The 72,089-nt window shown below is 45.7% G+C and overlaps 2 non-coding genes across 2 annotated transcripts; one reads left to right on the top strand and one right to left on the bottom strand.

The window, feature by feature from the left end:
• The first annotated feature begins 21,157 nt into the window (after nt 1–21,157).
• trnae-uuc (transfer RNA glutamic acid (anticodon UUC)) lies at nt 21,158–21,229 on the top strand. The gene has a single exon. It is a non-coding gene; the product is annotated as a tRNA-Glu (tRNA).
• Nucleotides 21,230–42,979: 21,750 nt separating this feature from the next.
• trnap-ugg (transfer RNA proline (anticodon UGG)) lies at nt 42,980–43,069 on the bottom strand. The gene is given in 2 exon segments: nt 42,980–43,015; nt 43,034–43,069. It is a non-coding gene; the product is annotated as a tRNA-Pro (tRNA).
• Between the last annotated feature and the right edge of the window lie 29,020 nt (nt 43,070–72,089).

Here is a 72,089-nt window from a genome sequence, read left to right on the forward strand (position 1 = left end):
AAATGTTACAATGGGTAAGAGGTTTTGGCAAAATATTGTCAGTTAGCAGGTGGAATAATTTTCAGGAAGTAAAACAGAAATCCCAGTCTCCAGCTTTGTGAATCTTTAGAAACTCTTTGGGAAGTGGAATTAGAGGAGAACTGTCCGACTGAGCAGAGACAGTCCAGACACCGTCCCCTTGTTTAAGAGGCCGGGAGATTGACTCTGATATTCTCGGGACATGAACTGACCCGAGACATTGAAAGAATTCTCTGCACATCAGGAATTCAAACCCCTTCTCGGGTTGGGGCCAATGAGAAAATTCGGGAAGAGGCAAAGCACTGAAAGGCTCGATGGCCCCAGTGTAGAAGAGCTAGTTCCTCGTGACATGGATGTGCCTGCAGATGGTGGAATCAGACTGTCCCCATGTCTCCACATTGAATGTCCAAGGCTTTATTATGGAAAGGTAAAACTGATAGAAGACAATGGTAATTCTGGGCGGGGCAGGTTGAATTATGAATTGAATAGTAGCGCCCTCAAAGAGGCTGTGTGAGCGACCCTCGGGCCTGTCTCTGTGTCGCAATTGGTCAGCGCGTTCGGCTGTTAATCAAAAGGTTGGTGGTTCAAAACCACCCAAGGCCGGTGCGTTTCTTTGTTCTCGCTTCTACCGCTTTCTTGGCTGCGAAGATGTGCGTTTTTAATGGTGTCAGGAAAATGTTTCCCAAATGGAAATCTTCTCCACTGAGGAAGCACAAAGGGGTTTCTGAATTGATTGAATTTCTAACGTAAAGGACTGCGGATGCTGAGAGTCCGAGACAGAAAGCGAAACTGCTGGAGAAACTCAGTAGGTTTGGCTGTACCTGGATGAGGCAAAAAAAGAGTTCTGAAATGTCGTCTCTGATTCTCTTTCCAGAGATGCTGCCTGACCTGCTGAGTTGCTCCTGCAATTTCTGTTTTTGTTTCTAACTGAACGTCCATTTCAACTTTCGGGATGAAACAGCCAGATTCGCCATTTGCAGATATTTAATCCTTTCGAAACCTGTCAAGTGATTGGATTCAAACAAACTGTGCGATGAATTACTCTTTCTCAGCTCCACAGGCAGAGAGACCTGGGAAATGAAGCTGTCAGTGTGGTTATATATTGGTGGGCCGAGTGGTGAATGCGATGGACATGAAATCCATTGCGGTTTCCCCACGCAGGTGTGAACCCTGCCGACTACAGTTGAGAACTGTCGTCAGAAAGAAAGGGAGATTGCTCCAACGGTTTTTTAAAGATGCAAATCAGTGGAGGGGTTGAAATATTTCAATCACATTGGGACTGGTCGGGAATCTGCAACCCACTGCCTGTCAGGGTGAACAAGCACATACACACAGAGCTGCTTTTGAGGCTATGAGCCAGGAGTTTGGAAATGAGACTAGAACAGTGAGGGGCGTGAAGTCGTGATCGAAATGAAGCAGGCACCTGAGGATTAATGTGTTTTTTTGCCAGTGAAAGATACTGCTTCACAAAGTTGGTACTATGGAAGGAAAGCAATGACAGTGATTATCTCTGACTGTTCCTCTTGTGAATGTTCCCATTGCTGCGCACGTCCGTGTTAACGTCAGAACTCTGCGCATGGCGGCATCAGGTGCGCACATTGCCAGGGGCGCAATGGATGACGCATCTGACTCCACCGACCATTTTGAAATGCAGCTCACAGCTTCTTCACACACCCCAATTAATCTTTCTCATTGTCCTGAAGCCGGCATAAGGTTTGAATTCCTGATCTGCAGGAACGAGACTCTTTTCACTGTCTCGCTTCAGTAAGTGTCCCTGAGAACATCAGAGTCAAGTCACAGCACTGTCGGAGGAGGGGAAGCTGAAATAGCCCCACACGCTGCTCATGCGCACATTTCACTTTCCCCAACTCACCGCCCCAACCACTGCGGCTCCTGGGAGTGGAAGGGAAACAAACACTAAAACCCAGTCCAAGCTTTGTAAATCTTCAGGAAATAAGAAAACTGTTCATCCCTTCGGGTCTTCCATCATGGCCTGACAGCGTTGATTTTAAATGGCTGTCCAGTCAGTGCCGATTCGTTTTGGCTGAAAAAATCTTCCTTATCTCATCCCAGCATTTCTTGCCACAGAGAACTGTGCGGCAGAGTTCATGTATATATTTCCGTGTAAGGTATTTTGTAAATAACATTCGTTTGCTGGTTGTTTGTATCGGTTATTTCAGGTTCATTAGCCGCTGTTTAAGTGTGTTGGTCGGTTTGTGGGTTACCATGATGCTGAGAGGGTTGAGTTGTCTGGACATCATTTCACAGATGTCTTTTATGTAAAGTAATGTGGCTAGAGTTTCTGCAGACGTTGTGTCTGCTAGTGTCAGTTTGTTGATGTGAAATCGGCACACTGGGTTTATTGGGTAGGCAAAAGTGAGGACTGCAGATGCTAGAAACCAGAGTTTAGATCAGAGTGGTGCTGGAAAAGCACAGCAGGTCAGACAGCTTGCGAGGAGCTGGAAAATGGACGTTTCGGGCCAAAGCCCTTCATCAGGAATAGAGGCAGGACGCTTCCAGGGGTGGCGAGATAAATTGTGGAGTGCTGGGCCGAATGTGGCAAAGAGTACAATAGGTGAATGGGAGTGGGGACGGAGGTGACAGGTCAGAGAGGAGGGTGGAGCGGATAGGTGGGAAGGGAGATTGGCAGGTAGGACAGGTCATGAGGACAGCGCTGAGCTGGAAGGTTGGAATCGAGGAAAGGTGGGGGGAGGGGAAATGAGGAAACTGGTGAAGTCCACATTGATGTCCTGGGGTTGAAAGTATCCGAAACGGAAGTTGGGGCGTTCTACCTCCAGGCATCGGGTGGGGAGGGAGCGTCGATGGAGGAGGCCCAGGACCTGCATGTCCCCGGCAGACTGGGAGGGGGGGTTGAAATGTTGGGCCATAGGGCGATGGTGTTGATTGGTGCTGGTGTCCTGGAGATGTTCCCCCAAGCGCTGTGACTTGATTCTGGGAGGAGTCTCCAGTCTCCCCAATGTAGAGGAGACCGCATCGGAAGAAATGGATACAAAGAAATGATATTGGTGGGAGACTTCTAACTACCGCGGCCCAGTTTCGATTTCCGGGCAGTGAAGCAATTTTCAGTTGAGCTGTCAAAATGCCTCAACGTCTCCCTGGTGGTCTCGTGGTTTGGATTCGGCGCCTTTACTGCTGCGGCCCGAGTTCGATTCCCGGTCAAAGAAGCAACTTTCCGTGCGTATTTTGGCTACCCATTCTCCTCAAATGCGCTGTACAGTTAATTATTGGTCTTCGTAGTCACTGGGTGCTGCAGTGCATAGTGGCTCGTTGAAATAGTGTCCTCATTCAGATTTGTTTGCATATGGAGGGATGATTGCTTCTGTAGTTAAGTTCTTGGTTCGTTTGTGTTGTTTTCCTGCAGACGCTGTTTTGAATTTACCATTCATTGTTCGCTCTACTGTGACATCTGGAAATGGCACTTTGGTGTTGTTCTCCTCTTTTGTGAATTTTATGCCAGTAAGGATTTTGTTGATGGTGTTGTATGTTTCCTCTAATTTGTTTCATTTTTTGATGACAGAAGTGTTTCATGGGTGTTTCGTTGATTTGTTTGTAGGGCTTGTTACTGAATATGAAGTGGGTGGTAAAGCACAGTTCCACGAGATGGACAGTGCTATCTTTGCTGATGAAGTCGGTGCTGTCTTTGTGTCTTTGGTTCTTCGAGTAGTGTCTTCAGTTTTCTTTGGCCACGTTGATGTTAATGGATGTGAGCGGGGCTGTTATGTCAAAGGACATCATTATTCCATCCTCTTCTATCTTAGTGTCTTTGGTGTTCAGGAACTCTTGGATGGAGTAAATGGAGTGGAGTGAATCTTCGACTTGGTGTTTTAGTCTTCAGTAGAGGCCTTTGAGTAGTCTGTATATTGGTGTTCCAAGTAGTGAGACTATGGCCTGAGGGGGGCTCCTGGTTTGAAAACGAGGAGAACAACAACAAAGTGCCATTTTTAGATGTCACAGTAGAGCGAACAGTCAATGGGGAACTTCCAACTAGCATCTACAGAAAAACAACACACACAAACCAAATACGTAACCACAGAAGCAATCATCCCAACACCTACAAACGAAGCTGCATCGGGACATTATTTCAACGAGCCACTACACACTGCAGCACACAGAAATTACGACGAGCACAAGAGAAATACGGAAATAGTGTATTTAAGGAGAACGGGTACCCAATAAACCCAGTCCACCGATTTCTTAGTGATGCTTCCAAGCTGACTCTCAAAAATTCGGGTTGTCCCTCCATTCTTTCCTGGTTGGTTTTTGTGGGTTTTAAAAGCTTTCACAATCCTCTGACTGAGTATTGGAGTTGGGAAGTTATGTTGTGGCTGGAGAGGACATTGGTTAGACGACTTTTGGAATATTGTGTGCAATTCTGGTCTCCCTCCTATCAGAAGGATATTGTGAAATTTGAAAGCGTTCTGAAGCACCTGTGGGTCCTCAAAGGGGAAGAGGCCCTTCTGCTGCCCTGAATGTGGGAAGGCCTTCAGTGATTCCTCCGGGGAAGGCTGTTCTCCGGCCCCAAGTGCGAGATGGCCTTCAGCAGTTCTTCCCACCTGCTGAGACACCGGTGGGTCCACACTGAGAAGAGGCCATTCTTCTGCCCCGAGTGCAGGAAGGGCTTTGCTCTTTTCTCCGACCTACTGGCCCATTGGTCAGATGTCGTTCAGTTGCCCTATGTGCAGGAAGGCCTTCAGCAATTCTTCAGCCCTGCTGAGGCACCAGTCCATCCACACTGGGGAGAAGCCGTTCTCCTGCCCCGAATGTGGGAAGGTCTTTACCCGCTCCTCCACACTACTGAAGCACCAGCTCGTCCACACGGGGGAGTGGGGTTTGGGGAGGCCATTCTGCTGCCCTAAGTGCGGGAAGGCATTCAGCAATTCCTCCTCCCTGCTGAAGCACCAATGTTCCCACACCGGGGAGATGCCCTTCAGTTTGCCCGAGCGTGGGAAGAGGTTCATGTTTTCCTACAACTTGCGGAAGCACCAGCGGGGGCACCAGCGCTCCCAGCAATCAGATCCGACCAGTGACGCTGCCTTCGGTCACCCCCCCCAGGACTGAACCTCCTGCCAGTTCTGACACTGGGTGCAATGGGAGAGTAGGTGGGCTGTTTTGTTTTCTGCTAGACTGCAATAGCATCGCCCACACCCCATAACTACAACTCAGGGTTAGCTCAGGGTTAGCACTGTTGCCTGATGGCACTAGGAACCCAGGAATAATTCCACCCTTCGGGGCCTGTGTGCAATTTATGGAGGGTAGGAAAGTGGATCTGAGTAGGTTACTCTTCGGAGATCAGTGCAGATGTGTTGGGCTGAAGGACCTGTTTCCACATTGTAGGAGTTCTACGATACTATGAGCTTTGCTTTCAATGGACACTGCTGCTCATTGAGCCTGGGACTGCACATTGCCAATGAAATGATCCAGAGAAACCTAAGACCGCACAGGTTAGTTCATTCAGCCCGTCGAGTCTACTCTGCCATTTGTTAGTGACAAAAGTAGGGCAGATGAGATTAGCTACAGTGTGGAAACAGGCCATTTGTCCCAACAGGTCCACACCGACCGTCCGAAGAGTAACCCATCCAGACCCATTTCCCTCTGACTAATGTACCTAACTCTATGGTGAATTAAGCATGGCCAATCCACATAACCTGCACATCTTGGTTTTATGGAAGGAAACAGGCCCACCCAGAGAAAACCCACGCAGACACTGGGAGAATGTGCAAACTCCTCACAGACAGTTACCCAAGGCTGGAATCAAAACTGGGTCCCTCGCCACTGTGAGGCTGCAGTGGTAACAACTGACCATCTAACTTTTGCAACCCGTAGTAGGCAAGCAGGAGGCTGGGAGAATACAGCAAGCCAGGCAGCACCAGAATGTGGAGTCGTCAGCGTTTTGGGTATTAACCCGTCTTCAGGACTGACACGTTGACTTCTCCATGAGAAACGATTTACTGGAATGTTACTGGAGGTTGGAGGATTTGAGCTCCAGGGAGAGGCTGAATAGGCTGGGGATGTTTGCACTGGAGCATCGGAGGCAGAGGAGTGACCCAGTAGAGATTATACAATCATAAGGGGCATGGACAGTATAATAGACAAGGTCTTTTCCCTGGGGTGGGGGAGTCCAGAACTAGAGGGCATAGGAGTAGGGTAAGAGGCGAAATATATTAAAGGGACAACTTCTTCATGCAGAGGGTGATGTATATATGAAATGAACTGCCAGAGTATATGGGCCAGGTGCTGTCAAATGGGAGTAGATTAATTTAGGATATCAGGTCAGCATGGACACGTTGGACCGAAGGGTTTGTTTCCATGCTGTACGTGTCTCTGACTATTGGTCCTGATGTAAGTTTAAAATAGAGTCCAAATAACTTTGAATAGTTCAATCTTGTTGAGCTCACCTCCTGAAAAGTTTCAAATGAATCCCTCTGAGCGATACTGTTTAAACATGCTGAGTTGCACAAAGTATCCCATCAAGTTCAACACAAACCCAGAGTTGAAGAAGTCAGAAGTCAGAACACCAAGGGGACCAAAACTCATCACAATATTCCAGGTGCAGCCTCATCAACGTCCTGTTTGACTACAACATAATTTGCCAACATCTATACTCAATTCCCTCATTGATGAAGGACAGTGTGCTGAAACATTTCTTCACTGCCTTGTAATCAGAGATATAGGACCTACTTTAAACCCTGCACAATCCAGCTACTGGGTGCCCAGAAGCAGAGTAGTGCTGCGTGAGTGTGCTGGGCACGTAACCCAGAGGTCGATGGGTCAAACTCGTGTGATGCTATTGCTCAATGTCTCTGTAAGGTGCTTTCACTTGCAAAGATGCTCTGTTCTGTATCCTGCCTTTGCATCTGCTTCCCAAAGCTTCTTCAATGGGGCAGTGGTAGTGGCATCAATCGCCGGGAGCTGGAGGAAGGAGGGTAAGGCTGGAGACTGGATTTGCAGCATCTGTGGAGAGAAAACAGTTAATGTTTTGAAATCAGAAAAGTTTTGAAAGACCACTGGACTCAAAGCAGCAACACTGTTGTCTCTGCATAGATGCTACCAGAACTGTTGGTTTCTCCTGAAACTGTCCTTTTTAGGGCAGGAAATCTACCATTCATGAACCCTGCATGCATTTATGCACGTGTGCACACACACACACACACACACACACACACACACACACACACACACACACACACACACACACACACACACACACACACACACACACACACACACACACACACACACACACACACACACACACACCTTGTGACTCCAGACATACTTTCATGTGGTTGACTCTCAACTGCCTTCTTGCATGGAGTCACAATTACTCTGTCCAAGGGCCATGAGGGACAATGAGCAAATGTTGGATGTGCTCGCAATCATCACATCCCACAAAATATTTTCTCATAACTGAAATATTAACCATAGATTAATGAAGGACAGCCAAAAAACGTGCTATGGGAAAGTCATGCCCAACTAACCTGATTTGCTTATAGTTATATATATTTTTTTTAAATCCTCTTCAGAGAGGACATTGATTACACCACTGTTGGAATACAGCATGCAATTCTGGGCTCTCTGCTACAGGAATGAGGTTACAAAACTTGAAAAGGTTCAGAAAACATTTACAAGGATGCTGCCAGGGTTGGAGGGTTTGAGCTAGAGGAAGAGGCTGAATCAACTGGGTTCATTTTCCCGGAAGTTTTGAAGGGTGACGGGTAGTTTTACAGATGTTTATAAATTCATGAGGGCATGGAGAGGGTAAATAGGAAAGGTCTTTCACCTGGGGTGGGAGAGTCCAAAACTAGATTGTATAAGTTTTAAGTTATTGGCAAATGGAGTTTAATATAGCTAAGTATGAGGTCTTACATTTTGTATCGTCAAATCAACGTAGGATTTACATGTGAATGGTAGGACCCTGAGTGTAGTTGAACAGAGGGATTTTGACGTTCAGGTTTTGGCACACAGGACTTCATCAGTGATGGCATTCAGTTTAAGAAACCAAATTAAAGGAGAGATATGCACCAAATATTAACGACTACCAACAAGCACCAAATCTGTTACATATGCAGTATTTTGAACCAGGAGATCTCGGGTTGCGGGTTATTAGCTCCTAGAAAATGGAGTCGTGGGTAGACAGGGTGGTGAAGAAGGCTTTTGGCATGCTTGCTTTCATTGGTCAGAGCATTGAGCACAGGTATTGGGGCGTCTTGTTGCAGCTGTCACACATGCCACACAACAACGATAGACGTGGCGCTGCCCCCCTCTGACTGGCTGTCCCTTTGAATATCTGGGAGAAGATTAGACCCACCTGCCTGTGTTTGGCTCATATGTACTTATCCTAATAATTTTAAACATTGTAACATTACCTGCATCACCACTTCCTCTGACAGTTCATTCCACAGATGAACCACCTTCAATGTAAAAAATCATTGCCCCCACCCGCACCCCGTCCTTTTTAAATCTTCTCCCTCTCATCTTAAAAATATACTCCCAAATTTAGAACTCCCCTACCCTTCGGGAAAAGACACCGGTTATTCACCTTATCCTTGTCCCTCATGACTTCATAAACCTCCATAACCTCCACCCTCAAGCTTCTACACTCCAGTGAAAAAAGGTCCCAGCCTATGCCCTCTATAAATCATTCTGGCAACATCATAGTTAAAAAAGGCGAGCTTTAAGAATTGACTGAAAGGGCAGTGAAGATTCAACCAGCTGACAGTGGATCTGAAATCACGTGTAGATCAGACCAGGTTCGGACAGCAGGTAACCAGAAACGTTTTTACAACAAACCACAACGGTTTCATCATAAGACTCTTAATTCCAGATTTATATTGAATTCAGATTCCACCATCTGCCGTGGCAGGTTTTGAACTCAGGCCCCAGAACATTACCTGGGTGAATAGTCTGGTGACAATAAAGTCGGCCATCACCTCCCCAGAACACATTAGCATATTGTGTTTAGAGGTAACTGAGGAGCAAGAGATTTCAGTAGCTGCTAAGTTGTTGATGTGACACAAGGGAACATCAGCACTCTCAGTAATGGCACATACTGAAGCCAGGACCCTGTTTCAGAGGTAAGGGCTCGGGAACCATAAGAAACAGGGATTGGAAAATGCCATACAACCCCTTAAGCCTGCTTCTCTATTCAATAGGATTGTGGCTGATCTGACATTCCCCACATGCACTTTCCTGCCCTTATCCTGTAACTGTTCATCCCCCGACTGATCACGAATCTACCGATCCTAGTTTTAAATGTGACATGAAGGCTGTCAACAGAGTTACTTGGATGGGGGAAAGTGTGGGGTGGGGGTCTCAGGTCGAACTTGGGGACTGAAACAATGACTTCACACTTCACGATATTTAACTAAGGGAATGTTTATAGTTGATAGTTAAAATTTCCTGAAGAAGGGCTTATGCCGGAAACGTCGGTTCTCCTGCTCCTTGGAAGCTGCCTGACCTGCTGCGCTTTTCCAGCAACATATTTTCAGCTCTGATCTCCAGCATCTGCAGTCCTCACCTTTTCCTAGAGATTCCCATGAAGTCTCACAGAGTGACACAGATGTACAACACGGAAACAGACTCTTCGGTCCAACTCGACCATGCAGCCCAGATATCCTAACCTAATCTAGTCCCATTTGCCAGCACTTGGCCCAAATCCCCATAAAATCTTCCTATTCGTATACACATCCAGATGCATTTTAAATGTTGTAATTATGCAGCCTCCATCACTTACACCAGCAGCTCATGTCGTACATGCATCACCCACTGCGTGAAAAGTTTGCCCCGTAAGTTCCTTCTATATCTTTCCCCTCCTCTCCCTAAAACTATGCCCTCTAGTTCTGGGCTCCCCCATCCCAGGGAAAAGAACTTGTCTATTTGCTTTCTCCATATACCTCATGATTTTATAAACCTGTATAAGGTCACTCCTTGGACTCCGATGCGCCAGAGAAAACAGTCTATTCAGCCTCGCCCCATAGCTCAACCCTCCAACCCTGGCAACATCCTTGTAAATCTTTTCTGCACATTTTCTAGTTTCGCAACATCTTTCCGATAGGAAGCAGACCAAAATTACATGCAATATTCAGAACGTGGCCTGACCAATGTTCTGTACAGTGGCAACATGAGCTCCCAACATCTATCCTCAATGCTCTGAACAACAAAGGAAAGCATACCAAACGCCTTCTTTACTATCCAATCTGCCTGCGTCTCTACATTTAAGGAACTATCAACCTGAACTCCAAGGTCTCTTTGCTCAGCAACACTTCCAATGAACTTACCATTAAGTGTAAAAGTCCTGCTCTGATTTGTTTTTCCAAAATGCAGCACCTCATATTTATCTACATTAACCTCCATCTGCCACTTCTCAGCCCATTGGCCCATCTGATCAAGGTCCCGTTGTAATCTGAGGTAACCTTCTTTGCTGTCCACTACACCTCCAATTTTGGTGTCATCTACAAACGTACTAACTATACCTCCTCAGTTTACATACAGATCATTTATATAAATGACAAAAGGTAGCGGACCCGGCAATGATCCTTGTGATACACCATTGGTCACAGGCCTTCAGTCTGAAAAGCAACCCTCCATCACCACCCTCTGTCTTCTTTCTTCTAGCCAGTTCTGCATCCAAATGGCGAGTTATCCCTGCATGCCATGAGATTAAACCTTGCTCACTAGTCTCCCAAGAGGAACATTGATGAACGCCTTCCTGAAGTCCATATAGATCAAGTCCATCGCTCTGCCCTCATCAATCCACTTTGTACTTCTTCAAAAACTCAATCAAATTCGTGAGACATGATTTCCCAAGCATAAAGCCATGCTGACTATCCCTAATCTATTCTTGCCTTTCCAAATACATGTAAATCCTATCTCTCAGGATTCTCTCCAAAACCTTGCCCATTACGGATGTCAGGCTCACCGGTCTATAGTTCTCTGGCTTTTCCTTACCACCTTTCTTAAATAGTGGCACAACGTTAGCCACCCTCTAGCTCCGGCATCTCACCTATGACTATTGATTATAGAAATATCTCAGTGAAAGGCCCAGCAATCACTTGCCCAGTTTCCCACAGAGTTCTAGGGTACTCCTGATCAGGTCCTTGGGATTTATCCACTTTTATGCATTTCAAGATATCCAGCAATTTCTCATCTGTAATATGGGCATTTTTTCAACATGCCACCATCTACTTTCTCACATTCTATATCTTCCATGCCCTTCTGCACAGTAAACACTGATGCACAATTTCCGTTCAGTATCTCAGCTCCCCCGCCCCCACCACTCCCCATCTCCTGCAGCTCCACACAAAGGCCGCCTTGCTGATCTTTGACGGGCCCTATTCTCTTTCTTGTTATCCTATTGACCTTAATGTATTTATAAAAACCCTTTGGGTTATCCTTAACTCTATTTGCCAAAGCTATCTTATGTCCCCTTTTTGCCCGCATGATTTCCCTCTTAAGTATGCTCGTACTGCCTTTATACTCTAAGGATTCACTCGATCTCTCTGTCGATACCTGACATACGCATCCTTCTTTATCTTAACCAAAATCTCAGTTTCTCTAGTCATCCAGCATTCCCTACACCTACCAGCCTTTCCTTTCAGCCTAACTGGAATATATGTGTCTGGACTCTTGTTATCTCATATTTGAAGGCTTCCCATTTTCAAGCAGTCCTTTAACCTGCGAACATTTGCCTCCAATCAGCTTTTGAAAGATCTTGCCTAATATCTGAGTCTTCCTCAATTTTAGAACTTCAACTTTTTGATCTGACCTATTATTTTCAATCACTATTCTAATAGAATTATGGTTGCTGGCCCTTAGGTTTTGCACCCTCGCCAGTATGTACATCCACATTGTGAATTAGAAAATTTCCTTGTACACAATTAACAAATTCCTCTATTTGGCGGATAAGTAAATGGGCAGGAGTACACCTTGGGTCCACTCTTCCTTCATTTCCATCAACCCTAAACCCATTCCCACCCCAATAGTCCAACGGCACGTTCGCCTGCAACTGCCGAATGTGTGACACCAGCCCATTTAGCTGCTCCCTCCTCACTATCCAAGGGCCCAAACTTACCTTCCAGGAGAAGCGGCACTTTACCTTCACTTCCCACAACCCAGTCTACTGCATTTGCTGCTCACAATGTGGTCTTATCTACAATGGGGAAAACGAAGCGTAAACTGGGTGACTGCTGCACAGAACATCTACGTTCTGCCCGCAAAAAAGATCCTGAGCTTCCAGTTGCCTGCCAATTCCACACCCCGCCCTGTTCCCTGGCCAACATCTCTCTCTCAGGTTTACTGTCGTGTTCCAGCGAAGCTCAGCACCAGCAGAACGAAGAGCACCGAATATTACACTTGGGGACCATACATCCCTCCGGTCCCAATTTCGAATTCAATGATTCTAGAGCCTGAAATCCATAGTATCCTCGTCCCTTCCACACACACCAAGCCTTGATATCACATAGTCTCTCATTACACACTACCTATTCTGAGCCACGAACATTCTCCATTCACCCTCCCACGCAGATCGTTATCAATTCCCTTTCCTATCCAACAGTTCTTCACTCGCTTTGGGGTCTGTCCTGATCTATCATTTACTGCACCCGCCTTACTCCCACAATATCTCCTAGATATAAACCAACGTTTTCCCAATCACCATCAGTTCTATAGAAGGGTCACCGGCAACTACTGTGTTTTTTGTTTCTGATACAGCGTCCGCAGTTCTTTCAGCTTTTTATTGAGATAGAATTGGAAATTGTTTCGAGAGAAAGAAGGAGAGGGGGGAGAGACAGAGCAGACATGAACTGTTGATCTCCGTTATTACTCACAACGCAAAATCATTGTAGTGCGATCACTTCCCTTAAGCATGAACAGAGGTCACCTGCCATGCGTGAGCTTGTGGCGCAACGGTGGCGCGTCTGACTCCAAATCAGAAAGTTGAATATTCAAATCCCATTAAGCTCGCTAAAATCAACTTCTTACATTTCAAATCAAGAAAGGAGTCGGTTCTCTCCGTTTCTGTGTTGAGCCAAGTCTTCTTTCTGGAAACTTTCAATCACACGTGAAGTTTTGCTGTCAATTTGATTTGTGAACACTGTGTCAGGGGGGTGCTGTGCCCATTGTCTGGGTAAATGCTCAGCTCCCCCAGTTCATCACGGGATTTAGACACAGCCCCCTCCCGCTGGGCAGCCGCTTCGTTCAGTTGGTGACAGCGCGGTGTGAATAACGTCATACTGATATTTTTACAACATAATCTAGAGACTCCCAGCTTTATGTTTTAATCTATCAGGAGAGTGAATGCGAGTTCAGATAGAAATGTTTCCCACCAACAGCATATCCTTTCCTCTCACTGGACACAGTTAAAATTATCTTTATTCAACAGAAGGAGCGGAAACTACAGTCTGGCATCCTCTCTCCACATTCACGTTCAGCCTGAATTTTATAAACGGTGTCAGTAAAATCCAATGGCGGACACTGATTTGGTTCAGTCGATTTTTTTGCCAAGAGTAATTCACCGAGAGGATGCTGCTGTGTAAAACAGCGTGGGGAATTACTGCAGGGCCTCCTGCGCATGGGACACACCGCAACTGATGTGTTTCACCTTCACCAGTTTATTCCTATCTCGGAGAAGAGAGGTTTGATGATTCGGATCATAGCAGCCAGACAGAGGACAGGAGAAGAGCACTCAGACCTTCACAAGCTTGTCACCACAGCTGGATCATCGTGGCCCATGTATCAGTATGGGATAGTAATCTGCATCTCCTGACTGGAAGCACAGCAAATTGGAGTGCTGGTGGGACTATCACACAGGAGAAAACGGCTTCGACCTATCAACTGGAGGTCCCAATGCGCAACTCCGCTCACCTCAACTGAATAACTGTAAACAAATTACTCAGTGATTCAAAGGAATACTCAGTTTTGAATCTGCATTGTGTCATGGACCTTCGAGAATGATGTCAAAACACCTTCATTGCTGTGATGGAGTATCATGTTGGGCAGAATATATCCGTTGTCAAATTTCCAACGTTCTGTTGGTCCAACTCCGATTTCACTCAGAATCACGAAATGTGTGACAGCGCAGATTGAGGCTACGCAGCCCACCTTAGCTCTGCTGGTTCAACACAAAATGCAAATAAGTGTGTCATTCTGTCGCCTTCTCCCTGTAAATCTGCACATTGTTACATTGAACATGCCCACCAAATTCCCTTTTGTGTCCATTGAATCTGCCTCTTTGTCACTGTCAGACAATGACTTACTGACCCCACTCCCTGTGCGAAAACGGTCTTCCTAATGTCACTTTTACTTATTTTCCTGATGACTTTAAATCACTGCCAAATCGTTCTCTCTCCTTTCAGGCCTGGGAGCATTTTCACTGCATTATTTCCTCTGTTTAAAACCCTCATGACGTGGAAAACTTCAATCAGGCCAGCTTTCAGCCCTCTGTTCACCAAAGACAACTGCCCCAACTTTCCAATCTACCTTCATGACTGACATTCCTCATACACGGTACATTCACTTCAACCTTTTCAGCGCTGTCTGCAATCACTTTACTTCCCCCTTTCTTGAAGTCCCACACTCAGAATTGAGTGTAATACAGGTGGAGGATTCATTCAGACTCGGATTGCGCGGGCGAAAAATCTGCAATACTTGTTTTCACTTTGAGCAAGTGTTTCCCTTCGCCGTGTTCTCTGCACTGATACATCTGTCCCATTCCTAATTCAGGCAGTCCGATCTGATTTAACGAAGCAGCTTTTTGAGAAAACTGACCCGGCATTTTTGCTCAGGTTAATTTAAGAAATGAGAGTTCGCCTGGGATTGGAACCCGGCATCTCCCACACGTCTGTATAAGCTAGAAAACCCAAAAGTAGCATCATACCCCGAGGCCAACGAGCCAAAAACCACGAGCACGCCCAGCTCCTGAAGCACCTGGGAGTTGCTCAGTACAAAATACATTGAACATTGCTCCCAGAATTACAAGCAGCAAAGAGTTTCAAGAACATCTGCCTCTCATTCTGTCTCCCTGCTCCCAGCACGCTGCTGTTTGTCTCGTCCCCAGGAACCGGGCTCTCTTCACTGGTGGGTAATTGAACCATTTCGTTTCTACTTACAAGCTGTGCTGGTGGAAGGCAGAGTCCATTCGCTCTTCTGCTCTCTCTCTCTCACTATTACGTGAGGCAGGAGAAGTCAGTTACAGAAATGCGTAGGAAATGGGAAACTTTGAACTTGTTCGAAAGAACCTGTTAACGGAGAGATAGAAAGATGCTGTGCTGCCGGGACAGAGAGAAATGGACACCGAGACTCTTCCCTCAGGTAAATTGATATGAGTGCATTTTTGTGCAGCCTGCTTGGTGTTCAGAATTTGCTCAGAATTTCACAGCATCCTGCAGAAAGTCTTTTCTTACACGGGCGTTGATTTCTTTACTGCAGGAATCGACCAAACCAGCAAATCATGTGTTACAACTTCACAGGTTCATCACCATCTGAAAGAAGAGGTTGAACACTTGAGATCAGAACACACCGACAGACAACTGGACCAGACAACTCAGAGCTCCACAAGGGTGCCAGTGCAACTGTATAAATTTGACTTGTGTATCGATGTGACATATTTAACTCAGATACCCGAAGTTTTGGGAAGCAGATGACAAGGCAAGGAAAAGAACAGAGCGCCGTTATACGGGAAAGCTGTTATAGACGACATTGAGTGAATAGGAAAAAATGGTTTCGTTTCTGGGTTATGATCCCAACATGCACCCGCTGTGCCATTCTCCTGCATTGCACGGCAGCTTTTCCAGAGAAGTATTCAGCTTTTCATCTGGCGTGTGACTTGCATGTTGGAGAATGACGTCAAAAGATATTCACTGCGGTACTGTCATGTGCTGTTGTGCAGACATGTCGCCGATGTGTAAATATAAACTCAGAGAGTAATGTACATTAGAGACTCTGAGCGAGCTGAACTTGCTCAGTGTGAAATACATTCCACATTGCTCCAAGAATTGCAGCAGCAGAGTTTCCAGAATATCTGCTTGTCATTCTGTCCCCGGGGCGCTGATGTTTGTCTCATCCCCAGGAACTGGACTCTCTCCACTGGCGGATAATTAAACCAATTTGTTCACACTTGCAAGCTGTTCTGGGGCCGGGGGGTGGGGGAGGAAAGAGTCCATTCGCTCTTCTGCTCTCTCTCTCAATCCCTTGGGGTGGGAGGTATCAGTTACACTAATGCGTGGTAAATGAGCAACTTTGATTGTGAACTTTCTCCAAAGGTCTGTTATCGGAGAGATAGAAAGATGCTGTGCTGGAGGATCAGAGAGAAATGGACACCAAAGACTCTTCCCTCAGGTAAATTCATATGAATACATTGTTGTGCAGCCTGCTTGGTGTTCAGAATTCCTCACACGCAGCAATCTTACAGAAATCTATTGCAAAGTGGGCATCGCATTATTTGCGGCGACCGCGCAGCAGTTAACATCTGAGCCCCAAGTGTCCCAGATGAAGAGAATCCGAGTGAAACCTTCACTCACTGAGAGTCATCCCCACGGCCCTGAGCTGCGAGATTGCAAGCAGTCAACCACGGAAGGGACGGTTAAAAATGAACTTTATTGCTCCCTCAGTCTGTCTGTCCCAGAGACAGGCAGTGGGGCGGCATAAATGCATAGCATCATTCTCCTGCCGACAGAGGCGGTTCAGCCCATCGAGTTACGGCGACTGTCTGTCACTAGTCTCTCTCTCTCTCTGAGGTGACTCACAATCGGTGATATCTGTCCTAATAGTAGGGGACTATGTCTGAGTGGTGATACGGTTTCTGACATGCTGATCGTCTTGTCATTCACGTCCGACCCGGTGTGGCGAATTACTGCAGGGAATGGACGAAACCGCAAGGCATATGTTTCAACTTTATCAGCTCACTGGCATCTCGGAGAAGTGGTTTTGCGAATCAGTTCATAGGAAACCGACGAAGAACTGGAGAAGACTACTCAGGCCTCCAAAAAGCATGTCACTTGAACCGTGTGAGGTTCGCAAGTGCATCGTATGCTACGGGGCATTCAGACACTCAGGAGGTAGGTGCAAAGGCAAGATACAGAACAGAGCACAGCACCATAACAAAAGGAAGCTGCTCAAGGAGACATCGAGCAACAGCAAGGGATGGTTTCGATCCATTTACCTCTGCGTTATGGGCCCAGCACACTCCCGTTTTCCACAGGTCCCTTCAGCCTTTCGTCTGGCACGCGGCAGGCACGTTCGAGCCTGATGTCAAAGATCTCCACTGCTGTCGTGTTATCTGCTGGTGCGCAGACGTATGGAGGCTGTGTAAATATAAACTTTTTTCTCACTTCCCACATTCTGTTGGTCGAACTGTGATTTCATTCTGAATCACAGCATGTGTCACAGAGCAGACGGACGCCATGCGGCCCACCTTCGCTCTGCTGGTTCGACACAGGAAGTCAGCGTCTGTCTCTGTTCGTATCATTCGCTTGCCTTCTCCGTGTATTTCTGCATATAGTTGCTTTAAACATGACCACCAAATTCCCTAATGCGTCTTTTGAATCTGCCTCTTTGTCAATGTCAGGGGATTTGCTGACCCGAATCACACCCTTCCTAATGTCACTTTTAGTTCTTTTCCTCATGACTTTAAAACTCTGCCGAATCATTGCCGATCCTTTCAGGCGTGGGAGCATTTTAACTGCATTACTTTCTCTGTCTGGACCCTGCATGACTTGGAAAGCTTCAATCAGGCCAGATTTCAAACTCTTGTTCTCCGAGGAGAGCTGTCCAGATTTTCCAAACTACTCTCATCGCTGACATTCCTTAAACACGGCACCACTGACGTCAACGCAATATTCCATCATTTCACTTCCTTGCTTTCTGCTCAATTTGTACTCCAAGCAGTCCAACCTAATTTAGCAAAGGTGCCTTTAGAGAAAATTAACCGGGCACTCTTGCACAAACCAGGAAACGCGGGCTCGTCCGAGATTTGAATCCTGAATCTCTCACAAGCCTGCGCAGTCGAAGAACCAAAGCAAGAATCAGACCTAGAGACCAACGAGCAACACAGACAGCGCGCAAGCACCCCCGCTCTATCTCTTCAACCAGCTGAGTCTTGCTCAGTGTGAAATACATTTGACATTGCTCTGAGAATTGCAAGCGGCAAAGAGTTTCCAGAACAGCTGCTTCTCATTCTGTCTCCCTGCTGCTGTTTGTCCCGGGCCCTCTCTACTGGCAGAAAGTTAAACCATTTTGTTTCTAAACTTTTCTGTAACACCCGAGTGGCCAGTGACAAGCATTGCCCTCCTCAACACAGGATACAGAGAACAACAGAAGACCACTCAGACCTCCACAAGGGTGTCATCACAACTGTGCACATTGGGCCAGTATATCAATGTGAAATATTTATGTCGAAGTTTTTTGAGAAAGAAATGAGAAGGTGAGGTGCAGAACAGTGCGCAGATATACGGGAAAGCTGCTAAAGAGGACATTGACTGTATTGGAGAGATGGTTTCCCTTCTGGGTGATGCTCCCATCACGCACCCGCAGACATATCGGCGTCGTGCAAGTGTGAACTTTGTCTAAATTCCCACATTCTGTTTTTTCGAACTGTGATTTCGCTCAAAAGCACAAAATTTCAACACTCGCAATGTTCAAACTTTAACAAAGTACTCATAGATATGTTTAGCGAACACCTGGAAGAACTTACCTGGGGAATTTCGGTTTGAGGGCTCTTGAACTTTAAATGGAAGGACGGGAAATTTGCCTCGAGGCTGCGGAATGTGGAGATGTGTTCTCCATGTTAACTGATAGTGGTTCGCCATCCCAGTGCTTCCAGATGCAGGGCTGCCCTGACCCACCGGGAGGTTTCTTTGATAAACTGTCCCGGGGGCTTTCAGCCGTGCCGTGACGTCATAGAGCGGGCCCCCAGTGATGGCCTGCAGCTGCTGTGACGCAATAATGATGCTGGCCCCGGAACATGAATACAAATTAGTTCATGAGTCACGTGGTACTGAATCATTCTTTGGAATGTTCTTTCAACTTCACGAATTAATATATGACAGGAGGTAAATGGGCAGGGTTACACCTCGGGTCCACTCTTCCTTCATTCGCAACACCCCACACCCACCTCTCATTGCCCCAAGGCACTTTACCCTGCAACCGCCGAATGTGTAACACCTGCCTATTTACTTGCTCCCTCCTGAATATCCAAGGGCTCGAACATACCTTCCAGGTGAAGCAGCACTTTACCTGCACATTTGCCACAATCGAGTCTCCTACATTCGTTGCTCACAGTGTGGTTTCCCCAACGTAGCATGAAGCATAAACTGGGTGACTGCTTCGCAGAACATCTCGGTTCTGCACGCAACAAAAGGCTTCTGGTTGCCTGTCACTTTAACACGCCACCCTGTTCCCTGGTCAACTTCTCTGTCTCAGGTATGCAGCAGTGTTCCAGTAAAGCTCAGCTCCTGATGGAAGACCAACCCCTCATTTTCCACGTGGAGATCCTATAGCCCTCCAGTCTTCAACATCGAGATCAATATTGTTTGACCCGAACTCCACCATGACCTTGACCCCTACCACATCCACACGAGGCCTTGTTATCACATCGTGTGCTGTTACACACGACTTATTGTTAGCCAGGAATAGTCTCCATTAACAGTTAGTCACCCTCCGACACAGATCGTTGTTCACTCCTTTGTCCCTCCAATGTTCTCCTTCTGAACTGGTGGCAAAGAGAGCAATGTGGACTGGTATCCCTGAGCCAGCTGTTTGTCACATCTCCAGGAGCAGGTTTCTCTCCACTGGTGGATAATTAAACCATTTTGTTGTTGCGCTGACGTGAGGAGATTGTGTAAATATAAACTTTTCTAAATTCCCACCTTCCGTTGGTCGAACTGCGAGTTCACTCTAAATCACAACACGTGTCACAGCGCATTTGGAGGCCCACCTCAGCTCTGCTGGTTCTGCACAGCAAGTAAATGAGAGTCTTTTTTTGTATCATTCCCTTGCCTTCTCCCTGTAAATCTCCACATTGTTACATTGAACATGACCACCGAATTCCCTTTTGTGTTCGTGAATCTGCCTCTTTGTCATGGTCAGACAGGGATTTACGGATCCGAACCACTCCCTGTGAGAAAATGTTCTTCCTAATGTCACTTTTACTTTTTTTCCAAATGGTTTGAAATCTCTGCCGAAATGTTTGGGAAATTGAAAGGATTCTCATTCCTGCACACGAGGCTGAATTGATTTAATTTCTAACGTGGGCTACCATGCTGGTGAGAGGGTTGAGTTGTCTGGACATCATTTAACAGATGTATTTAATGTAAGGTAATGTAGCTTGGGTTTCTGCACACGTTGTTTCAGCTTGTGTCAATTTGTTGATGAGAAATCGGCAGACTGGGTTTATTGGGTCAGCAAAAGTGAGGACTGGAGATGCTGGAAGCCAGAGTTTCGATCACAATGGAGCTGGAAAAACACAGCAGGATAGACAGCAGGAAAATCGACGTTTCGGGCAAAAGCCCTTCATCGGGAATAGAGGCAGGACGCCACCAGGGTGGAGAGATAAATTGGAGGTGGGGGTTGTGCTGGGGCGAAGGTAGCAAAGAGTAAAATAGATGAGTGGTGGTGGGGATGGAGGTGACAGGTCAGAGAGGAGGGTTTAGCGGATAGGTGGGAAGGGAGATTGGCAGGTTGGACAGTTCATGAGGTCAGAGCTGAGCTGGAAGGTTGGAACTGAGGTAAGGTGGGGGGAGGGGAAATGAGGAAACTGGTGAAGTCCACATTGATGCCCTGGGGTTGAAGTGCTCCGAGGCGGAAGATGAGGCGTTCTTCCTCCAGGCGTCGGGTCGGGAGGGAGCGGCGGTGAAAGGAGGCCCAGGACCTGCATGTCCTCGGCAGAGTGGGAGGGGGGTTGAAATGTTGAACCACGGGGCTTTGGGGTTGATTGGTGCGGGTTTCCCGGAGGTGTGACTTGACCCTCCAGTCTCCCCAATGTTGGAGAGATCGCATCGGGAGCAATGGATACAAAAAATTACATTGGTGGATGAACATGTGGAAGACTTCTTACCACCACGGCACGTGTTCGATTCCCGGGCAGCGAAGCAATTTTCATTAGAGCATACGAAGGTACATCCGTGTCTCCCTGGTGTTCTAGTGGTTAGGATTCGGCGCTTTCACCGCTGTGGCCCGGGTTCGATTCCCGGCCAGGGAAGCCATTTTCAGCGCGACTATTGGTTAGCCATTCTGCCTACATGCGCTGTGCAGTTATTTATTGATCTTCATAGTTCCTGGGTGCTGCAGTGTGTCGTGGCTCGTAGGAATTGTGTCCTGATTCAGATTTGTTTGTATGTGTAGGGGTGATTGCTTTTGTTGTTAAGTTCTTGGTTCGCGTGCGTTGTTTTCCTGTAGAGGCTGTTTTGAATTTACCATTGACTGTTCGCTCTTCTGTGACATCGAGAAATGGCACTTTGTTGTTGTTCTCCTCTTTTGTGAATTTTTTGCCAATAAGGATATTGTTGATGGTGTTGTCGGTTTCCTCTAATTTGTTTCATTTTGTGCTGACAAAAGTGTCATCACTGTGGCGGACCCAAAGTTTGGGTTGGATCATTGGAAGGGCTGTTTGTTCGAGTCTCTGCATTATTGCTTCTGCGAGGAATCCTGATACTGGTGGTTTCATGGATGTTCCGTTGATCTGTTTGTTAGTCTTGTTACTGAATATGAAGTGGGTGGTAAGGCACAGCTCCGCACCTCCAGTGTTATCTTTGCTGATGAAGTTGGTGCTGTTTGGTGTTTGTGTCTTTGGTTCTTCTAGTAGTGTCTTCAGTTTTCTTTGGCGACGTTGATGTTAATGGATGTGAACAGGGCTGTTATGTCAAAGGACAGCATCATTCCATCCTCTTCTACCTTGGTGTCTTTGGTGTTCAAGAATTCTTGGATGTAGTAACTGGACTGGCGTGAATCTTCGACTTGGTGTTTTAGTCTTCTGTGGAGGCCTTTGACTAGTCTGCATATTGGTGTTCCAAGTAGTGAGACTATGACCTGAGGGGGTCTCCTGGTTTGAAGAGGAGGAGAACAGCAACAAAGTGCCATTCCTAGATGTCACACAATGGGGAACTTCAAACTAGCGTCTACAGAAAAACAACACACACAAACCAAGTACTTAACCGCAGAAGCAATCATCCCAACACCCACAAACGAAGCTGCATCAGGACATCATTTCAACGAGCCACTACACACTGCAGCACAGAGAAACTACGAAGAGCACAAGAGAAATACGTATATAATGTATTTAAGGAGAACGGGTCCCCAATAAACCCAGTCCGCCGATTTCTCATTGATGCTTCCAAGCTGACTCTCAAAAATTCGGTTTGTCCTTCCGTTCTTTCCTATGTTATTTTGTGGGTTTTGAAAACTTTGCCAATCCACTGACTGAGTTTTGGAATTGGGAAGTTATGTTGTGGCTGTACAGGACATTGGAATATTGTGGAATACTTTTGGAATTTTGTGTGCAATTCTGGTCTCCCTCCTACCAGAAGGATATTGTGAAATTTGAAAGATTTCTGAAGCACCAATGGGTCCACAGAGGGTAGCGGCCCTTCTGCTGCCCTGTGTGTGGGAAGGCCTTTAGTGATTCCTCTGCCCTGCTGACGGACCAGTTGGTCCATGCCAGGGACGGCTGTTCTCCTGCCCTGAGTGCGAGATGCCTTTCAGCATTTCTTCCCAACTGCTGAGACACCAGTGGGTCCACACCGAGGAGAGGCCGTTCTTCTGTCCCGAGTGCAGGAAGGGATTTGCTCTTTGCTTTGACCTGCTGGCCCACTGGTGGGTCCACATGGGCGAGAGGTCGTTCAGTTGCCCTAAGTGCAGGAAGGCCTTCAGGAATTCCTCAGCCCTGCTGTTCCACCAATCCGTCCACACCGGGGAGAAACCATTTTCCTGCCCGAGTGCGGGAAAGGCTTTATCTGCTCCTCCACTCTGCTGAAGCACCAGTGTGTCCACAGAGGGGAGAGGCCCTTCAGCGGGCACGAGTGTGGGAATTGGTTCATGTTTTCCTGCAACTTGCGGAAACACCAGCGGGAGCACTAACGCTCCCAGCATCAGATCCCACCGGTGTTCTGTCTTGAGTCACCCAATGGACTGAACCTCATGCCAATTCTGACAGTGGGTGCAGTGGGAGAGTAGGTGAGCTGTTTTTGTTTTCTGCTGGACTGCAATTACCTCCCCCCGCCCCAACAACCACAACCTCACGGTGGCTCAGGGCGTCACGGAGACTCAGTGCTTAGCACTGTTGCCTCATGGCACCAGGAACCCAGGATCAATTCCTTGGGGGTCTGTGTGCAATTTGTGGAGGCGAGGAAAATTGATCTAACTGGGTTACTCTTCGGAGGCTCAGTGCAGATGTGTTGGGCTGAAGGACATGATTCCACACTGTAGGAGTCCTACGATCCTATGAACTTTGCTTTCAGTGGACACTGCTGCTCATTGGGCCCGGGACTGCACATTGGCAATGAAATTATCCAGAGAAACATAAGGCCGCAAGGTATTGGAGCAGAAGTTAGGCCATTCGGCCCATCGAGTCCACTCTGCCATTCGTTAGAGTCAAAAAAATGGCAGATGCGATTAGCTTCAGTGTGGAAACAGGTCATTTGTCCCAACAAGTCCACACCGACCCTCCGAAGACCCATTTCCCTCTGACTAATGTATCTAACTCTATGGGCAATTAAGCATGGCCAATCCACATGACCTGCACATCTTTGGTTTATGTAAGAAAACAGGATCACCCAGAGAAAACCCATGCAGACACTGGGAGAATATGCAAACTCCTCACAGACAGCCACCTGAGGAGTGGTCGGCGTTTTGGGTATTAACCCTTCTTCAGGACTGAAACGTTCACTTCTCTATTTGAAACGATTTACAGAATGTTGCTGGGGTTTGGAGGGTTTGAGCTACAGGGAGATACTGAATAGGCTGGGGCTGTTTTCACTGGAGCATCGGAGGCAGAGGAGTGACCTAATAGAGGTTACAAATTCATGAGAGGCATGGACAGGGTAATAGAGAAGGTGTTTTCCCTGGGATGGGGCCGTCCAGAACTGGAGGGCATAGGTTTAGGGTGAGAGGCGAAATATATTAAAGGGACAACTTCCTCATGCAGAGAGTGGTACATATATGAAATGAACTGCCACAGGATATCGGTCAGGTGCTGTCAAATGGGACGAGATTAATTTAGGATTTCAGGTCAGCATGGACAAGTTGGACCGAAGGGTCTGTTTACATGCTGTATGTGTCTCTGACTATTATTCCGGATGGAAGTTTAAAATAGAGTCCAAGTAACTTTGAATAGTTCAATCTTGTTATGCTCACCACCTCCAATGTTTTAAATGAATCCCTCTGAGCGATACTGTTTAAACATGCTGAGTTGGACAAAATATCCTATCAAGTTCAACACAAACCCACAGTTGATGAAGTCAGATGTCACACGATACCAGAGTAGTGCTGCGTGAGTGTGTTGGTCGATGGATCAAAACCATGTGATGCTATTGCTCAATGTCTCCATAAGCTGCTTTCCTTGGCAAAGGTGCTCTGTTCTGTATCTTGCCTTTGCATCTGCTTCCCAAAGCTTCTTCAGTGGAGGAGTGGTCGTGGCAGCTGGAGCCCAGGAACTCAACAACCCACTGGAGCTGGAGGAAGTCCGAGCTCAAAGAAGCTGGAGGCTGAATTTGCTCAAGGCTTGTATCTATTAACTTATTTAAATGGTATCTACTGTATGGGGTATGGTTTACGTTAAAACCGGAGGATCATGTCAGAGTGTTTGTTTATATTGAGCAGTTGTAGTTGGTAAAATACATTCCCTGGAGGAGCACCTTCTATGTTGCTGCATTTCTTGCCTTCTACCCTTCCCCCATTTGTTATCTCCCATCCTGATTTTACTCTATTTTTTTTGGTCGAATTTAATTTCATATTAATCAGACTTGGTATTCACTGTATGCTAGTAATTTGTTTGTTCGAATATTGTAAGTCAAAATTAATGGTGTAATTTCATTTCTGATGTCAGAATTTGACATTGAATGTGCAGGTGTGAATACCAGTAAGTTGTGAAAATGACTCAATAACTTGTGATTTTATAGCAAAAAGAGCAGTTCACCGCAATCAATGGGATTATCTCATTTGAAGGTGATGAGTTGAGCCTGACCAACAAACCGTTTCATGCAGTCACCCAATTTAATTAAAGTTTTCTTTAACTTAATTGAAGATAATAACTCTGGCATGCTAAAATTTTTACAATTTGTTTATAAGACTTATTTATATGTCCATTGCTCTGCCACATTGGGGAGACTGGATGCAAACTTGCAGAACATTTCAGGGAGCAGCTCTCGGACTCCAAAACTAAACGACCCCACCGCCCTGTGGCTGAATACTTGAACTCCCCCTCCCAATCCGTCAAGGGCTTGCAAGTCCTGGGCCGCATCCCCCTCCAAGATCTAGCTACCTGACGCTTGTAAGAAGAACACTTCATCTTCCGCCTTGGGACTCACCAACTACATGGGATCAATGTTGATTTCATCAGCTTCCATATTTCCCCTCACCCTCACTCCCACTCCACGCGCCTTGTCCCAGATTCAAACCTTCCAACTTGGCATTGGCCTCTTGATCTGTCCTACCTTTTTATCTTGCTTCCCACCTATTCGCTCCACCCTCCTGTCTTACCTCTCACGATCTCTCCCCACCTCCATCGACCTATTTCATTCACAGCTACCTCCCCTCCATCCCCATCCCCTTCCCAATTATCTCTCAGACCCTTTGGACCAACCTTCATTCCTGATGAAGAACTGATGCTCTAAACCAAGACTGTGGTGAAGGAACATCCTTAACAAGAAAGAGCTCCCAATTCAGATGTATTCCTCGTTTGTTTCCCCGTTCTTCTAGAAATAAGAAATGTCCTTTTCTTCCACTGGAAAGTGGTCGTACACTTTGCGGTGTCTGAAGTGTTATACCACTCCACTTCTTTGCCCACCTTTTAAGAATCCTTTCAACCTGATTTTCGGATAATGGTGGCGGTGACCAAAAGCAATCATTTCACTCCTCTTCAATGCCCCATTTCTCCTCCTATGAACCACTTTGACATGTTGTCTGAGTGTGCTTGGTTTTCAAAATGTAATTTGGCCATTGAAGTAAACAGGGTTAATCTTGATCGATCGCTAGCTTTGTTTGCACTAACTGTAATTATCCACCAATTTGCTGTTTTCCACCAAAGCTGGAAACAATGATCTGTATTTATGTTGCACTCAGGTGTGAAAAATCATCCCAAGAATTGCAATGTTATTATCGTTGACTGAAGCTATAACAGGAGGCATTGTGTGGCAGTTTGAGACTAAAAACGTGGCTGGAAAGAATGTAGATTGATGAGGAAAGTCAAAAAGCAGAATTTCTGGCCACAATCTATCAGTCTAGCTTGATTAAGTGGTGGCTCTTCAAAAGCACCTTCCAACCACCACCTCAACCACCAAGAGCAGGTAAGTGTGAATACAGCATTCCAACTGTGAAATATATCGCATTGCTTCTTTGTTATTTATCAAAATCCTGGAATTCGCTCCTGAACATTAGTGCAGACCAAATCATAATTGTGAAGCAATTTAAGAGGCAGTTCAGCACCACTTTTTCAAGGACAGTTTGGGAAGGGTTGTTGGCAAAGCCAATGATATTCACATCTCATGAAATAATAAGCAAAGAGGCATGGACAGAGGATTGGCTGACCAATGATACAATTAGGATAAGGGGCATGTTCAGGATAGCAAATTGTAACTAGTAGACTGCCACAGGGGCCACAATATTTTTACAAAATGCATATGAAGTCCTTGGATAAGTAAAGTGAATGCACTATTGCCAAGATTGCAGAAAAGATGGTTGATGGGGCGGCAGGTGGTGAGAATGACATGAAATATCTGCAGAGGGATATAGACAGATCAAGCAAATGAGCAAACCCTTGGCAGATGGAATAGAATGTGGGGAAATGAGGTTGTGCACTTTGGCAGGAGGAAAAGCGTTGAATGTTAAATGGAGAAAGCTGTTGAATAGAGGGATTTGGAAGCCCATTTCCATGCATCTCTTCAGCCAAGTTCAGTGAATAATAGGGAAGGCAAATGGGAAGTTGGCCTTTAAATAGATGATAAACGTAGGGAGGTTATAGTGAACCTATGTCAGGCACGAGTCAAGCCACAACTGAGCACTGGGAGGGTCATTTACCAGAGGAAAGATATACTGGCTTTGGAGGCAGTTCAGAGAAAGTTGACCAGGATGAAAAGAATATCACATGAAGAGAGGTGAATAGGTTGGGCCTGTACTTATTCGAAGTTAGAAGATTTAGAGGTAACCTTATTTTCACATAAAAGATTCTGAGGATACTTGACGGGGTTGATGTGGAGAAGGGAATAACCTGCAAATGAGGGATTGCATGTTGACGACAGATAGGAATTGTTACTGAGGGCAGTAAATCTGTGGAACATGTTACTACAGAGTGTTGTTGAGCTTCGGTCATTAAGTACATTCAAGGCTGTCAGATTTTTGTTTAAACCAGTGAGGGAATTGAGGATTATGGGGAAATGGCAGGGAAGTGGAGTTGATGCTTACCAGAGCAAACGTGATGTGAATAAATGGCAGAATTGATTCAATGGGCTGAATTGAATAGTAAGTAATAAAGGGGGAAAGGATACAACTAGCAACTACAGGTCAGTCAGTATTTGAAAATTAGAGATTGTACGGAGTTGGTGACATTTTGGCATTGTTACTGGATTTAACATCTGGAGTTTCAAATTGATGCTGCTTTGTCCCCGATGCACTTTGAAATCAATTAACATATCTGGAATATAAAGCTTATCGCTGCTTTGTTGATCTTAGCAATTGATATAAGGACCTATCTTGTGAAGGAAGGAAATCTTTAGTCCTTATCCAGTTAGGCGATTGTGTCACTCTTGATCCACAGTAATGTAATTGCCCTCTGAAATGGCACTTGGTTTTTCTGGGAGATAAAGTGCCACATCCTATGAATGAATAAAGGAAAATATTCAGCAGAAAATTGTGACTGAAGTGAAGATTGTGATCTAGTGATACTGGTTAAGTAACCCAGAGATCTAGGTCTTCTGAGAACGAAAATTCAAATCCCATCATGATCCCAGTAAGGATAAAAGATCTTTGAAAGCTGCTCTGAAAGTCCAGTCTTCACAATGACACTTTCTGACACTCACTGCTTTCCTTCAGTCCAAATTGTCTGTGCTGACCAGATATCCTAAATTAACACAGTCCCATTTGCCAGCACTTCACCCATATCCCTCTCAATTCTCCCTACTACCAGACGCCTTTTAAAATGCTGTAATTACACCAGCCTCCACCATTATCTGGCAGCTCATTCCATACACTCAGCACCCTCTGCGTGAGAAAGTTGTCCATAAGGTTCCTTTTAAATCTTTGCCCTCTCACCTCAAACCTATACCCTCTAGTTTTGGACTCCCCTACTCTGGGGAAAAGATTTTGGCTATTCACCCCATCCATGCTCCTCATGAACTTCTATAAAGTCACTCCTCAGCCTCCAATGTTCCAGGGAAAACAGCCCCAGCCTATTCAGCCTCTCCATAATCGCTCAAACACTCCAACTCTGGCTATAGCCTTGTAAATCTTTTCCAAACCCTTTCACACATTCACAACACTTTTCCTGTAGCAGCGAAACCAGAACTGAACGCAATATTCCAAAAGTGGCCTAATCAATGTCCTTTACAGCCGCAACATGACCTCCCAATTTCTGTACTGAAATGCACTGACCTATAAAGGCAAGCATACCAAACACCTTCTTCGCTATCCTGTCTACCTGGAACTCCACTTTGAGGAAACTTTGAACTTACACTCCAAGGTATCTTTATTGAACAATTCCCGTAAACTGTAGATCCTGCCTTGATTTGCCTTTCCAAAACCCAAATTTCAAAATGGAGTTGAGAAATGTATCAGCCGTAACTGAATAGTGGAACAGACCTGATGGGCCGAATTGCCTACTTTCTGCACCAATGTCGTATGTTCTCTTGCTGTCCTACACACAGAGTGTGAGAGTTGGGAGTGGAATAGGTCATTTGGTCTTTCCAGCTGGCACCAGCACTGAGCAGTTCATAGCTGGATATGAATATGCCGGAATCTAGGTAGATAAGCTGGAACATTTTATCACTGGAGCATCAGAGGTTGAGAGGTGACCTTGGAGAGGATTATAAAATCATGAGGGGTATAGATGAGGTGAATGGCACGTATTCTTTCAAGAATAGGGAGCAAATTTTGAAGATGAGAGGAGAAATATTTTTTAAAAACATGACGGCATCATTTTGTTTTAAGACAAACAGTGGTTCGTGTGTGGAATCATGCCCAGAGGAGCTGGTGGATGTAGTTACAATTACAATGTTTAAAAGACATTTGGATAAGCACATGAATAGGAAAAGTTCGGAAGGATATGGGCCAATCACTGGAAGGTGAGACTAGTTTAGTTTCAGAACACAATCAGCATGGACTAGTTGCACTGAATGGTCTGTTTCTGTGCTGTATGACTCTGTAACTGTTCTATACTGGTATTACAACCATTTTGTTGCATTCCCCCATAACCATCCACTTCTTTGTTCTTCAAAGTCAAATGATCTCAGCCTTGAGTACGTTCAACGACCGAGCTAACTGCAAGAAGACATCCACACTTCTGCACTCAATTCCTCTGGCTAATATATCACTTGCTTTGCTCATTGCCTGCGGCGCCCGTCTGGCAACTGGCATTGACTTGTTTCGAAGGACGCTGAGGCCCCTTTATCCATCCACACATCATTCCTGATGAAGAGCTCGTGCCCAAAACGTCGACTCTCCTTCTCCTCAGTTGCTGCCTGACCTGCTGTGCTTTTTCGCGCCACACGTTTCAACTCTGATCTCTAGCATCTACAGTCCTCATTTCACCACATCTCAACATATCACCATTTAAATAATGCACCTCATATATTTTTTTACACATCAAAAGCTGTAACTTCACATTGTGGCACTGCGTTTGCCATGTGTTTGCAAATTGAGAAACAGACCTGGATCAACTTTTCCACAACCCGCCCCCTCTCTCGATTCACTCATACCTTTCAGTTGCTGCAAGACAACTATCGAATACCAGAATGAAAAAAAAATGGAAAAAGTGGTGAGAAAATGACAGTTGTACTCACAAATGTTAGACAGAGGAATGAAGTTACAGTCTGTGGTGAGGTTTAATATTATTAAGAGAGAAAGGAACAGCAGCAGCTTCAGAGCTCACGGTCCAACTTCCACATTTCGACAATGACTAATTGGCTGGACGACCAAACTCCTTCCGGTCCTCCAAGATTCTCCATTGGTCCATGGAAAGGAGCTCGCGCGCCATTTCTGCATTCAACCAGGAGAATGCTCAATGCTTTGCTGACACCAGCGGACATGCGCAGTGCTTGCTGACACCAGCGGAGCATGCTCAGTATGCTCTGCCGCGATGCTGCTGTTAATGACAAATTTTAAAGTTAAAAATCACACAACACCTGGTTATAGTACAACAAATTTGTTTTGAAAGCGCTAGCTGTCGGAGCGCTGCTTCTGCGTCAGGCAGTTGTGGAGTATAAGACCGTAAGACAGAATTTATGACCTTGAGGAGAAAGCTAGAGCCTCCGAAAAAGTCTTTTGGACTACAACCTGGTATTGTGTGATTATTAACTTTATACACTCCAGCCAAACACTGACACCTCCAAATCATGACAAAGTTTTAAGTGTCCAAATGCGAAAACGAGAGAAAATTGCCGAAGCCATTTTTTTTTTGCTGCAATGTCTTTTCCCTGTGCCTGTGCATTTTATTCTTTTTGGATTTTGTCTGGCTGCTCAACGTTTCTGTCTTTACCCCAGGGTAGAGGTATTCCAAAGCTAGAGGGTATAGGTTTAGGGTGAGGGGAGGGGGAATACTTGAAAGGATTTAAAATTCTAGGAATAGAATATTCGCCGCTTACAGGGCGAAAGTGATAGCTGCAGATGCTGGAGATTAGGGTCCAGAGCGCGGTGCTGGTAAAGCACAGCAGGTCAGGAAGCATCCGAGGAGCAGGACAATCAACGTTTCCGGCATAGGCTCTTCACCTTGTCCTCTCCAACATTTCTAGTGGCTGAGAAGAGGCTTATAGGCAAGTTTGGAACACATGAGGATGGCCTCAGCCGAGACCTTGGGTTCATGTCACACCACAGGAGACCCAGCTACACGATACACACACTCTCTCTCTCACACACACTCTTACACACTGGCACGCTCGCGCAGACCCTCCCTGACAGACACGCTCTCTCTTAAACATACACAAATACACCCCACACACTCACGGCCTCCCATACACTCTCTCACATGTTATATTCCATCACACACACACTTTATCCAGCACACACACGCGCAACACACGCACTCTCTTATGCATGACTTACACACAGCAGTCTTTGGGGTGAATTTGCATTTGCAGGATTATATATTTGGAAATAGAACCCGTCTGACTTAAGATTGGGATACAGACATACTATAACCTCTCAGCTTTCATGTGTTGTCTGACCTTGGGTGTCACCTCCTTTTATAAAACATTTTGTTACCTGGAGAATGTGATTTAAAAGAAGTTCTGGAATTTACATATTAACGAACCGAAATCTGCAACCGATTTTAAAAGGTGAAAGACTTAACAGCAATCTGGGTTTCTTCAATATATCATTTATGTTGCATGGCACTATAATATTTGCTATATATTCTGTGTCTTATGATCCTATTCCGCAGCTACCTGATGAAGGAGCAGCGTTCCGAAACCTAGTGCTTCCAAATGTTGAACTATACCCTGGTGTTTGTGTGATTTTTAAACTTGGTTTCCAGTGAATACAGCCCACACCTCCCACTGTTGCCAGTAAACGTTGCAATGCCAATGAAACAATGAACCTGCAGTCCTGAAAAATTGACAATTTCTGACAATATTAGCTACTCATTCACTGCTCCTTCTGAGATATGACATTGGAAACTTAGTGCTGGAAGCTGAAAGCAATGAGCAGCTTTAAAACAAAAACCTGTTGGATCTCACGGCTTTCAACAAGCGTTTAAGCCTAGCAGTAAGTTCAGGTAATTTCTACATCGCCCCAATTTTGTGACAGCTTCAGATCTCCCCAGCAAAAAGGCGCACAAAAAGTAGTTTTTTTAAAAAAGCTCAAGCTCAAAGTGCACACACTCCCCAACTCCCCCCATCCCCACTCTCTTTATTATTGGTCAGCTGAGATGTTGCTTTGGAACTAGATCCCTGGTACAGCCAGGTAAAGCATGCAGCTGGGACGACTGAGTGAACCCTTTCCCACAACAGCAGGCTGCTTCCCAAAAAAGGACAAGAGTGAATCAGATGGGGTGTTTTCCCCTGAAACTGGTTTCATCCTTAGAATCTGAAGTCCAGATTACTCACTGAATTCCAATTCTGCCATCTGCCACGGCGGGATTCGAACCTGGGAGCCCCCAGTGGCATTCAGCCATGACTCGTTCAATTCCCCCTGCGATGACACGTGAACTCACTGGTGCCTCCGCAGGTGGGAGGAGCAGGTGAAGCCCTTCTGGCATTTACAGCAGGTGAATGGCCTCTCTCCAGTGTGGACCCGCTGGTGGGTCAGCAGTGCAACTGACTGAGTGAACCCTCTCCTGTACATGGGGCACATGAATGGCTTCTCTCCCTTGTGGACCCACTCGTGCGTCTGCAGATGGCTGATCAGACTGAACCCCTTCCTGCACACTGAGTCGGTGAATGGCCTCTCCCCGGTGTGAATGCATCTGTGGGTTTCCAGCAGGGATGGGGAAGGGAATCCCTTCACACTGTCCCCACATTTCCACTGTTTCCCCGTTGGGGGAGCTTTCCTTGTGTTGCTTTGCATTTGAAATTACAAACAGAACGGGAACATAGTCTTTCCCACCGTGAGGGGTGAGATTTTGATTCCTCCAAGCTGAGTAAATGGTATGAAGCACTTTTCACAGTCAGCGCACTGAATCTCCCTTATTCGGTGTCTCAGTATTCTTCCTTCCGCACCAGTGTCCAAAAGCTTTCAAGCAAACAAAAACAATCATGTCTTCTTGATTTGAATGACTGCTGATATTCAAGTACCAATGAATCAAATGGCTCTGTCAGAAGTTGATGGATCATTTGCTTTCAGATTTCTTTCTGCACATCTTCCTGAAACGTAAATCACAAAATAAGTGATCACGGTCAGTACAGTTAAATGAACATAACAAAGGTGGCAATTCCTGTAGATTGCCAGATGCCTGCTGATCACACATTATCCAGCACACAGAAACCTGAAAACACTTATGCAACCAGATAGCCTTAAGTGTGTTTGGAGGAAAACTTCATTTCAGTGACAACAGCATGGAATAAATTGCCTAAAAAGGTGCTGGAAATGGAGCTGAATCAAGGATATGAAAATGAAATGTCAAGGCTGCTTGAGAAACGAAAGCCAGGTAAGTTACGGAATGACTTCCTGCTGTCGGAGTAAATAAAAAATGATGACAAAAAAGGACGTGACCGCATTACTACATTAGAAGGTGAATAATAATTGCAAAGAAACGTTTAGAACAGCCAACAATATCAAATATACACCAAATGAAGCATCATACGTCTACGTTTTATATCAATGTCCCCAACCCTTAAATGCTGCTCAGTTCCATAAGAAATTACCCTTTTAACTGTGAACATGAGGAAAGAAGTAATCCTTTTCTCGGGTGCAAACTGTAAACATGCCAAACTGAAGGAATACACAAGGAAACCGCTCTTAAGAGAAAAAAAGAGTAGCTGAGCACCTTTGGAGACTCTGCTCCCTCCCTGGATTCACTCCAGTTGCGACAAGTGAACAGTGTTTCATCCACCCCATCTCCCCCTCCCTCCCCCTGTTCCACTCTCGGAGGATGGGGAATGGAAAGGGGGTGACATTGCTTTGCTCCAAGATGCTGCCCAGAGGGAGGAAGTTTCACTCTGAAACTGACAGGGCTGCATCCCCGTTGTGACGTCAACAATGGAGGGCGTGCCGGACTGCTGCCCTGCAGTTGAGGCACGTGTGGAGGGGAGGAAACTTTGCAAACTCCTACTCTTCTCCAAGTCAAGCAGTTTGAGTTCAAGCAAAGCAATGGCTTTAGTTTTAGGCTAGAAAACCTCCTCTGTGCCATGGGAACCCTCCTCCCATAGGAAATGCAGGGTTACAGATTCATAGTAACAGGAGGAGTAGGCCATTTCGGCCAAATCCTCCAACCCTGGCAACATCCTTGTAATTCTTTTTGGAACCATTTCCAGTTTCACAACATCTTTCCGATAGGAAGCAGACCAAAATTACATGCAATATTTCAAAAGTGGCCTGACCAATGTTCTGTACAGTGGCAACATGAGCTCTCAATGTTTTTACTCGATACTCTGAACAATAAAGCAAAGCATAACAAACGCCTACTTCACTATCCTATCTGCATGCGATTCTACCTTTAAGGAGCTATCAACCTGCATTCCAAGATCTCTTTGTTCAGCAACACTCCCGGGGACCTTACCAATAAGTGTAAAAGACCTGTTCTGATATGCTTTTTCAAAATGCAGCACCCCACATTTATCGAAATTAACCTCAATCTGCCACTCAGCTCATTGGCCCATCTGATCAAAATCCCGTTGTAATCTGAGGTAATCTTCTTTGAATCCACTACACCTCCAATTTTGGTATCATCTACAAACTTGGTAACTATACCTCCAATGTTTAGATCCAAATCATTTGCATAAATGACAAAAATTAGTGAACCCAACACCAATCCTTATTTTCCACCACTGGTCACAGGCCTCCAGTCTGATAAGTAACCCTCCATCACCACCCTCTGTCTTCTGCCTTCGAGCCAGTTCTGTATCCAAATGGCTACTTCTCCCTTTTTTCCATGAGATAAAACCTTGCTCACCTGTCTCCCATGAGGAAGCTTGTTGACTGCCTTCCTGGAGTTAATGCAGATCACGTCCACTGCTCTGCCTTCATCAATCCACTTTCTTACTTAGAGTCATAGAGATGTAGAGCATGTAAACACACCCTTCTGTCCAACCCGTCCATGCCGAACTGATATCCCAACCCAATCTAATCCCACCTGCCAGTACCCAGCCCATATTCCTCCAAATCCTTCCTATTCATATACCCATCCAAATGCTTCTTAAATGTTGCAATTGTACCAGCCTCCACCACTTCCTCTGGCAGCTCATTCCATACACGTACCATCCTCTGCGTGAAAAGGTTGCTCCTTAGAGCCCTTTTATATCTTTCTTCACTCACTCTAAACCTATGCCCTCTAGTCCTGGACTCCACCATCCCAGGGAAAAGCTTTTGTATATTTGTCCGATCCATGCCCCTCATAATTATGTAAACCTCTATAAGGTCACCCCTCAGCCTCCGACGCTCCAGGGAAAACAGCCCCAGCCTGTTCAGCCTCTCCCTGTAGCTCAGATCCTCCAACCCTGGCAACATCCTTGTAAATCTTTTCTGAACCCTTTCAAGTTTCACATCTTTCCGATAGGAAGGAGACCAGAATTGCACGCAATATTCCAACAGTGGCCTAACCAATGTCCTGTACAGTCGCAACATGACCGCCCAACTCCTGTACTCAATACTCTGACAAATAAACGAATGCATATCAAACGCCTTCTTCACTATCCTATCTACCTGTGACTCCACTTTCAAGGAGCTATGAACCTGCACTCCAAGGTCTCTTTGTTCAGCAACACTCCTTAGGACCTTACCATTAAGTGTATAAGTTCGGCTAAGTTTTGCTTTCCCAACATGCAGCATCTCGCATTTATCTGAATAAAACTCCTTCTTCAGAAAACTCAATCAAGTTTGTCAGACATGACTTCCCACGGACTAAACCATGCTGACTATCACTAATCAATTCTTGCTTTTCCAAATGCATGTAATCCTATCTCCCAGGATTCTCTCCAACAACTTGTCTCCCACGGATGTTAGGCTTTCTGGTCTTGCGTTTCCTGCTTTTCATTACCACTTTCTTAAATAGTGGCACCACGTTAGCCACCCTCCAGTCTTCCGGCACCTCACCTGTTACTATCGATGATACAAATATCTCAGTATGAGGGCCAGCAATGATTTCCCTAGCTTCCCACAGAGTTCTAGGGTACACCTGATCAGGTCCTGGGGATTTATCCATTTTTATGCATTTCAAGACCTCCTCCTCTGTAATGTGAACATTTTCCAACATTTCACAGTCTATTTCCCCACAGTCTGATCTTCCATGCCCTTCTCCACGGTAAACACTAATGCAAAATATTCATTCAGCATCTCCTCCATCCACTGCAGCTCCACACATAAGGTCGCCTTGCTGATCTTTGAGGGGCAATATTCTCTCCCTTATTACCTTTTTGTCCTGAATGCATTTTTTAAAACACTTTGGATTCTCCTTAACTCTATTTGCCAAAGCTATCTCATGTCCCCTTTTTGCCCTCATGATTTCTCTCTTTAATATGCTCGTACTGCCTATATACTCTCAGGATTCACTCGATCTCTCTGTCTATACCTGACGTATGCTTCCTTGTTTTTCTTAACCAAAATCTCATTTTCTCTAGTCATCCAGCATTCCCCACACCTACTAGCCTTTCCTTTCGTCCTAACTGGAATACATTGTGTCTGGACTCTTGTTATCTCATGTCTGAAGGCTTCCCATTTTCCAGCAGTCCCTTAACCTGCGAACATCTGCTGCCAATCAGCTTTTGAAAGATTTTGCTTAATACCTGAATCTTCCTCCAATTTAGAACTTCAACTTGTAGAACTGATATATTATTTTCAATCACTATTTTAATGTTAATAGAATTGGGGTTGTTGGCCCTTAGGTTTTGCACTCTCTCCAGTATGTACATCCACATTGTGAATTAGAAAATTTCCTTGTACACACTTAACAAATTCCTCTATTTGTCAGATAGGTAAATGGGCAGGAGTTATGCCTTGGGTCCACTCTTCCTTCATTCCCATCAAGCCAACCCTCAATCCCACTCCAATAGTCCACTGGCATTTACCCCAGCAACTGGCGAATGTGTAACACCAGTCCATTTATCTATTCCCTCCTCACTATACAATGGGCAAAACTTACCTTCCAGGTGAAGCGGCACTTTACCTGCAGTACCCACAACCCAGTGTACTGCATTTGCTGCTCACAATATGGACTCATCGACATTGGGGAAAACGAAGCATAAACTGGGTGACTGCTCCGCAGAACATCTACGTTCTGCCCGCAAAAAAAGGCCCTGACCTTCCAATTCCAGACCCCACCCTGTCCCTGGCCAACATCTCTGTCTCAGGTTTGCTGTATTGTCCCAGCGAAACCCAGCACCAGTAGAACGAAGAGCACCGAATATTACACTTGGGGACCATACATCCCTCCGGTCCCAATATCGAATTCAATAATTCTAGGGCCTGAACTCCATAGTATCCTCTCCCCAACCACACACACACCCAAGCCTTGTTATTACATAGTCTGTCATTCCACACTACTTAGCCACGAACAGTCTCCATTAACAATTATTCACCCTCCCACGCAGATCGTTATCCACTCCTTTTTCTGTCCAACTGTTCTTCCTTCGCTTTGGGCTCTGTCCTGATCTCCGACTTCCTCCCACTATATCTCCTGTATTGTAACCAACGTTTTCCCAATCACCATGAGTTCTGTGGAAGGGTCACCGGCAACTCCTGTTTTTTGTTTCTGATATACAGCATCCACAGTTCTTTCAGCTTTTTATTGAGAGAGAGTTGGAAATTTTTTCGAGAGACAGAAAGAGAGGAGTGAGAGACAGACCAGACATGAACTGTTGTTCTCCATTGTGACTAATTACGGAATATCATTGCAGTGCTATCACTTCCCTTAAGCATGAAGAGAATTCCTGGCTCACCCGTGAGCTGGTGGCGCAGCGGTAGTGGGTCTGACCCCTAGATCCGAAGGTTGCTTGTTCAAATCACGTCAAGCTCACTTAAATCAACTACTTACATTCCAAATTAACAACGGAGCGCTTTCACTCCGTTCATCTCTTCAGACAAATTTTCTTTGCAGAAACTTTCGATCACACGTGAAGCTTTGCTGTCAGTTTGATTTGTGAACACTGTGTCAGGGAGGTGGTTTGCCCATTGTTTGGGTAAATGCTCAGCTCCCCGCAATGTGAGAAGTAAAAGACAAACTGTTCATCACGGGATTTAAACACACAGCCGCTTCGTTCAGTTGGTAACCGCGCGGTGCGAATAACATTATACCGATATTTTTACAACATAATCTAGAAATTGCCAGCTTTGTGTTTCCATCTATCAGGAGGTCCCAGCTCCTTCTGTCATAGCAGAGTGACAGCGAGTTCAGATAGAAATGTTTCCCACCAACAGCAAATCCTTTCCTCTCACTGGACACAGTTAAAATTATCTTTATTCAACAGAAGGAGCGGAAACTACAGTCTGACGGCCCCTCTCCACATTAACGGTGAGCCTGAATTTTATAAACGGTGTCAGCAAAATCCAATGGCGGACACTGATTTGGTTCAATCTTTTTTTTGGCAAGCGTAATTCACCGAGAGGATGCTGCTGTGTGAAACAGTGTGGGGAATTACTGCAGGGCCTCCTGCACGTGGAACACACCGCAACTGATGTGTTTCACCTTCACCAGTTTATTCCAAACTCGGAGAAGAGGGGTTTGATGATTCGGATCATTGTCGGCCGACTGAAAACAGGAGAAGAGCACTCACACTTTCACAAGCTTGTCACAACAGCTGGGTCATCGTGGCCCGTGTATCAGAATGGGATAGTAATCTGCATCTACTGACTGGAAGCACAGCAAATTGGAGTGCTGATGGGACTATCACACAGGAGAAAACGGCTTCGACCTATCAACTGGATAGGTCCCAATGCGCAACTCCGCTCACCTCAACTAAATAACTGCAACCAAATTATTCCGTGATTCAAAGCAATACTCGGTTTTGAATCTGCATTGCGTCATGTACCTTCGAGAATGATGTCAAAACACCTTCATTGCTGTGATGGAGTATCCTGTTGGGCAGAATATACCCGTTGTCAAATTTCCTACGTTCTGTTGGTCCAACTCCGATTTCACTCAGAATCACAAAATGTGTGACAGCGCAAATTGAGGCTACGCAGCCCACCTTAGCTCTGCTGGTTCAACACAATATGTGATTAAGTATCTCATTGTGTTCATTGAATCTGCCTCTTCGTCACTGTCAGATAGCGACTGACTGACCCCACTCCCTGTGCGAAAACGGTCTTCCTAATGTCACTTTTACTTATTTTTCTAATGACTTTAAATCTCTGGCAAATCGTTTTCGATCTTTTCAGGCCTGGGAGCATTTTCACTGCATTATTGCCTCTGTCTAAAACCCTCATGACCTGGAAAACTTCAATCAGGCCAGCTTTCAGCCCTCTATTCTCCAAAGAGAGCTGCCCCAAACTTTCCAATCTCCCTTCATTGCTGACATTCCATTCACGTTAACCTGTTCAGCGCTTCCTGAAGTATCACCCTCAGAATTGAGCGTAATACATGTGAAGGATTCATTCAGACTCGGATTGCGCGGTGGGGGGGGGGGGGGGGGGGGGGGGGAAATCTGCAATACTTGTTTTCACTATGAACAAGTGTTTCCCTTCGCCGTGTTCACTGCAATGGCAGCTCTGCGCCGTCCCTAATTCAGGCAGTCCGATCTTATTTAACGAAGCGGCTTTTTGAGAAAATTCATCAGGTATTTTTGCTCAGGTCAATTGAAGGAATGATGGTTCGCCTGGGATTGGAACCCGGGAACTCTTACACGGCTGCATATGCTCGAATACCCAAAGCTAGAATCATATCCCAGACTGACGAGCCACCAGCCATGGGTGCAGCCACCTTCTGAAGCAGCTGAGACTTGCTCCGTACGAAATACATTGTGCATTGCTCCCAGAATTGCAAGCAGGGAGAGTTTCAAGAACATCTGCTTCTTAATCTGTCTCCCTGCACCCAGGACTCTGCTGTTTGTCTCTTCCCCAGTGACCGGGCTCTCTCCACTGGTGGATAATTTAACCATTTCTTTTCTACTTGCAAGCTGTGCTGGTGGAATGCAGAGCCCATTCACTCTTCTGCATTCTCACACTATTACGTGAGGCAGGATAAGTCAGTTACAGTCATGCGTAGGAAATGGGCAACTTTGAACGGAGAGATAGAAAGTTGCTGTGCTGTAGGGACAGAGAGAAATGGACACTGGATACTCTTCCCTCAGGTAAATTGGTATGAGTGCATTTTTGTGCTGCCTGTTTGGTGTTCAGAATTAGTCTTGACACAACAATCCTGCAGAAAGTCTTTTATTACACGGCTGTTGGTTTCTTTACTGCAGGAAATGGACTAAAACAGCAAGTCATGTGTTTCAACTTCACCGGTTCATTGCCATATGAGAGAAGAGGTTTCACACGAGATCAGGACACACCGACAGAGAACAGGACAAGACAACTCAGAGCTCCACAAGGGTGCCAGCGCAACTGTGTAAATTTGACTTGTGTATCGATGTGAAATATTGAGCTCAGATACCCGAAGTTTTGGGAAGCAGATGACAAGGCAAGGAAAAGAACAGAGCGCCGTTATACGGGAAAACTGCTCAAGACGACATTCAGTGAATAGGAGAAAATGGTTTCGCTTTTGGGTTATGATCCCAGCATGCAAACGCTGTGCCATTCTCCTGCACCTGCACGGTAGCTTTTCCAGAGAAGTATTCAGCTTTTCATCTGGCGTGTGACTTGCATGTTCGAGAATGACGTCAAAAGATCTTCACTGCTGTCGTGTCAGGTGCTATTGTGCAAACATGTCGCCGATGTGCAAATATAAACTCAGAGAGTAATATACACTGGAGACTCTGAACCAGCTGAAACTTGCTCAGCGTGAAATACATTCCACATTGCTTCAAGAATTTCAAGCAGCAAAGAGTTTCCAGAACATCTGCTTGTCATTCTGTACTCGGGGCGCTGATGTTTGTCTCATCCCCAGGAAGTGATATGTCTCCGCTGGCGGATAATTAAACCAATTTGTTTCTACTTGTCCGCTTTTCTGGAGGGAGGGTCGAGTCCATTCGCTCTTCTGCTCTTTATCTCCCAATCCCTTAGGGTGAGAGGTGTCACTTACACTCATGCGTGGGAAGTGAGTAACTTTAATTGTGAATTTCCTCCAAACGTCTGTTATCGGAGAGATAGAAAGATGCTGTGCTGGCGGGGCAGAGAGAAATGGACACCGAAGACTCTTCCCTCAAGTAAATTCATATGAGCTCATTGTTGTGCAGCCTGTTTGGTTTTCAGAATTCGTCTTCACGCAGCAATCTTATGGAAAGTCTATTGCAAATGGACATCGCTTTCATCGCTGCGACCACGCAGCATTTAACATCTGAGCCTCAAGTGCCCCAGATGAAGAGAATCCGAGTGAAACCTTCACTCACTGAGAGTCATCCCCACGGCCCTGAGCTGCAGGACTGCAGACAGTTCAACACGGAAGGGATGGTTAAAAATGAACCATTGTTGCTCCCTCAGCCTCTCTGTCATAGAGACAGGCAGTGAGACGGCATAAACACGTAGCATCATTCCCCCGCCGACAGAGGCAATCCAGCCCATCGTGCCCACGACGACTCTCTGCACCTTGTCTCTCTCTGAGGTGATTCACAATCGGTGATATCTGTCCGAATACTAAGGGACTGTGTCTGAATGGTGATACAGTTTCTGACATGCTGATCGTCTTGTCATCCACGTCCGAAACGGCGAGGCGAATTACGGCAGGGAAGGCACGAAAGCACAAGGTATGCGTCTCAGCTCATTGGCATCTCAGAGAAGTGGTTTTGCGATTCAGTTCATAGGAAACCGACGAAGAACAGGAGAAGACCACTCAGACCTCCAAAAGCAAGTTAGATGAACGGTGTGAGTTTCGCGACATTATCGGTATGATTCGGGGCATTCAGATACACAGGAAGTCGTTGAAAGGCAAGATGCTGAACGGAGCACCATCACTCAGGAATGTCGCTGAAGGAGACATTGGACAAAAGCAGAGGATGGTTTCGAGCCAACGAATTCTGGGTTATGGGCCCAGCACGCACCTGCGGCACCACTCTGCTTCTGCGCGCAGCAGCCTTTTCCACAGGTCTGTTCAGCCTTTCGTCTGGCACGTGGCATGCACGTTCGTGACTGATGTCAAAGATCTCCACTGCGGTCGTCTTATATGGTGTTGAGCAGACGTATGGAGGCTGTGTAAATATAAACTTTTTCTTACTTCCCACATTCTGTTGGTCGAACTGTGATTTCACTCTGAATAGACGTCATGCGGCTCACCTTCGCTCTGCTGGGTCGACACAGTAAGTAAACTTGGGTCTCTATTAGTAGCATTCTCTTGCCTTCTCCATGTAATTCTGCACATTGTTACTTTAAACATGACCACCGAATTCCCGTTTGCGTCTAATGAATCTGCCTCTTTGTCAGTGTCAGTTAGGGATTGACTGATCCCAACCACCACTCCCTGTACGAAAGCGTTCTTCCTAATGTCACTTTTGGTTCTTTTCCTCATGACTTTAAAACTCTACCGAATCGTTGCCCATGCTTTCAGGCGTGGGAGCATTTTGACTACATTACTTTCTCTGTCTCGACTTCGCATGACTTGTAAAGCTTCAATCGGGCCAGATTTGAAACTTCTGTTCTCCGAAGAGAGCTGTCCCAAATTTCCAATCGACCCTCATCGCTGACATCCCTCAAACACCGCACCACTCACGTCAACCGATTCAACGCTCTCTCCAATCATTTCACTTCGCTGCTTTCTGTCCCATTGGTACGCCAGGGAGCCCAACCTCGTTTAACGAAGGTGCTTTTTGAGAAAAATCAAACACACATCTTCGCACAAAGCATGAAACGCGGGCTCGTCCGGGATTTGAACCCGGGATCTCTCGCATACCTGTGTTGACGAAGACCCAAAGCGAGAATCATGCCCCTAGACCAACGAGCCACACAACCAGACCGCTTGCGCCCCCACTCTACCTCTTGAACCAGCTGAGTCTTGCTCAGAGTGAAGTATAGTTGACATTGAACAGGCTGGGGACGTTTTCTCTGGAACGTCGGAGGCTGAAGGGTGACTTTATGGAGGTTTACAAAATTATGAGGGGCATGGATAGGATAAATAGGCAAAGTCTTTTCCCTGGGGTCGGGGAGTCAAGAACTAGAGGGCATAGATTTAGGGTGAGAGGGGAAAGATATAAAAGAGACCTAAGGGGCAACGTTTTCACGCAGAGGGTGGTGCGTGTATGGAATGAGCTGCCAGAGAAAGTGGCGGAGGCTGGTACAATTGCCACATTTAAGAGGCGTTTGAATGGATATATGAAAAGGAAGTGTTTGGAGGTATATGGGCCGGGTGCTGGCAGGTGGGGCTAGATTGGGGTGGGATAACTGATCGGCATGGACGGGTTGGACCGAAGGGTCTGTTTCCATGCTGTACATCTCTGTGACTCTATGAACAGCTGCTTCTCATTCTGTCTCTCTGCTGCCGTTTGCCCCTCCCCAGGAACCGGGCCCTCTCTACTGGCAGAAAATTAAACCGTTTTCTTTCTAAACTTTTCTGACACCGGAGTGACCAGTGACAAGCATTGCCCTCCTCAACATAGGGTACAGAGAACAGGAGAAGACCCCGCAGACCTCCACGAGTTTGTCATTTCAACTGTGCACATTGGGCCAGTGTATCAATGTGAAATATTTACGTCGAAGTTTTTTGGGAAGCAGATGAGAAGGCGAGGTGCACAACAGTGCGCCGTTATACAGGAAAGCTGCTAAAGGCGACATTGAGTGAATAGGAAAAAGCTGGCGGGAAAGAGAGCAATGTACACTGGAGGCTCTGAGCCAGCTGAAATTTGCTCTGTGTGAAATACATTCCACATTGCTCCAAGAACTGCAAGCAGCAAAGAGTTTCCTAGAACATCAGCTTGTCATTCTGTCCACGGGATGCGGTTTCTGACTATGCGGATCGTCTTGTCATTCACGTCAGATGGCGATTTGAACCCGGGATCTCTCGTATGTCTGTGTCCAAGGAGATCCAAAGCGAAAATCATACCCCTCGACCAACGAGCCACAGAGCAGCCACTTCTGCGGCCCCGCTCTACCTCTTCAACCAGCTTCGTCTTGCTCAGAGTGAAATATAGTTGACATTGAACAGGCTGGGGCTGTTTTCTCTGGAGCCTTGGAGGCTGAGGGGTGACTTTATGGAGGTTTACAAAATTATGAGGGGCATTGGTAGGATACGGGCTGAAAATGTGTTGCTAGAAAAGCGCAGCAGGTCAGGCAGCATCCAAGGAGCAGGAGAATTGACGTTTCAGGCATGAACCCTTCTTCAGGAATCATGCCGCATTGATAGGATAAACAAACAAGGTCTTTTCCCTGAATTGAGGGAGTCTAGAACTAGATGGCATACATTTACGGTGAGTGTGGAAAGAAATAAAAGGGACTTAAGGGACAACATTTTCACACAGAGCATGGTGCGGGTATGGAATTAGCTGCTTGAGCAAGTCGTGGAGGCTAGTATAATTACAACATTTAAAAGGCATCTGGATGTGTCCATGTATTGGAAGGGTTTAAGAGGATATGGGCCAAGTGCTAGCAAATGGGACTAGACTGTTGAGGATAACTGGTCAACATGGATGGGTTGGACTGAATGGTCTCTTTCCATGTTGTAATTCGCGTGACTCTGTGGAATTCTCTGCCCAAGGGAGCAGATGAGGCAGCTTCATTAATTATATTCAAGACACAATTGGATGGGATATTCCATGGAGGGGAATGAAGGGTAGATGGAATAATGCAGGTAGGAGGAGCTGAGATGATGAATAGATCAGCCATCATCTGAATGAATAGTGGAGCAGGCTCGACAGGCCAAGTAGATTAGATTAGATTAGATTAGATTACAGTGTGGAAACAGGCCCTTTGGCCCAACAAGTCCACACCGACCCGCCGAAGCCCAACCCACCCAAACCCCTACATTTACCCATTACCTTACACTACGGGCAATTTAGCATGGCCAATTCACCTGACCTGCACATCTTTGGATTGTGGGAGGAAACCGGAGGACCCGGAGGAAACCCACGCAGACACGGGGAGAATGTGCAAACTCCATACAGTCAGTCGCCTGAGGTGGGAGTTGACTCCTGCTTCTATTATTATGAAACGATAACTCTGCATTTCCCATGGCTAACCTGTCTAACCTACACATCCCTGGACATGATGGGCAATTCCAAATCAAGGCAGGTGAGCAATGTAGTAATGTGGAAAGTGAATTTCAGAGAACAATAGAAAGGGACAAAGGGAATAAATGTACCACTAATCAAAGCTGGATTGAAAAGATCACAAAAATTGAAACTAAATACTGTGTCTAAATGTGTGCTGCACTGTAAGAGAAGTGAACGAATTGACTGAAGAAAATAAGTGTGATCTGAGACTCCTTACAGAAACGTGGTTTTAGGATGACAAGAATTGGATCCTAAATATTGAGGGTACGTGACATTCAAATCAAATGGGAAGTTCGGTAAAGGTAGAGGGTTGGCAATGCAAATCAAAGCACTGATAACATGGTAGTCTGGTCTCAGCTTGGATTTCAGATCCTGATGTCTCTGTCCTCTGTTCGTCTCCCCGTTCCCACAGAGCCAGGTGTTGTCTGTTCTCAGTTTGCTGGATTTCTATTGAAGCGTTGACACCCCCGCCCACCACCCCGCCCGCCCAACCGCACCCACCCCCCACCCCGCCCCGGCCTTTTACACCTTCCCGAACAATAAAACATTCAGTCTATCAAGGCCCAACCCACAATCTCCCAGCCTGTCAACCATCAGACAGAGAGAGTCAACTTGGCGGGAAATAAAACAAGTAAAGTGAAAATGTGAAAATCATTGTCCTCAAGTTTCTCTCTGACGTTCATACTGCCTTCACCTGCCCAACACCCAATTCTGGATACTTGGAACTCTTGCACAATTAAATAATGAGAAGTTCAAATCCATTATGTCCAAATCACACTGCAAACACCACTCTCCAGCACCACTTCCATCTATCCTCATGCCAAATGTGTGAGGCTGAAGTAGCCACTTGAAAGCTTGGTAAGTGCTTTACCTCTCAGATGAGCTACCAGCTGCATCTCCACACTTTCATTGGGATCACCTCTTCAAATCTCAGGAATAATTTCTTACCCTGCCCCACCTCAGTTCATCTGATTCTGAAAATTAAACTGTGCCTTTGTCACCTCTTGAGTTTGATTCTTCTGTCGTACACCTGAAGGCCTGAAACATTCTACTCCCCATAAATCTGAGGTCATCCAAATCGCTAAGCAAGAAACAAATAACTGTGGATGCTGGAAATCTGAAACAGAAACAAAATCAAAAATTGCTGGAGAACCTCAGTAGGTCTGGTAGCATCAATGGACAGACAGTACAGTCAACATTTCAGGTCCAGTGACCTCATTTCCTTCCAGATCACAGCTGCTTCTCGCCTTCCTCACACCAAGTTCATTTTATCTCTGATTGCTATGCCTGCTGACGCACACAGGTTCCTGGTGATGCAGCAAATCCATTATAAAATGTTAATCTTTGCTCATAGTCTTGTCCCTTGCGATCTCTATCATCTTCTCCAGCTCTAAATCTCTGAACTCAAGGAGCTCAGTAAATGCCCAACATTCTCATTTAAACTGACATCGAAGCTCAGGGTTTCCTGATGAAGGGCTTTTGCCCGAAACATCGATTCTCCTGCTCCTCGGATGCTGCCTGACCTGCTGTGCTTTTCCAGCACCACACTCTAGAATCCAACTCGAAGGGTCTAAAGTCTGGAACTCAGAATAGCACAATTAGGTATAGCAAATAGATGCTAAAGACGTCCAGGTCCCATGTATGAGTAAGATTGAGGAGTGCAGCTTAACAGTCGCAGCAAACTACAAACCACCAAAATTATCATGTGAATGAGACAGAGGTCAGAACGACTCACCACACGACTCCAGTCAAATATTCAAACATTGCTCGAGGAAAAGCCTATAAATTCCCCCCGCCCATTAGGGCGGCACGGTGGATCGTGGGGTGGTTCCCACCCTTGGCAACTGTCTGTGTGGAGTTTGCATATTCTCCCCGTGTCTGCGTGGGTTTCCTCCAGGTGCTCCGGTTTCCTCCCACAATCCAAAACTGTGCAGGTTAGGTGAATTAGCCATGCTAAATTGCCCATAGTGTTAGGTGGATTAGCCAGGGGTAAATGTAGGGGAATGGGTCTGGGTGAGTTGCTCTTCAGAGCGTTGATGTTGAGCCGAAGAACCTGTTTCCACACTGTAGGTAATCTGATCTAATCTGTGAGAGGAGTTTCTCGGAACCATCACTGTCAGTGTTGGACCGAAATTGACATCATTCTCCCTTCCGGTTTCTGGACCATCAGTCGGCATGTTCCCAACTCCAGCCCATGTGTCTGCCTGTAAGCGCGCATCGCGCGTGCTCGTGGGATTCCTGCATTAAGAATGGGGTGCGATCACATTCGCATGCCATGTTGGGTAAAATTTATGCCATGGAAGACCGCGATTTTTCATTCGACAGAACAATAATAGATGGGTCGCTGAAAAAAGTTCAAAATTAATAAACATGGAAATTTTCTGAAAAGTAGCTAGATAAAAGCAAGGGTTTTATAGACTGGAATCTAATCAAGAGATGAGGCTTGTTAACTGACAGAATAACACAATCAGAAGTGAGCTACAGACGGAAATTTGATCGAGGTAATCAGGATGAGTAAATCCAGTACAACAGAAAACTGAGTGTGTAATACAGGCTATAATCTAATTGAGGGGTTCGGGATTATTTGTATATAGAGTAACATACTCGGGAATGAATTACAGACTGGAACCTAATCAAGAGGATCGTTGTGATTTATATAGAGAATAACGTACGCAGTAGTAAATTACATCCTGGAATCTAATCAAAGCACCTTGATGCCACACCGGGTCGAATGCAGCTTGAGGTCAAGGGCTGTCAATCTCATCTCATCTCTAGGATTAAGCTTTTTCGTCCATGTTTTAACCAAGCCTAGAATGAGGTCAGTACCTGAGTGAGACTGGTGGTACCGAGAGGATGTTATTCGATATTTTGCATACCTTTATCGAAAATCGAGAGTATACTGATAGGACGATTAATCCTGAGTTGGATGTGTCCTGCTACTTGTGCACAGGCAATCTGGCAAATTTCCAGATTGTTGGGTAGATGCCAATGTTGTAACTGCACTGAAGAGCTGAGAAAACTGAATGCAGTTTGTATTACACTCGGAGCAAGTGTATGATCTCTCCCTAGTGTGAACTCATTGATGTGTTGGCAGAAGTGAATTCTTTTACACACTCTCACCAGAATGAATGTGTTGATGTATCAGCGGGTTGTGGGACTATCCGAATCCCTTTGCAAACTCTGAGCTAGTAAATAATTTATCTCCAGTGTGAACTCGCTGATGTTGCAACAAGTTTGATGTCCGTGCGAATTCCTTCCCACATTCAGGGGACATAAACAGCCTGTCCCCAGTGTGAACTCGTTGGTGCACAGTGAGGGTGACTGACTGTATGAAGCACTTTCCACAGAGGTTCAGCTAAATGGTATCTCCTCAGTGTGATAAGCAATTATTTTCTGGAAGCTGGAATACACTGAATCCCTTTCCACATGGAGAGCAGGCAAAAGCTCCTTTCCAGTGTGACTGTATCAATCAATTTCCAGCCAGACAGGGTAACTACAATCTCTTCCCATAATCTCCACATTTACATGGTTGCATCATGGTGTTGGAGTCTTCGTGTTCGTCCAGGACAAATGCTCAATGCAATGTTATGAAGTAGAAAGCATGTATTGTCAGGTTAAGATAGAGAGTGCTTTTCTCAACTTAAAGTACAGCCATAGCTGCTCGCAAAAGGTCGGGCTGTTTCAAATGTAGCAATTGGCTGTTAAATGGATACCTGTGTTCGGCTTGATGTTTTTACAACAATTCAAATTTCATTAATTTAATCTATGCCCAGGATACCAGATGACAATGAGATTTTGAATTTTATTGTTTTGATCCCTGGAAATCAATCAAATAAGAATTACATGTGTCCTATGGTGGAATATAAGCCCGGTATTTTGAAAGTTAGTGGAAGAGCAACTGCCGATCTAATACCTTACTCTCAGATAATTTGAAAACACTCTCCATCAAAGGTACCTGTTCACGTGAAACATACAGTAAAAAGAAGAGCACCCAGGAAGATCAGCAGCTGGAAAAGTGAAAACATCAACGAAGAGGAGACTGTGTGGCCTTGAGATTAAGTTAATGTAACGTTTAATAAATAATTTATTAGAATAGCATATTAAGTTGCGTCGAGTTGGGGTCAGACAGTAAGTAGTAAAAGAAAGGGGGTTTTGGATTTGTGAACAGGTTTTGTTTAGTGTTCACTATTAGAGTTAGAAAAATATTTTCTTTAAATAGTGGAATTTAGGAATTCTGTCACTGACATTTTAACAGATTATGAGGCAAGATGAGCTTTTCTGGGCGGTTAGTTTAATTAACAGGGTTTGATCTCCATGATGTAACAATAAGTATTATTCTTACTCACACACGGACTTATGGATTATGATTCTTCTTTTCATATGTAAATCTTCACCCTAAACTCCTATGAGGGAGTTTTACAGAAGTTATTCCTGTCAGTTCATGATGGAAATTCTGAATAGATACTTCTGGTTTCCCTGAAACATTGTGTCCTCTTGTTGACCAAAGCTGGAAATTCCTGTCTCAGAAGACAGTGGTTTTGTCTCAATGTAACTGGTCTAGTCCTAGCCAACCCTGGTTAATGTTCTGTGAGAGGTGTTCAAATATCACCAGGCCAGATCGGGGTGTTCCGTTAAGTCATTAAAAATCTGGACTGTCAATTATTGTAAGATACCATTGGGCTCACCTTTCTCCGGTTAGACTTACATGTGACTCCATTGTGATTGACTCCTCACCGCCCTCCAGTCAACGAGGGATGGACAATAAACACACGCCGGTTCAGAGATGAACACATATCTCTTTTATGCTTCAGCTCTTGTGTGACTGACCGCATGTCCTGCCCAATAGAAAGTGGGGCAGCTCGGGACGACATTCTGGAATTAGCGGGACACCGAGCCAATCAGAGTGAACAAAAGGCAGCGCCGAGGTGTTTATGGAGCATGCGCAGTGCGGGTGACTGAGCTGGTCGAGTTGAAAAGTGAGAGACAGAGCTGGAGGGAGGGACGGGATGGGTTTAGGAACAACCTGCTGGGAAGTGTTTGTATTCGAGTTAGTACTGAACTCTGGGAAATTCTTTTACACGAGGTTAGAGTGGAAGAATTTCCCCACAGCAATCTCAAACCAAGAGGAACGTTTGTCTCTCCTGCACTGAGAAGGAGAGGCTTCGGAGCGGCTGGTTCTTGAAGGTCAGTGAGCTGTAATTCTCTCTCTCTCTCCCTCTCTCTGAAGAAACAAAAATATGTATCTACAGGAGGACAGTGTGTGTCTGAGAGCGGAGTTTGTAGGTGATGCTTCTTCATACACTATTATCTTGATCTTCTTGAAGTGAGGATCTGTCAGTTATTCCTGTGATGAAGATGGAGGAAATTGTCTGTAAGTACCCCACTGCTCTCACTATCTCTACTCTCATTGAGGGATGAGTCTTGTGGAGGGCCAGAACACGCCCTTCCCCGAAGGGCATTTGTCAGCTAGTTGAGTTTTTCATGACAGTCCAGTAATGTTTCACGGTCAGTATTTGAGTTACTTTCACACAAATTGCTGGATTCAAAGAACTCCGTGGTGACCCAATGGTTAGCACTGCTGCCTCTCAGCTCTGGGGACCTGGGTTTGATTCCAGACTCGGGTGACTGCGTGGAGATTGCCCTTTCTTCATATGTCTGTGTGGTTTCCTCTCGGTGCTCCTGTTTCCTCCCACAATTCAACGATATATGGGTTAGGTGGGTTGGCCATGCTAAATTGCCCATAATGTGCAGGGATGTGCAGGCTGGGTGGGCAAACCATGGGGAATGGAGGGATATGAGATGGGTCTGTGTGGGATGCTCTTCAGGGGATGGGTGTGGATTCAAACGGCCTGCTTCCACACTATAAGGTTTTCATGATTCTTAACTCCTTTTAGTATCTTAAACAGTACGATTTCTCAATCTCTAATTTTTCCTGATTTAAGTTTGTTTTACAGAGAATCATAGAGACACATTTATCAGCAAGAATTCCAAGCAAATATCTTATCAGGATCTTAGAGTGAGTCAATTCATCAGGATTTGAAAACCATTAGATTGTCAATGTTGGTCTGTCGGAAAAGTCTGCAAACAATAGTGTACCCAGTGACAAATGGACAAGTCCTGCACCAGTCCCACAGATTGAATAGCATTCCACCATTCACAGCAGGGAGAGATTGTATCGTCACAGTGGCTCAATCCCAGCCTCAGGCGACTACCTCTGTGGAGTTTGCACATTCTCACTGGGTCTGTGTCAGCTCCATCTGGGTACTCTGGTTTCTTCTCCCAATTCAAAGATGGGCAGGTTAGGTGAATTGACCATGTAAAATTGCACATTGTTTTCAGGGACGTGTTGGTTAGGTGCATTAATCAAGGGTAAATGTTCAGTAATGGGGTTGGAGAATAGGTCTGGATGTCTTTATCCCCAGAGGGTTGGTGTGGACTTGTGGACTGGAGGGATTCTATAAGTCTATTAACCCCGTCCTGTGTCTGTGTGAGGAATCAGCTGATCATCCAATATGGAGAGACATGATTGACACCACAGAAACCATGCAAACGTGCAAACTGTGGGAAGGGATACAAATGTCTATCCATTCTGGAAAGTCATTGATACAGTCACACTACAAATAAGTCATTCATCTACTGTTTGTGGGAAGGGATTCAATCAATCACCCGTCCTTGAGAAACAACAATGCACTCAGTGGGGAGAGGCCATTCATCTGCTCTGAGTGTGGGAAGAGATTCAGTGACTCATCCTACCTGACGCACCAGTGAGATCACACTGGGGAGAGGTCATTCCCCTGCTCTGAGTGTAACAAGGTATTCTCAAATGCTCACATTGAGAGAAAAGCTTTAAACACAGACATGAAATGGTGATACATGAGTACCTTCACTCTGGGGAGAGGGCATTCCCCTCTCTGTGTGTGAGAAACGATTTGTCCATTCAAAAAAATCTTCTGAAACCACAACGAATACACACTGGTAAGAAGCTGTTACCTGCTGCTTTTCTGGGAAAGGATGTACTCAGTGATCCCACCTTCTGAGTTCACACCTGATTCAGGCAGCTGTGTGCTGCTGTTCTCAATAAACTTCTGATGTATCTCCCCCAGGAAACAGATGCAGTGGAACAGGGAAATGTGGCGCTTGTGATGTCACATGGGTAGGCCAGCAGAATGCGGCATTGTGTTACTGTACTTCTCAGAGAGAGGGAAAATCTGACTTTGAAAGAATGAATTATAAACGTGATGAATCAAAGTTTGTCCCACTGCAGGCAGAACTGGGCACACACCAACACTCACAGGCACAAAATCAGATTCACAGCCAGCTATAAAGAAACTTTCAGACACACGCTTCCGGGACAATGTGTGCCACTGCAGACAGTTTGTCATTCATACACAGACAGACACACTCAAACTTCCCTCCGACATAATCTGTGTACCATTGTTTGCAGAGATAGTCACATCAACACAGAAAAACAGACATTAACACAGAGATGGAAGTGCAATACAGCCAGAGTGAGACACAGAATCACTGACTGTTACAAACATGTCCAGAGATATACTCAGACAATGTTGTGTTCAGCTGTGTGAAAATCCTTGTTTCCTTGTAAAATAAATTTGTGTCCTTTGGGTGTAGAAGCCTGTGTTTTGCTGTCTAAATGAAAGTGTGTTGTGGCTGCTGCTGGTTTGAAACTGCAGCTTTGTCTCTGTGTGGATTTTAAGTCTGTAATTTTTTTAGATTAGATTAGATTACTTACAGTGTGGAAACAGGCCCTTCGGCCCAACAAGTCCACACCGACCCGCCGAAAGGTAACCCACCCATACCCCTACATTTACCCCTTTACCTAACACTACGGGCAATTTAGCATGGCCAATTCACCTGACCTGCACATCTTTGGAGTGTGGGAGGAAACCGGAGCACCCGGAGGAAACCCACGCAGACACGGGGAGAATGTGCAAACTCCACACAGTCAGTCGCCTGAGGCGGGAATTGAACCCGGGTCTCTGGCGCTGCGAGGCAGCAGTGCTAACCACTGTGCCACCGTGCCGCCCACTAATCTGTATGTAAGGTGAGGAGGTGGAGGAAGGAGGAGAGGGACAGACAGTCAGATAGTTTGGACTAAACTATTGAGCTGCTGCTTTCTCTCACATCACCCCCGCTTCCTCTTAACTGACAACTTGTAATGCTCCATCCCTGGGGGAGGTGTACTCTCGGTAGAAGAGCTGAGTTTTGGGCACAGAAGAGTCTTTAAGTCATAGACCTGAAGGTATTTAAAGCAGGTCCTGTTAACCATAGTTCCCATTGTCATGTGGATGGAGCAGGAGGTGAGTATCACAGGGTTTGTGTGTGCGTGTATGTGCGCGCGTGTGTGTGTGTGCGTGTGTGTGAATGAGTGTGGGTACTGTAAGAGTCTTAGTGTTAGTTTCGATCGATTAACCACCGTCCATCACCCCCACACCTTCCCTGAACCAGCCAGACTGACGTAGATTCTTGGAGCAGGGCTGTCTCTCATGGATGAGAGGGAGTGTATGAAACCATAGAGAAAGCTGGGACCCACTGGAATTGTATCCCTTCCTCAGTCTCTCTATGTTTTTCCTTAACTTTTGTTTTTCTGACTTTTCTCCCTTTTCTCGCTCACTCTGTGTCTCTCTTTCTTCTTGTCTTCCACTCCTATCCGTCTGTCCCATGGGTTCAGGAACATAATTGTTTGAAGTTTGCGTCACCTCCTGACCCTGATCACTCCCTGTACGAAAACGTTCTTCCTAATGTCACTTTTACTTCTTTTCCTCGTGATTTTAAAACTCTGCTGAATCGTAGTCGATCGTTTCAGGGGTGGGAGCATTTGCACTATATTATTCTTGTATCTAGACCGTCATGACTTGAAAAACGTCAATCAGGCCAGCTTTCAACCTACTGTTCTCCAAGGAGAACTGTCCCAACTTTGCAATCTACCTTTATTGCTAACAATCCTCATACACAGCACCATTAACGTCAACCTGTTCAGCGCTGTCTGCAATCACTTCACTTCCCCGCTTCCTAAAATTTCACGCTCACAATTGAGCAATGATGCAGCTGGAGGATTCATTCAGAGTCGGCCTGCGCGGGCGAACTATGTGCAATGCTTGTTTTCACTTGGAGCAAGTGTTTCCTTTTATCCTGTTCGCTGTAATGGGAGCTCGGCCCCATCCCTCCTTCAGGCAGTCCGATCTCCTTTTATAAGTGTGCTTTTGGAGAAAATTGCGCCGGCGTTTCTGCACATTGCACCTTAAGCAATGAGGGCTTGCCCGCGATTCGAACCCGAGATCTCTCGCAAGTCCATCCTATTATAGGCCCGAAGTGAGAATCATACCGCTAGAAGAACGAGCCACCGGCCCGCCCAGCCGCGCGCTGCCCTGACCCCGGACGCTCCAAGCGCCCTCCCCGAAGCAGCTGAGACTTGCTCAGTGTGAAATACGTTTGAGTTGCTCCAAGAATCGCAAGCAGCAAAGAGATTCCACAACATTTGCTTCTCATTCCGTCTCCCTGCGCCCAGGACGCGGCTGTTTGTCTCGATCCCAGTAACTGGACTCTCTCCACTGGCGGATAATTAAACCAATTTGTTTCTCCTTGCAAATTGTTCTGGGGGAGGGCAGAGCACATTCGCCCTTCTGCTTTCTCTCAATCACTTGGGGTGGGAGACGTCAGTTACACTAATGTGGAGGAAATGGGCAATTTTTAACTACATTACAAAGGTCTGTAATCAAAGAGACAGAAAGATGCTGTGCTGGTGGGACAGAGCGAAATGGACACCGGAAACTGTTCCCTCAGGTAAATTCATACGAGTGTATTTGTGTGCAGCCGGCTCGGTGTTCAGAATTCGTCTTCACACAGCAATCCTGCAGAAAGACTTTTCTAAAACGGCCGTCTGTTTCTTTGCTGCGAACGGGCAGCAGTGAACATCTGAGCCCCAACTGTCCCACATGAAGTTGAAAATGAGCCATTGTTTCTCCCTCAGCCGCTCTGTCCCAGAGACAGGGAGAGGGGCGGCATAAACGCGTGACATCATTCCGCCGCAGCCTGAAGCCGTTCAGTCCATCATTTCCATGCGACTTTCTGTCACTTGTATCTCTCCGAGGTGATTTGCAATCGGTGATACGTGTCCTAATCATGGGAACTGTGTCTGTGTGGTGATGCTGCTTTCGAAATACTGATCGTCCTGTCATTCACGTCTGAACCGGAGTGGGGAATTATTGCAGGGAATGAATACGACCGCAAATAATGTGGCTTTGCGGCTCAGTGGTTAACACTGCTGTCTCATAACGGTACCTGAATTCGATCCTACCCTTGTGCGGCTTGTTTGTGTGGAGTTTGTTCAATCCCCCGTGTCTGCGTGGATTTCCTGCGGTGCTCCGGATTCCTTCCACAGTCGAATGATGTGCAGGTTAGGTGGACTGACCATGCTAAACTGCCCCATCGTGCCCAGAGGTCGGTAGGTTAGGCGCATCAGTCAGAATAAATGTCGGTCTGGGCGGGTTACTCTTCGGAGGGTTGACTAGGACTTGTTGAGCAGGAGGGCCTGTTTCCGCAGTGTAGGGATTAGAATTCGAATTGTTTCAACTTCACCAGCTCATTCCCATTTCAGAGAAGTGGTGTTAGGATTCAGTTCAGAGCAGACTGGCGGAAAGCAGCTCAAATCTCCACAAGCACTTGCCCTCAATTGTGTAAATTGGGCCAGTGTTTAGTGACACATTTAGCTCAGATGCTCGAAGATTTGGGAAGCAGAGGGAAAGGCAAGATATAGAACAGAGTACCGTTACAAAGGGAAGCAATAGCAGACGATAGTTTCGATCGAGGGACATGAACCCAGCACCCTCCTGCTGCGCCACTCTACTTTACCACACGGACTGTTTTCCATAGATTCCTTCAGCCTATCGTCTGGCGCGTGGCATGCACGTTTGAGACTGAGATCAAAGATCTCCACTGCTGTCATGTAATATGCTGTTGCGCAGACGAATGGAGGCTGTGTAAATATAAACTTCTTTCTAAATTCCCACATTCTATTGGTCGAACTGTGATTTCACACTGAATCACAATATGTGTCACAGCGCAGACGGGGGCCATGCGGCCCACCTTCAATCTGCTGGTTCTACACCGTAAGCAAACGTGTGTCTCATTCGTACCATTCCCTTGCCTTTTCCGTGTAAATCTGCACATCTGAAAATGACCACCGAATTCCCTTTCGTGTCCATTTTTTTGTCAATGTCAGATAGGGATTTACTGACACTAACCACTCCCTGTACGAAAACGTTCTTTCTAATGTCACTTTTACTTCTTTCCCTCCTGACTTTAAAACTCTGCCGAATCGTTGTGGATCCTTTCAGGCGTGGGAGCATTTTCACAACATTATTTCCTGTGTCTAGGCCGCTCATGATTTGCAAGGCTTCTGTTCTCCGTGGAGGGCAGTCCCAATTTTCCAATCTCGCTTCATTGCTGACATTCCTCAAGCACCGCATCTCTGGCAAGTCGGAGTAGTAGAAGATCCAAAGCGAAACGCATACCCCTAGACCAACGAGCTGGAAACCAGGCGCACCCCATCGCCCGTAACAGCCCCATCTCTGGAACTGGCTGAGATTTACATTTGAGATTGCTCAAAGAATTGCAAACGGCAAAGAGTTTCCAGAACAGCTGCTTCTCATTCAGTCTCCTTGCTGCTGTTTGTCCCGTCCCCAGGAACCGGGCTCTCTCCACTGGCAGATTATTCAACCGTTTTGTTTCTAAACATTTTTTCTGATACCCAGGTGGCCAGTGACAAGTATTGCCCTCCTGAACATACGGTACAGAGAATAGGAGAAGACCACGCAGACCTCCACGAGTGTGTCACCTCAACTGTGCACATTGGGCCAGTATATCAATGTGAAATATTTATGTTGAGTTTTTTGGGAAGCAAATGAGAAGGCGAGGTGCAGAACAGAGCGTCCTGAGACGGAAAGCTGCTAAAGACGACATTACGTGAATCGGAGAGAATAAGACATGGCGGATTTCAGGCCCTAAAGACATGGAACTCAATATTGAAGACCGGGGGGCTGTAGGGTCTTCAAGTGGAAAATGAGGCTTTGTTCTTCCGCCTGGAGCTGAGCTTTCCAGGTACACTACTGCATGCCTGAGACAGAGATGTTGGCCAGGGAACAGGGTGGCGTGTTAAACTGGCGGGCAACCAGAAGCTCAGGGCATTTCTTGAGATGTTCTGCGAAACTGCCACCCAGTTTACGCTTCATGCTACGTTGGAGAAACCTCACTGTGAGCAACGAATGCAGTAGATTAGGTTGTGGCAAATGTGCTGATAAAGTGCTGCTTGACCTGGCAGGTATGTTCGAGCTCTTGGATATTCAGGAGGGAGCAGGTAAATTGGCAGGTGTTACACATTCGGCGGTTGCAGGGGAAAGTGCCTTGGGACTTTGGGAGGTGGGTGTGAGGTGTTGTGAGTGAAGGAAGAGTGTACCCGAGGTGTAAGCCCTGCCCACTTACCTGCTCTCATATATAAATCCGTGAAGTTGAAAGAACTTTCCACAGAATGATTCAGTACCACGTGACTGACGAACTAATTTGTATTCATGTTCCGGGGCCAGCATCATTATTGTGTCACAGCAGCTGCAGGCTATCATCGGGGGGGGGGGGGGGGGGGGGGGGGGGGGGGGTTCGCTCTATGACGTCACGGTACGGCTGGAAGCCCCCGGGACAGTTTATCAAAGAAACCTCGCTGTGGGTCAGGGCAGCCCTGCAACGGGAAGCACTGAGATGGCCAACCACTACCAGTTAACATAGGGAACATATCTACACATTACGCAGCCTCGAGGCAAACTTCCCGTCCTTCCACTTAAAGTTCAAGAGCCCTCAAACCGAAATTTCCCAGGTGCGTTTGGAAGAATTTTTTCCAGGTGTTCGCAAAGTATATGTATGAGCATTTTGTTAAAGTTTGAATTTTGCGAGTGTTGAAATTTTGTGCTTTTGAGGTAAATTACAGTTCGAAAAAACAGAATGTGGGAATTTAGACAGAGTTTATATTTGCGCGTCGGTGATATATCTGCGGGTGCGTCATGGGACCATCACCCAGCAGGGAAACCATCTTTCCTATTCACTCAATGTCGTCTATAGCAGCTTTCCCGTATAACGGTGCACTGTTGTGCAGCTCGCCTTCTCATCTGCTTCCCAAAAGACTTGGACATAAATATTTCACATTGATATACTGGCCCAATGTGCACAGTTGAGATAACACACTCGTGGAGGTCTGCGTGGTCTTCTCCTGTTCTCTGTTGAGGAGGGCAATGTTGTCACTGGTCACTCAGGTGTCAGAGAAAAGTTTAAAAAGAAAACGGCTTAATTTTCTGCTAGTAGAGAGGGCCCAGTTCCTGGAGACGGGACAAACGACAGCAGGGAGACAGAGTGAGAAGCAGCTGTTCTGGAAATTCTTTGCCTGACCACATTAAAAACGCTCGACTTTGCAGAAGGAGGGAGAGCACCAAACACACCGCCCCTGGGCGGGCTTAAACAAACAACCTTTCGACGCGCTGACCAATTGCGCCACAGATACAGATGACCCCCAGGCTGGCTGCGCCATCGCTGAGGGGAGGCTATTAGTGAATTCATAATTCAGCCTCCGCGCCTAGAATTACAATTGTAGTCTATCAGTTTTACTTTTCCACAATAAAGCCTGGGACATTCATTGTGCAAACACCGGGGACAGTCTGCAGACCCATCCATGTCACAAGGAACTAGCTTTCTTACTCCGCGGCCGTCGCCCTTCAAGCCATTCAGTGTTTTGCCTGTTCCCGAGTTCTCTCATTGGCTCGGAGGCGAGAAGGGGTTTGAATTCCTGATGTGCAGGAACGACAATTCTTTCAGTGTCTCAGATCAGTTCATGTCCCGAGAACATCAGAATCAATCTCCCGGCCTCTTCAACAAGGGGACAGTGTCTCAACTGTATCTGCTCAGTCGGACAGTTCATCTTTCATTCTCCTCTAAATACACTTCCCAAAGAGTTTCTCAATGTTCACAAAGCTGGAGACTGGGATTTATGTTTTGCTTCATGAACATTTTTCCATTTCCTAACTGCCAATATTTTGCCAAAATCTCTTCCCAAGTGTACGCCATGCTCCATTTCCAGGGATGAGGAATTTCCATTTTGGGGAGACATTCCCAAGGTTGGGAATGTTCGCTTTGGAGCAAAGAAGGTTAGCTGGAGATTTCCTGGGGCTGTTGGTAATGATGGGAGAAGAAGCGGTGGGAATAGGCAGATTAATGATCAGAAGAATCAATTGCCACTGACCAGAGTCAGTTACCAGAGGACAGGGATTGAAGTTCTTGAATGAAAAGCAGCACTTGTGCCTAATAAGCACAGAGAATACTGCAGAAAGCCAACATGTCGAGGAGCGTCTGGTGAAAGGTAAACAGAGCTGACGTTGTGAGGCTGGTACGTTGTTTGTTCAGAACCCGAGGTTCCTGCATGGCAATCAATTCCCGGATTGAGACGGGTTTTGTGAAGTTTGAGCGATAATGCAACCAACAGGAAGTCATTTAAAATCGCCAGCGAGGAAAGCATAGTCAGCAGGTTACCACACTGGGCGGGGGAGCCCCAAAGGATCTCTACGCCAACACCTTAAGTTTTCGGCCACGACTACACGCCCAAAGTTGTGGTCTACAATTTCTCATGGAATGGTTCTAACAGGAAAGGTGAGTATTGGGCTTGTCCTGTCCGCGCCATAGCCCCAACGTATCCTGTTCCCCTGGATTTGATCAGGACAGAGGAGGCTGATGGGAGATCGAATTGAACTACATACATTGATGAGGGATAGAGCGGGTGGGAAGGATCCATTCCCATGTGTAGAGAGATTCATAATCAGGGCCGAAAATAAGGAGCCACTTCAAGAAATTTGGGGTTCATTCAGTAAAGCTAATGTAGAACTGTTCACAGAAAATTGTGATGAAAGTCCCTCGAGTTATTTTGATGAGAAGTGTTGATGATGCTAATACAATCGGTAGGATGAACGGAGATTGGTAAATGTATTTGGTGACAGTTCTGTTCTAGCCCTGTGAGCGAAACCTGGATCTGAAGGAATAAAAGTGATATTAACAACATCGATCTGAAATTGGATACGTGACAAGAAACAGAGCCATCATTAACAGTTGGCTTTTGAACTGGAGAAGGTTTCTCGTGAAATTAGCTTGAGGCTTGAGATATGCAAGGTCAAGATAATTTAGGTAAAACACGGAAACGTTATCCTCATTAGCAAACAGTGAAAGGATTACAAGACGCAACTTAAACATTTTCGCGAAGTGACACAGGGGACTGGGAAGATAAGTATTATAAACTGTGAACAACAAAGTTCTTGAGCACAACACTTACATTCAAAGACCGAAAACATCCAGGTCCTGATTAATCAGATTGCATTGTGGTGCTTTTCTGCAAAACATCCACTTACAATTTCCGACAAAAGAGTGACAAAACCCTTCCCTCTCAGCCCAGGATAGAAAATCCGAAGGGATAAACGTTTGCTGACTTTCTGAAGATTCACAAAGCTAAGACTGGGTTTTGGTGATTGTTTCCTTTCCACTCCCATGAGCCGCAGTGGTTGAGGCGTTGAGTTGGGGAAAGTAAAATGTGCCCGTGAGCAGCGTGTGGGGCTATTTCAGCTTCATCTCATCTGACAGCGCTGTGACTTGACTCCAATGTTCTCAGGGACATTTACTGACTTGAGACAGTGAAAAGATTCTCATTCCCGCAGATCGGGAATTCAAACCGTATGCCGGCTTCAGGACAATGAGAAAGATTAATTGGGGTGTGTGAAGAAGCTGTGAGCTGCATTTCAAAATGGTCGGTGGAGTCAGATGCGTCATCCATTGCGCCACGGCCCTGTGCGGATCTAACGCCACCATGCTGCAGAGTTCTGACGTTAACACGAACATGCGCAGCAATGGGAACCTTCCCAAAGTGAACAACCAAAGATAATCAACGTCACTGATTCCCTTCCACAGGCCCAACTTTGTGAAGCAGAATCTTTCACTGGCAAAGGAAACACCCTTGTCCACAGGTGCCTGCTTCATTTCGATCACGATTTCATGCCCCTCACTGTTCTAATCTCATTTCCAAACACTTTGCTAACAGCCTCAAACGAAGCTCTGCGGGTACCTGCTTGTTCCACCCGAACAGGCAGTGGGTTGCAGATTCCCACCAGTCCCAATGTGAGTGAAATACTTTTCCCCCTCCACTGATTTGAATCTTAAAGAAGAAGCCGGGGAGCAAGCTCCCTTTCTTTTCGACGACATTTCTCATTTTGTCGTCGGCAGGGTTCACACCTGCGTGGGGAAACTGCAATGGATTTCAAGTCCATCGCATTAACCACTCGGCCCACGAATACAGAACCACACTGACAACCTCACTTTCCAGGTCTGTCTGCCTGTGGAGCTGAGAAAGAGTGAATCATCGCAGAGTTTGTTTGAATCCAATCACTTCACAGTGATTCGAAAGGGATAAATATCTGCACATGGCGAGTCTAGGTGTTTCATCCCAAGGAAAGGTGAAATCAACTTTCCGTTAAAAACAAAACTAGAAATTGCAGGAGGAACTCAGCAGGTCAGGCAACATCCGTGGAAAGAGAATCAGAGACAACATTTCAGAATTCTGTTTTCTCCGACTGGTACTGTCAAACCTGCCGAGTTTCTCTTTTTGTCTCGGCTTCTCGGCATCCGCAGTCGCTAACGTTGGACATTAATTCAATTCAGAAACTCCTTTGTGGTGAAGATTTCCGTTTGGGGAACATTTTCCTGACCCCATTAAAATGGTACAGCATTGAAGCCAAGGAAGAACAGGGAACACAGCGGCCCTGAACCACCGACCTTTCGGTTAGCAGCCGAACACGCTGACCAATTGCGCCACAGAGACAGGCACTGGCGACCTCTGCGCCATCGCTTAGGGGAGGCTATTAGTGAATTCATAATTCAGCCTCCCCGCCGAGAATCACAATTGTTGTCTCCCGCGCAATCTTGCGAGAGATCCCGTCTTTCTGAACTTGACTTGTGCAAAAATGCCCGATTACACTTCTCAAAAAGAACCTTTGTGAAACGAGGCTGGGCTCCCTGGAGTACGAATGGGACAGGAAGTGAAATGATTGTAGATAGAATTGAACAGGTTGACGTGTTGACTTCCCTAATTATCTTATCCCTGTGCCAATTGGCACGTGGCTTGGGCAGTAATGTTATTACACACACTGGAGCAGTGGGATTTGAACCTGAGCCTCAGGGCTCTATGGCAGACTACAGCTGCACCACAAAAAAAAACTCTAGTAGATAGGTCCTCTTCTGTTGAATGAGAGGAAACAGCTTCCTCCTCAACATGAGACACGACCACTGTACCCTCCGTGCCCATTTCAATAAATTGAGCCGCCTCCTGTTGAATGAATGAGTGGGAATACCTCTCCGAACTCCAAGAAGCGGGGGGCCCGGCTGGAGGTTGGATTTGCTCAAGGCTTGTATCTATTAACTTATTTAAATGGTACCTACTGTATGGGAGTATGGTTTACATTAAAACCGAAGGATCATGTCAGAGTGTTTGTCTATATTTAGCAGTTGTAGTTGGTAAAATACATTCCCTGGAGGAGCACCTTCTATGATGCTGCATTTCTTGCCTTCTGCCCTTCCCCCATTTGTTATCTCTCATCTCGATTTTACATTTTCACTCAAATTTAATTTCACATTAATCAGCCTTGGTATTCACTGTGTATTATTAATTAATCTGTTGGATTGTTGTAAAACAAAATTAATGGTGTAATTTCATTTATGTTGTCTGAGTTTGACATTGAATGTGCAGGTGTGAATGCCAGTAAGTTGTGAAAATAAATCAAGAGCTTGTGCTTTTTAAACAAAAAGACGAGTTCAATGGTATTACTGGCATTGTCTCCTTTGAGGATGATGATTATAGTCTGACCAACAAACCATTTCATGCAGTCACCCAGTTTAATTAAAATCTTTTGGAAACTAATTCTGGCAGGCAAAGATTTATACAACCGAAAATACGGTTGGTAATCATGTGTATTCTTATCTATTAAGCTGTAACAGATGGCATAGCGTGGCGGTTTGAGACTGAAACTTCGCTGGAAAGAATGTAGATTGATGAGGGAAGTCAAAATGGCAGAGTCTCGGGCCACAATCTATCAGTCTGGCTTGATTGCATGAGTGGTGGTTCTTCAAAAGCACCTTCCAAGTCATGACTTCAACCACCAAGAACAGACAAGTGTGAACACAGGATTCCGACTGCAAGATATATCGCATTGTTTCTTTGTTATTGACCAAAATGCTGGAACTCACTCCTGAACATTGTTGCAGTCCACATCATATTTGTGAAGCAAATTAAGAGACAGTTCAGCACCACTTTTTCAAGGCCAGTTTGGGAAGAGTTGTTGGCACAGCCAATGATATTCACATCTCATGAAATAATCAAAGAGCCCAGGGTGTTGGAGGCTGTATGTTAGCATGGATAGAGGATTGGCTAACTACCACAGTTGTGATAAGGGGCATGTTCAGGATGATAACTTGTAACTAGTGGTGTAGCACAGGGATCAGCACTGGGGCCAGCATTATTTACAATATATACACGAATTACTTGGATAAGTAAAGTGAAGGTACTATTGCTAAATTTGCAGAAGAGACCGTTGATGTGAAAGCTGGTGGTGAGGATGACATTAGATATCTGGAGAGGGATATAGACAGGTTAAGCAAATGAGGGAAAGCTTGGCAGATGGGAAAATGAGGTAATACAGTTTGTTAGGAGGTGAAGAACTGAATATTAAATGGAGAAAGCTTTAGAATAGAGGGATTTGGAATCACAACCACGAATCTCTTCATCCAATTTCAGTGAGTAATAAGGAGGCAAATGGGAGGTTGGCCTTTTCAATAGAGTAGAAATGTAGGGAGGTTATAGTGAACCTATGTAAGGCATTAGTCAGGCCACAACTGAATGCTGTGAACAGTTTATGGCCCTTTACCTGAGGAAAGATATATTGGCATTGGAGGCAGTCCAGAGAAGGTTGGCCATGATGATACCAGGGATGGAAAGAATGTCTTATGAGAAGAACTGAATAGGTTGGGTCTGTGCTTATTAGAAGTTAGAAGAATTAGAGGTAACCTTATTGTCACGTACAAGATTCTGAGGAGACTTGACAGGCGAGACGTGGAAAAGTGGGTGAATCTGGGACCAGAGGAAGTAACCTCCAAATAAGAGATTGCAAGTTCAGGACAGATAGAAATTTCTCCTGAGGGCAGTAAATCTGTGGAACTTGATACTACAGAGGGCTGTTGAGCCTGGGTTGTTACGTGCATTCAAGGCTGAGATAGATTTTTTTTAATCAGTAAGCGAATTGAGGATTATGGGGAAATGGCAGCAAAATGGAGTAAATGTTTCCCAGAATAATCGTGATCTGAATAAATGGCAGAGTCAAATCAATGGGCTGAATTGAATAGTAAATAGTAAGGAGGAAAAGGATGCAACTGGCAATTACAGACCAGTCAGTGTTGGGAAGCCTAGAGATTACAGGGAGTTGGTGACATTTGGGAATTGTTGCTGGATTTAACATCTGGAGTTTCAAATTGATGCTGCTATGGCCCCGATGCAATTTGAAATCAATTTATGAATCTGGAATATAAACTTATCGCTGCTTTGATGATCTTATCAATTGTCATAAGTACCTATCTTGTTCACTAATAACCTTTTTTTTAAGGAAGGAAACCTCCAGTCCTTTCCCAGTTTGGTGAATGTGTCACTCTTGATCCAAAGTCATGTGGTTGACTCTTAACTACCCTCTGAATTGGCACTTGGTTATATTTTGGGAGACCAAGTGTCACGTTCCATGAATGAATAAAGAAAAATATTCAGGAGAAGATTGTCAATGTCACTGTCAGTAAAGGGAAGATTGCGATCTAGTGATACTGGTTAAGTAGCCCAGAGATCTCGGTCTTCTGAGAACAAAAATTAAAATCCCATCATGGATGCTAATGGACTTTATTTTCAACGAATAAAAAGATCTGGAAATGAGAGTTTGTCTCTGTACTGGCAACCAGGAAACCATTATTGGCTAAGACAATGAATTTCAGCTGTTGGAGATCAGCAACAAAAGGCACAATTGCTGGGGAAATGCAGCAGGTCTGGCAGCATCTGTGGAAAGAAAACAGTTAATGTTTTGAATCCAGCCTAATTTTGAAGGGCCACCGGACTCAAAACAGTAACACTGTCGTCTCCTCACAGATGCTGTCAGAACTGTTGTTTTTGTCCAATCATTACAGAGTGTTGTGAAAGTGTTCTTTTAGGGAGGAAAATCTACCACTCACAACCCTACACACGCGTGCACACGCGCACATCATGTGACTCCAGACCTACTACAATGTGGTTGACTCTCAACTGCCTTCTAGCAGGTAGCCAATTGCTCAGTCCAAAGGCCATGAGGGATGGGGAGCAAATTTTGGACGTGCTAGCAACAATTCCATCCCTCAAAATATTTTCTTATATATTTTAAAGCATAGGTTAATGAAGGACAACCAAAACAAACTGCTATGGGAAAGTCGTGCCCAACTAACCTGATTTGCTTGTAGTTATAAATATTGTTTTAAAATCCTCTTCAGAGAGGACATAGTTGCCATCATTGTTGCAATACTGCAGCCAATTCTGTGCTTTCTGCTGCAGGAAGGGTGTTGTGAAACTTGAAATGGTCAGAAAACATTTACAAGGATGCTGCCAGGGTTGGAGGGTTAGAGCTACAGGAAGAGGGTGAATAGACTGGAGCTATTTACTCTGGAGATTTGGAGGCTGACATTAAAGATATTTATAAAATCATGAGGGACATGGATAGGGTAAATAGGCAAGGTCTTCTCCCTTTGGGTGGGGGAGTCCAAAATTAGAGGGCATAGGTTTAAGGTTAATGGCAAATGGAGTTTCATATAGATAAGTGTGAGGTCTTACATTTTGTAAAGTCAAATCAAGGTAGGAATTTCATGGTGAATGGTAGGACCTTAAGGAGTGTAGTTGAACAGAGGGATCTTGGAGTACATGTTCACAGTCCTCTGAAAGTGGAGTCACAGGTAGAAAGGTTTGGCACACTGGCCTTCATCAGTCATGGCATTCAGTATAAAATACCGAATTAGAGTCGAGATAAGCACCAAATAATAACACATACCAACAAGCACCAAATCTGTTTCATATGCAGTATTTCAAACCAAGAGATGAAAGGGTGCAGGTTCATCGCTCCTAGAAAGTAGACTCATGGGTAGACAGGGCAGTGAAGAAGACTTTCGGCATGCTTGCTTTCATCAGTCAGAGCACTGAGTACAGGAGTTGGGATGAATTGTTGCAGCTGTCACAGATTCCACACAACAACACAAGACGTGACCCTGCCCTCCCCTGACTGACTGTCCCTTTGCATATCAGGGAGAAGACACCCCTTTAATTGTGATGATTAGAAAACATGCCATCCTTCAAAAAAAGGGCTGTGTTCACAAATATTTGGACAGTGGAAGGAAGTTGCAGTCTGGGTGAAGATCAATCTTCATTCAGAGAGGGAGAGGAAGAGCAGCAGCAGCTTCAGAAGTTCATGGTCCAACTTCTGAAAATACCTTGTCTGCTTTGCAGTTGTTCCTGGGCTTGTAATATCGTACTGCAGCATATTGTAGATCTTCATCTTCAATACTGCATTACAGAGGTCCATTCAGCAACTTGAGTCCATGTGAACTCTTCGTGGAGGTATGCAGTCTGCCCCATAACCCTGTTGGTTTACAGTTACATATAGATCTACACAAAGATCTTTGGGATTGAGAGGAAAGAATGTTCCACAGGTACTAGAATTAAGTTCAGATTTTCTATCATGGACTGACTGTGATGACCTTTGCAATCACTTCACAGGAATATTACAAGAGAAGAATTTGGTGGCAGAAATCTCAGACCAAACATCACATCAAAGTCTGACTGTCACTTGATTCACGAGGACGTGGATATTGATGGCCTTGAAAACAAAGTGGAGAAGGTCTGTCAGCCGAGTTAGGTTTTAAACGTCAGTGTGACTGGAAACTCAGAGTCTCACATACCCACACACCCGAGTAGTGACTGGAACAAGCTTGACAGACTGAATGAGAGTGTTCCAATTATCAGAGGGTTCACCAGTAACACCACACACATGCTGTAAGCGGGAGCAAGTTTTCAACTGATTGTTAAGGGCTGAGACAGACGAGGGCACCTGCACCATGGAGAAACCGTGGAAATGTGGGGAGTGTGGGAATGGTATCCCTTCGCCATTCGCGCTGGAGATTCATCGGTGTTTGCACACCGGGCAGCGGCTGTTCACCTGCACTCAGCTTCACCACCTCCTGGCCCACCAGTGTGTCCACACCAGCAAGAACCCGTTCATCTGCCCCGTGTGTGGGCAGGGCTTCACTCAGTCACACCACCTGCTGCCGCACCAGCAGATGCACACCGGGGAGAAACCGTTTTCCTGCTCCGTGTGCGGGAAGGGCTACACCCAGTCGTATCACCTGATGCTCAGCTTCCGCGTCCACACTGGGGAGAAGCCATTCACCTGTCCCATGTGGAGCAATGACTTGTGCGATTCCTCCACCTTGCGCAAACAGCAGCACATCCACACCAAGGAGCGACCGTTCACCTGTCCAGTGTGTGGGAAGGGCTTCACCCAGTCGTGCAACTTGTGGAGACACCAGCAACTTCACAAGTGAGATGGCGCAGGGATTCAGGTTGGACTCTGCTGTTACCGCTGCTGAGAGTCACATCTTGAACCCTGTTTAGTGAGTGAAGTGGGAGGGGTAAGGGGTTCCTTTATGCTGAATGGCCGCTCTCTCACCCACTTTAAGTCCAGTGGGGGCTGATACTCTCTGAGCCTGGGATTGCACCTTCCCTACGGAAACAGTCCACAGAAGCGGCTGAAGTGCAGGGAGATCTGAAAGAAATACATTTGTCTCTGTCCCATTGAGTCTCCAGCACAGTAGATCCAATTGGCCTCTGTCAGTGTTTATGGTCCACCTGAGCTTCCACCCACTCCTTCATCAGCATACAGGTACCCCCTGCTTTTTGAAAGTTCACTTTACCCCCTACCCCCTCCCCGCCCAAGCCTGTGCCAATTCTTAATCCTAACTTAGACCTGCTATTTATTGCCGATGCGTGGTTTCTGTCCCTGTATTCACCTCCCATTCATGTGTCTATCTAGATACACCTTACGTTTTGCTAAGGTGCCTCTTTCCACGACATCCACTGGCAGTGCATTCCAGGCAACCACCATCCAACTGTGTGAAAAATCTTCCCTTTCAATTCTCCCCCAGACTGTCCCCCTCTCGCCTTGAACTTGTGCCCTCTTGTAGTTGACTTTTCCACCCTGGGGGGCGTGGGGGGGGGGGGGGGCGGGAAGACTATCTGGCCCAACACCAAACATCCAAAGAATAATCCACACAGACCCATTTCCCTACCCCTATTAGTGACGTTTACCCCTGACTAATGTACCTAACTTTCACATTCCTGAACACTGTGGGGCAATTTAAGCATGGACAATCCAACTTAACCGGACAATCCAACTTAACCTTCCAATCCATGGGCATTGGGGTAATTTAGCATAGCCACTCCACCCAAACCTACACATTTGGATTGTGAGAGGAAACCGGAGGAAACCCATATCGACACAGGGGGAATGTGCAATCTCCACACAGACAGTCACCTGAGACTGAAATCGAACCAGTTTCCCTGGCGCTGTGAGGCATCAGGACTAATGATTGAGCCACCATGCCGCCCCCGTCCAGCCAATCTGTGTGTCTCATCATTTTGTTGAGGTCATCTCTCTGCCCCATCTTTACAGTGAAAATAATCCAGGTTGATCCCATCTCTTCTCATAATGAGACCTCCAGACCAGGCAATGTCCGACTGAACCTTCTCTATACCCTCTCCCAGAGCATCCATGTTCTTCTGGTAGTGTACGGACCAGAACTGCACGCAATATTCTGAATGTGACCAGAATAAATAGCTGTAACATAAGTCGCCAACTCTTACACTCAAGGCAAACGTGCTGTGTGCCTTCTTGATCACGTTACCCGCCTGTATTGCCACTTTTGGGGATCTTTTTGGCCAGATCCCTCTGTTTGCCAGTGCTTCTACGTGGTCTGAAATTTATCGCACAATTCTTCTATTTCCTATGTATCTGTATCCAGCTTCACCTTACTTGTGTTCCCCTCTTTATCTCTTTTCCCCCATTCTCACCCCTCCACACAACAGCATATCATAAGATTATAGGAGCAGAAATTATGCCATTCAGCCCATTGAGTCTGCTCCACCATTCAATCATGGCTGATAAGTTTCTCAACCCCATTCCCCATTTTCCAACATCCACTCTGTCTAAACTGTTCAGTATTCTGCAGGTTTCAATTAGTTCCCTTGTCATCTTCTAAACTCCATTGAGTATAGACCCAGAGTCCTCAAATGTTCTTCATATGTTAAGCTTTTCAATCCTGGGACCTTTCTCATCAACCTCCTCTGAACATGTTCCAGGGCCAGTACATCCTTCCTGAGATATGGAGCCCAAAACTGTGTACAGTACTCCAATTGATGTGGTTCTGTTCGCCGAGCTGGAAGTTTTTGTTGCAAACGTTTCGTCCCATGTCTAGGTGACATCCTCAGTGCTTGGGAGCCTCCTGTGAAGCGCTTCTGTGGTGTTTCCTCAGGCATTTATAGTGGCCTGTCCTTGCCGCTTCTGGTTGTCAGTTTCAGCTGTCCGCTGTAGTGGCCGGTATATTGGGTCCAGGTCGATGTGTTTGTTGATGGAGTTTGTGGCCAATTGTGGCCAGACCGGAACCTTATTGACCCTCAGAAGTACATCCCTGCTTTTATATTCAAGTCTTGTCAAAATAAATGTCATTGTTGCATTTGCTTTCCTCACTACTGACTCAACCTGTAAGTTTACCTTGAGAGAATCCTGGGCTAGAAGTCCCAAGTCTCTTTGTTCTTCGGATTTCTGAATTTTCTCCCCATAATCCTTCTGTTCCAGGGTAGCAGCAGAGACTTCCAGACACACTGATTTGTATTCCGGGATATCCAGGGATCTCAAGAACTGCCAGTATCTCAGGAGGAATCAATATTCTGGGAGGAGGCATAGAGGAGCGTGGTGTGCACCTGGAAACTCCAGAGCTCCCAAACTTCACGAGTCAACAAGAACTCTTTCTGGATCAAGAAACGAAAGGGCCGACGAGAAACTGTGACACCACAGGAAGTGAAATTAGGCCATTCAGCCCATTGAGCCTGCTCCACCATTCACTCATTCTTGAGTATCAAGGGGCTCAAAGGTTACTGGGAGAATGGGGTTAAGAAACACATCAGCCATGATTGAATGGCAGAGCAGATTCAATACGATAAATGGCTTGTTAACCATCCCTGGGAAGAAGGAGGCAACACAATAAGTTGTTTCTTGGGACAGGCAAGATAATGTTGTTTAATAATGGTGTGACAAAAGGACAATTAATTCTGCCTGTAGAAGGAAAGCCCTGACATAGAGGGGTTAATTGCAGGGCAGGCTGTTTCAAACAGATAGCTAACCCTCAAGGATAAGAAGGTAAACTACAGACCTGAGGTCTCCAGCAATGTGAGGTGATGTTAGAGTCTTAAAAATAAGTCACACCACAGATTTGAAATTGAGGAAACGCCACCAAAATTCAACTCCAGAATGATGCAGCAGCAGCAGTACTTAGAAGAATAATACTGCATCAAACACCTGGAATTTCCAGAGATGGGCACTGTCGGTGGAAACCCAGTTAAATCAGCCATCAACTGGGTGATAGCCAAGTTTGGGGTGGGGGGTGAAGCTGAATGAACTTGAGGGGGTTTTAATTGTGGTTGCTACATGCAATAAAAGTGCAAATCATTGTTTCAGCAGTTGAGTCAGGAGCAAAATTAAGGTGATTCACCCACAACCACACCAAGAGGCTGGGATTAATATTGACTCCATTGCATTCAAGAGAATGTCATCAATACTGTTACAAAGCGAAGGCTGAACCCACCCCCCTCCCCCCGACTCACCAAGATTTCAAACCGAAACGTCCAAAGAGTGGCACGTTGCCCTTTAATCTGTAAAGTCAGTGTGATAAGTGGTGTAACCTGCTGTAGTGTTAAAAGTAAATCCCTGACACTTTAAAATTGACAATCAGCAATTTATTTAGCCAACTCTCAATGTGAACAAATGAACAAAACTACAATAAACTGAATAAATCCGTCCTAACTACTGGGTATTCTGGAATAAATCAAGATTCTTCTGGTATGCTGTTCCAATCAAGACATGTCCCACTCAGATAACACAAAATAGAATGTAATCTCTCGGATTACAACCAGGTTATGTGTCTTCCGGAATATTCTGTACCATCTTCTGTCGGGGATGCCTCCTCCGATTCCTCTGTCAGGAATGCCCTTCTCTGTTTTTCTAAATGATGCTTTCTCTTATACACAGATGACTGAGAGCGCCAATTCTTTATGATAGGATTGGTCCTGTTGTCAAAACTTTAGGATTTAAATTTAATAAGTTTTTGGTAACCAATGGGGCTGACTTAAATTGATTGGTGAAATTGAAAACCGTTTTCTTGTCCTGCTAACTATACAGCCTTTTGTAACAAATGTTTCAGTTCAAGTGCTTTTTGTTGTGATCATGCTACTCCTTTAAGAAGATTACGTTGTTGGTTTATTTTCAGGAGGGGTTGTAAAAGGCTTCCCATTCATCT

This window comes from Chiloscyllium plagiosum, unplaced genomic scaffold, assembly GCF_037043375.1.
Source record: "Chiloscyllium plagiosum isolate Xiang-an unplaced genomic scaffold, Cpla_swu_hap1 HiC_scaffold_27, whole genome shotgun sequence".
NCBI lineage: Eukaryota > Metazoa > Chordata > Chondrichthyes > Orectolobiformes > Hemiscylliidae > Chiloscyllium > Chiloscyllium plagiosum.